General features: G+C 48.1%; 2 protein-coding genes across 4 annotated transcripts; both read left to right on the top strand.

Moving 5' to 3' along the window:
* Nucleotides 1-947: 947 nt before the first annotated feature.
* On the top strand, nucleotides 948-10446 carry ypel5 (yippee-like 5). Of its 2 annotated transcripts, none has more exons than XM_069883590.1 (3): nucleotides 948-1440; nucleotides 6968-7167; nucleotides 10158-10446. In XM_069883590.1, exons 2-3 carry the CDS (start codon nucleotides 6982-6984, stop codon nucleotides 10380-10382), a joined length of 411 nt encoding a protein of 136 aa, XP_069739691.1. In that variant the 5' UTR covers nucleotides 948-1440; nucleotides 6968-6981; the 3' UTR covers nucleotides 10383-10446. The 2 variants fall into 2 exon arrangements, with proteins under 2 accessions (XP_069739691.1, XP_069739692.1); XM_069883591.1 differs by having other exon boundaries at nucleotides 1192-1440; nucleotides 6968-7122.
* An 11782-nt stretch (nucleotides 10447-22228) lies between these two features.
* Nucleotides 22229-49264, top strand: lclat1 (lysocardiolipin acyltransferase 1). Of its 2 annotated transcripts, none has more exons than XM_069888010.1 (6): nucleotides 22229-22372; nucleotides 32301-32466; nucleotides 37276-37474; nucleotides 44994-45140; nucleotides 45635-45751; nucleotides 46897-49264. In XM_069888010.1, the coding sequence occupies exons 2-6, from the start codon at nucleotides 32302-32304 to the stop codon at nucleotides 47709-47711; spliced, it is 1443 nt and encodes a 480-aa protein (XP_069744111.1). In that variant the 5' UTR covers nucleotides 22229-22372; nucleotide 32301; the 3' UTR covers nucleotides 47712-49264. The 2 variants fall into 2 exon arrangements, with proteins under 2 accessions (XP_069744111.1, XP_069744112.1); XM_069888011.1 differs by having other exon boundaries at nucleotides 22230-22372; nucleotides 32349-32466.
* The last annotated feature ends 22003 nt before the right edge of the window (nucleotides 49265-71267 follow it).

The raw sequence follows: 71267 nt of genomic DNA on the forward strand, positions 1-71267 counted from the left end.
TTACATGAGGGGTGTGTGGGGTCCTTCACACCTTTCCCCTGCATCAAGTGTTGTAGACATCCGTCGCTGTAGGAAGAGAGACCCCAATGATCTTTTCTGCTGACTGCACAGGGTCTTGCAGTCCGAGGAGGTGCAGCTTCCAAACCAGGCGGTGATACAGTTGCACAGGATGCTCTCGATAGATCTTCTGTAGAATGTGCTGAGGATGGAAGGTGGGAGATGGACTTCCCTCAGACTTCGCAGAAAGTAGAGGCACTGCTGGGCTTTCTGGGCCTTGGAGCTGGGATTAAGGGTCCAGGTGAGATTCTCCACCGTGAATTCCATGGAATTTGATCTTCCTGACAAACTCAACATCAATTGTTGCTGCTCTCCAAACTGTAGATGTTCTTGATGGTGGGGAGGGTTTGGCCTGTGATGTCCTGGGCTATGTCCATGACCTTTTGCAGGGCTTTACGCTCAGGGGTATTGGTGTCCCCAAACCAGACCGTGATGCAGCCGGTCAGCACACTTTCCACCACACGTCTGTAGAAATGAGGCAGGGTTTCTGGTGTCGTCCCAAACCTCCGCAAACTCCTGAGAAAGTGGAGGTGCTGACATGCTTTCTTCATGATGCCATTGGTGTGTTGGATCCAGGAAAGATCCTCTGAGATAGTGACTCCCAAGAACTTAAACTTGCTCCCCAAAAGATCACTGGATCATACCCCTCTGCCTTTCCTTTCCTGAAGTCAACCATCAGCTCCTTGGTTTTGGTGACGTTGAGTGTGAGGTTGTTGTTGTTGCACCATTTGGCCAAGTTTTCAATCTCCATCCTGTTCGCTGACTCATCCCCGCCCTGTCACACACTGGCCCCGCCTCCATCCCGTCACTCACACGGGCCCCGCCTCCACCCCGTCACTCACACGGGCCCCGCCTCCATCCCGTCACTCACACGGGCCCCGCCTCCATCCCGTCACTCACACGGGCCCCGCCTCCATCCCGTCACTCACACGGGCCCCGCCTCCATCCCGTCACTCACACGGGCCCCGCCTCCATCCCGTCACTCACACGGGCCCCGCCTCCATCCCGTCACTCACACGGGCCCCGCCTCCATCCCGTCACTCACACGGGCCCCGCCTCCATCCCGTCACTCACACGGGCCCCGCCTCCATCCCGTCACTCACACGGGCCCCGCCTCCATCCCGTCACTCACACGGGCCCCGCCTCCATCCCGTCACTCACACGGGCCCCGCCTCCATCCCGTCACTCACACGGGCCCCTCTCACATCCTCTGCCGGGGCGGGCAGCTCTCTCCGCTGTCAATCAGCGTGGACCCCGCCCCTTTCCCTGACGTCATCCCCCACCTCTCCTCGAATCACAATTACAGGCCCGCCCCTGTCCCTCACGTGGTTCATCCCCAGCTGGTCACGTGAACAGTTCCAGTGGCGTCGCGGCAACTTGAGGGTGAGCACTGCGGCAGTTCGGCCCGGGGGGTCGGTGCAGGCCCTGCTCGGGGTTTGGGAAGGGGGGAGAGAGGGTGCCGCAGCGCGGGCCATGGGCGGGCAGGCCGGCGCGGTGACGGTGGGCCGTGGGGGGGGTGAGTGTGGAATCCAGGCCAGCACTGCCCTACAGGCCTGGGAGGTGGTGGGGGGGGCGTGACCAGGACCTGGTTGGGGGGGGGCGTGACCAGGACCTGGTTGGGGGGGGGCGTGACCAGGACCTGGTTGGGGGGGGGGGAGTAACCAGGACCTGGTTGGGGGGGGGAGTAACCAGGACCTGGTTGGGGGGGGAGAGTAACCAGGACCTGGTTGGGGGGGGGGAGTAACCAGGACCTGGTTGGGGGGGGAGTAACCAGGACCTGGTGGGGGGGGCGTGACCAGGACCTGGTTGGGGGGGGGGAGTAACCAGGACCTGGTTGGGGGGGGGGAGTAACCAGGACCTGGTTGGGGGGGGGAGTAACCAGGACCTGGTTGGGGGGGGAGAGTAACCAGGACCTGGTTGGGGGGGGGGAAGTAACCAGGACCTGGTTGGGGGGGGGGAGTAACCAGGACCTGGTTGGGGGGGGGAGTATCCAGGATCTGGTTGGGGGGGAGTAACCAGGACCTGGTTGGGGGGGGGAGTATCCAGGATCTGGTTGGGGGGGAGTAACCAGGACCTGGTTGGGGGGGGGAGTAACCAGGACCTGGTTGGGGGGGGAGAGTAACCAGGACCTGGTTGGGGGGGGGGAGTAACCAGGACCTGGTTGGGGGGGGAGTAACCAGGACCTGGTGGGGGGGGGCGTGACCAGGACCTGGTTGGGGGGGGGGGAGTAACCAGGACCTGGTTGGGGGGGGGGAGTAACCAGGACCTGGTTGGGGGGGGGAGTAACCAGGACCTGGTTGGGGGGGGAGAGTAACCAGGACCTGGTTGGGGGGGGGGAAGTAACCAGGACCTGGTTGGGGGGGGGGAGTAACCAGGACCTGGTTGGGGGGGGGAGTATCCAGGATCTGGTTGGGGGGGAGTAACCAGGACCTGGTTGGGGGGGGGAGTATCCAGGATCTGGTTGGGGGGGAGTAACCAGGACCTGGTTGGGGGGGGGAGTAACCAGGACCTGGTTGGGGGGGGGGAGTAACCAGGACCTGGTTGGGGGGGGGGAGTAACCAGGACCTGGTTGGGGGGGGGAGTAACCAGGACCTGGTTGGGGGGGGAGAGTAACCAGGACCTGGTTGGGGGGGGGGAGTAACCAGGACCTGGTTGGGGGGGGAGTAACCAGGACCTGGTGGGGGGGGCGTTGGTTGGGGGGGGGGAGTAACCAGGACCTGGTTGGGGGGGGAGAGTAACCAGGACCTGGTTGGGGGGGGGGGAGTAACCAGGACCTGGTTGGGGGGGGGGAGTAACCAGGACCTGGTTGGGGGGGGGGAGTATCCAGGACCTGGTTGGGGGGGGGAGTATCCAGGATCTGGTTGGGGGGGAGTAACCAGGACCTGGTTGGGGGGGGGAGTATCCAGGATCTGGTTGGGGGGGAGTAACCAGGACCTGGTTGGGGGGGGAGTAACCAGGACCTGGTTGGGGGGGGGGAGTAACCAGGACCTGGTTGGGGGGGGGGGAGTAACCAGGACCTGGTTGGGGGGGGGGAGTATCCAGGACCTGGTTGGGGGGGGGGGGAGTATCCAGGACCTGGTTGGGGGGGGGAGTATCCAGGATCTGGTTGGGGGGGAGTAACCAGGACCTGGTTGGGGGGGGGCGTAACCAGGATCTGGTTGGGGGGGGCGTAACCAGGATCTGGTTGGGGGGGAGTAACCAGGACCTGGTTGGGGGGGGGGGAGTAACCAGGACCTGGTTGGGGGGGGGAGTAACCAGGACCTGGTGGGGGGGGGAGTAACCAGGACCAGGTGGGGGGGCGTAACCAGGACCAGGTGGGGGGGCGTAACCAGGACCAGGTGGGGGGGGCGTAACCAGGACCTGGTTGGAGGGAGTAACCAGGACCTGGTTTGGGGGGGAGTAACCAGGACCTGGTGGGGGGGGGCGTAACCAGGACCTGGTTGGGGGGTGGGAGTAACCAGGACCTGGTTGGGAGGTGGGAGTAACCAGGACCTGGTTGAGGGGTGGGAGTAACCAGGACCTGGTTGGGGGGTGGGAGTAACCAGGACCAGGTTGGGGGAGGGGGTGTCCTGGACCTAGTCTGGTTCTGGGACCAGGTCCAAATCAGTATAAATTAAGAATGGGATGTCAGAGTGGTAGTGATTCAGTCGTTATGGGTGACTTCAACTTGCAAGTGGACTGAGAAAATCAAGTCGGGCTGGGAAAACTAGAGTGAGTTTATACAATGTCTCCGAGATCCATTCCTGGAGCAGCTTGTGACGGAACCTACCAGGGGGAAGTCGTTTCTGGACTTGTTCCTGTGCAACGACATGGAGTTAATAAGGGACCTTGAGGTAGGGGAACCATTAGGTCATAATTAGAAATATTGAACGGATAAGAGAAATATTGAACAATTTTTTCTCGTCCGTATTCACGAGGGAAAGGGACACTGGCCTATATGTGTTAAGAGAGGCAAAGAAATTAGTTATAGAAAGGATAGAGAATAGTAAAGCAAGAGTTTTGGAGCTTCTAGGGTCAATTAAGGTGGATTAGTCTCCTGGCCCTGATGGGATTTTTCCCAGGATTTTAAGGGAGATCAAGGAACAAATAGCACAGGCACTGACAGTGATTTTTCAAAGATCACTAGAGGAGGGGGTGGTACCACAGGATTGGAGGGTTGCAGATGTAATTATCGGCCAGCAAGTTTGACTTCGGTGGTGGGGAAGGTTATGGAGGATATTCTTCGAGCTAGTATATACACATATCTGGATAGGCAGGGATTGATTAGGGATTATATGGTTATAATATGATCATTCCATTCTGCCACCACTCGCTGAGTGAAGAAGCCTCTCTCTAATATTTCTCCTAAAGTGTTGCCCCCTTACCCTTAACTCATGGCCTCTTGTTCCAACCTCCTCTGCCCTCAGGGGAAAGAGTCTGTTTATGTCTAGTCTATCTATTCCTTTCATAATTTTAAATACCTCTATCAAGTCTCCTCTCAGTCATCTACGTTCCAATGAATACTTCCAAATGAGATAATTGCAGCAGGGTCCCTTCTGTCATTTAAGAGAAGGTTGGATGTGTACATGGAGGTGAGGGGGTTGGAGGGTTATTGGTGGAGAGCGTGAGGTTTGAGCTAGCAGGATTGTTCCAGTGAACCGTTGCGGACTCGAAAGGCCGATGTGGCCTGTTTCCGCTCCATAAATGGTTATATGGTTATAATATGATTACTTTTAATCTGCAATTGGAAAGGGAGAAGAGAAGGAAGTCAGAAACATTAATGCTACAGCTAAATAAAGATGACTATACAGCTATGAGGGAGGAGCTATCCAAAATTAAATGGAAGGACATTCTCGCTGGGAGGACAACTGGGCAAAAATGGCTGGTATTTCTAGACATTTTTCACAGGATTCAGAATAGATTCATTCCAAAGAGGAGGAAAGGCTCTTCGAAGAGCAAATGGCAGCCGTGGCTGACAAAGCTGATCAAGTGCAGTATCAGGTCTAAAAGAAAGAAGTATAAGATGGCAAAGCAGAGTGGGAGGTTAGAGGATTGGGAGGCCTTTAAAACCCAACAGAGAGAAACTAAGAAAGTCATTCAGGAGGGGAAAATGAAGTACGAGGGCAAATTGGCAAGTAATATAAAATGGGATAGCAAAAGCTTCTTCAGATATGTTAAAAGGAAGAAATTGGTTCGGGCCAAAATTGGGCCCTTGAAAACGGAGAAAGGTGAAATGATCAATGGGGACATGGAGATGGCTGAGGAATTTAACAATGACTTTGCATCTGTTTTCACTAAGGAGGATTTAGGTTATGATCAGATAAGGGGTAGGGGTCAAGCAGTATCTAGGGACTTGGTGAAATTACCAAGGAAACAGAGAATTTGATGGATATTCAGATCCAGAAGGAACATAGGAACATAGGAAATAGGAGTCTGCTCCGCCATTCAATACGATCATGGCTGATCTAATTTATGACCTAACTCCACCTACCTGCCTTCTCCCCATATCCCCTAATTCCTCTATTATGTAAAAATTTATCTAACCGAATTTTAAATATGTTTAATGAGGCAGCCTCAACCACTTCCCTGGTTAGAGAATTCCAAACATTCACTACTCTCTGGGAAAAACTATTTTTCCTCATCTCTGTCCTAAATCTACTCCCCCGAATCTTGAGACTGTGTCCTCTCGTTTTAGTTTCCCCGGCCAGCTCAAAAAACCTTCCTACATCCATCCTATCCATATCCTTCATAATCCTATATGTTTCTATAAGATCTCCTCTCATTCTTCTGAACTCGAGCGAATACAATCCTAGATGATTTAATCTTTCATCATAAGTCAACCCTTTCATCCCAGGGATCAACCTAGTAAACCTAGAAGCAGGTGGTTGTGGGTAAATTGCTAGAACTGAGGCCTGATAAGTCCCCTGGGCCTGATGGGCTGCATTCCAGGGAGCTTAGAGAGGTTCCTCTGGAAATTGTGGAGGCACTGATCAACATTTTCCAAAGTTTGTTAGATTCCGGGGAAGAGCCTGCAGACTGGAGAGTGGCTGATGTTAAGAAGGGAGGGAGAGAGATTACGGGAAATTCTAGACCGGTCAGCCTGACGTCGGAGGTGGGGAAGATATTGGAATCTATCATAAAAGGAGTAATAGCAGAACATTTAGGAAGGGATAATAGTCTCGGTGCTCGTCAGGATGGGTTCCTTAAAGGGAAATCTAGCTTGACTAATCTCCTGGAATATTTCAAGGACGTAACAATATCTGTAATATTTCAAGGAGGGTGGACTCGGGAGAGCCAGTGGATGTGGTGTACTTGGACTTCCAGAAAGCCTTCAATAAAGTCCCACACAGGAGGCTAGTTTGCAAAATCAAGGAGCATGGTATCGGGGGGTAGGGGTCTGTCATGGATAGATAATTGGTTGAGAAATAGGAAAAAAGGGTTGGGATAAACTTCTTCACACAGAGAGGGAAAGGCGTGTGGAACAAGCTGCCAGCTGAAGTGGTGAATTTTAACATTTAAGAGGAATTTGGACAGGTCCGTGGATGGAGGGGGTATGGACTGGGTGCAAGTCAGCGGACCCAGGCAGGACAATGGACTGAAGGGGTGTTTATCTGCTGCAATGTTCAGTGGTTCGATCAGCATATGGATGTGAGCAAAATAGGTTGTGGGTGAGAGGTGGGGAAGGATTAGAGTTGAGTAGGGATCCATTGTGGGCTGGGGAGCTCATGTTGTGGGGACCAGCTGGTTGAGGTTGGTGAAAGGCTGACTGCCCTCACATGTCAGAGTGGAGCTGGGGAACATGCCTGATCCCATGTGGATGGGCCAGATCCCACCACCACTACGTACTGGTCGGGAGTGGAGAGCCCACCGAGTGAACCTGAGGATGGGGCACTCAAGCTGCCAGCATTAACGGCTGCTCCTGTCCCTGCAGATCTCTCTAGAGCCATGGGCAGGATTTTCCTGGACCACATCGGGGGCACCCGCCTCTTCTCCTGCGCCAACTGTGACACCATCCTGACCAACCGCTCCGAGCTCATCTCCACTCGCTTCACCGGGGCCACAGGCAGGGCCTTCCTCTTCAACAAGGTGTGTGGGAACGGTGGGGGATGGGAAGTCTTCCTCTTCAACAAGGTATGTGGGGGTGAGGGTGGGCACGAGGGTCTTCTTTAACAAGGTGTTGGGGGGGTGAGGGGGACATGGGGGGGTCATCCTTTTCAACATTGTGTGGGGGCGAGGGTGGGCATGGGGGATCATCCTCTTCAACAAGCTGTGGGGACGAGGGTGGGCATGGGGGTCTTCCTCCAACAAGGTATGTGGGGGCGAGAGTGGGCACTGGGGAGGCTTCCTCACCTTGTTGAGGGTGGGCACAGAGGGGTATTCCCCTTCAAAAAGGTATGTGGGGGATTAGCAAACAGATTAGCCGACCTATGTACCAAAAATAGTAAATCTAGACCAAACTGGATTTATTAAAAGAAGATGAACAACAGACAATATCTGTAAATTTATTAACTTAATTCATGCAGTAGAAGGAAATAAAACTCCAACAGTAGCGGTTGCTTTAGACGCAGAGAAGGCCTTTGACAAAGTAGAATGGAATTATTTATTCAAAGTACTACAAAAATTCAGTTTACCAGAGAAATATATTAATTGGATTAAAGCATTATATAAGGGACCATTGGCGAAAGTGACAGTAAGTGGATATATATCAAAACAATTTAACTTAAGCAGATCAACAAGGCAGAGATGTCCACTATCTCCCTCACTTTTCGCGTTAGCTATAGAACCACTAGCAGAACTGATAAGAACAGAAAATAAAATAAAAGGGATAAAAATAAAAGAAGGAATATAAAATCAGTCTATTTGCAGATGACGTTATAATATACTTAACAGAACCAGAAATATCAATAAAAGAATTACATAAGAAATTGAAGGAATATGGAGAAGTGTCGGGTTACAAGATCAACGCAAATAAAAGTGAAGCAATGCCAATTAATAATGCGGATTTGTCAAAGTTTAAGAAAGAATCGCCATTTAGATGGCAAACACAAGCAATGCAATATCTAGGTATACAAATAAATAAAAACCTCGGCCATCTATATAAACTCAATTACCATCCATTAATGAAAAAAATTACAAGACGACTTAGAGCATTGGAAAGACTTACCACTAACACTGATAGGAAGGATAAACTGTATTAAAATGAACATTTTCCCAAGGATACAATACCTATTTCAGTCATTTCCAATACGCCTAACAGAGAAATTCTTCAAGGAGTTAAAGAAAATAATAAGGACATTTTTATGGAAAGGGGGGAAACTGAGGATAGCACTAGATAAATTAACAGAATGGTACAAACAAGGAGGCTTACAACTACCAAACTTTAAAAATTATTATAGAGCCGCACAATTAAGATACCTATCAGATTTTTATCAAACAAGGGAAAAACCAGATTGGACCAGATTAGAACTAGATAAAATAGGGGAGAAGATACCTGAACATAAAAATGAAAAATTGGTACAACATAGGAATTCACCGGTATTGCATCATCTGCTCAACATTTGGAAGAAGATTCATGTAGAAAGGAATAAAACAAATTACCAATTACCAAAACTAATACTGACGCAAAATCAGCTAATCCCTTTTACAATAGATAACCTTTTCTTTAGAGATTGGGAGAAAAAAGGGATCAAAAGAATAGAAAATTGTTTTTCGGGAAATAAATTATTATCCTTTGAACAAATGAAGGATAAATATAATATAACTCAAGATACAGTGTTGGCATACTATCAACTGAAATCCCACTAGAAGGACAAATTAGGAAGCAGTCTGAGGTTACCAGAGGGAAGTAACTTTGAATATGTGATTACAGATACAATGACAATCAAAAAATTTATAACAAACATGTATATTAAACTACAAGAAAAGGAGAATGAGGAAACAAATGGTAAAACTAAACAAAAATGGGAACAAGATCTAAACATAAAGATAAGGAAGGAAACATGGGAGAAGTTATGCTCTGGAACTATGAGAAATACAATAAATACGAGGTTACGTATGATACAATATAACTGGATACACAGGCTATACATTACACCTCAAAAGTTAAATAAATGGGACCCAACAGTATCTGACAGATGTTTTCGCTGTAAAAAGGAAATGGGAACAACAATTCATGCAATGTGGACATGTGAGAAAGTGAAAAAATTTTGGGAAGATCTAAACCAGATATTAAATAAAATCACAAAAAGCAAAATCCCAAAAAACCCAGAGATCTTCCTCCTAAGTAACATAAAAAACAAAGAATTTGGACTTGAGTTGGATGGTCCACAAAAAAGATTTGTTAGGATAGCCCTAGCTGTAGCAAAAAAATGTATTATGTCAACCTGGAAATTAGAAGATAACTTGAGAATACAACAATGGTATGTAGAAATGAATAAATGTATTCCATTCGAAAAAATAACATATGATTTAAGAAATAACATTACAATATTTGAACAAATATGGGAGCCATACATGAAACACAATAGAGAAAACCTACCATGGACATCTAGCACCTAAAATGACAGAAGGAGAAGAGAATGAAAAGAACTGACTCAGTGAAATTTCTTGTTTATCTTTATTAAGTGACAACATTGTTTAACGGGTTTCATGTATCTTATAGATTGAACTTCAAATAAATGGGAGGTGAGGTGAGGGAGGGGGAAAAAGGGGGAGAAAATGACACTGTATATATTTAAGAAGAAAAATGTCTGTATCTTGGTCAACATGGTTTATAGTGTGGAAAAAAAAATTAAAATAAAAGGTATGTGGGATGTCGAAGGTGGGCACAGGGGGGTCTTCAAAAGGTATGTCTGGGGGCGAGGGTGGGCACGGGGGGTCTTCAACAAGGTATGTGTGGGCACGGGGGTTATCTTCAACAAGGTAAGTGGGGGGTGGGTGTGGGCATGGGGGGTCTTCCTCCAACAAGGTATGTGTGGGGGCGAGGGTGGGCACGGGGGGGGTCTTCTATAACAAGGTATGTGTGGGGGCGAGGGTGGGCACGGGAGGCCTTTCCCTCCAACAAGCTGTGTCAGCCTCCTCTGCTACCGATTCCCCTCTCTCTGACTGTGTTTTCCATATAGGTGGTGAATCTACAGTACAGCGAGGTGCAGGACCGGGTCATGCTGACAGGCAGACACATGGTGCGGGACGTCAGTTGTAAGAACTGTAGCAGCAAGCTGGGCTGGATCTACGAGTTTGCCACCGAAGACAGTCAGCGTTACAAGGAGGGTCGTGTCATCCTGGAGCGGGCTCTGGTGCGGGAGAGCGAGGGCTTCGAGGAGCACGTCCCCTCCGACGCGTCCTGAGGGACCCTCCTCACCGCCCTTCCTGTTTCCTCGCATGGAAGAAAGAAATAGTTTTTATTTAAAATGTGGGTGTGTTCCTCTGGCCTCTGTCAGCCAACCCCTATCCCACCTCACCGTCAACACCCCCCATGCCCCCTCCCTCAACCCTCCATCTCTCTTGTCTGGCCCAGCTTCTCACCAGCCAGCGCTGTGTTATCGCAGGCTGTTGGGGTGTGGGTGAGGCTTGATGGGGTGGAGGCCGATGGGGAGGGGGGGGAAAGAAAGTGGTCGGGGGATTCGGATGAGGGAGAGGAAAGGGTTAGGGTGGAGGAAATGGGCTGAGGGGGAGGGGGGATTAAGGTGGGTGTTTGGGATGTTGTTTGAGGTGAGGGGGGCTGTTGGCAAAGGAGGTCCAGAGGGAAGGGCTGGGGTGAATTTGATTGGGGAGAGAGAGTTAGGAGCAGGGTGGGGTGTCGGGGGTTGGGAGGGTGGGGATGGGGTGTCGGGGGTTGGGTGGGGTTGTCAGGAGGGTGGGGATGGGGTGTCGGGGGTTGGGAGGGTGGGGATGGTGTGTCGGGGGTTGGGTGGGGTTGTCGGGAGGGTGGGGATGGGGTGTCGGTTGGGTGGCAGTTTTTGGAGGGTGGGGATGGGGTGTCGGGGGTTGGGTGAGGTCGGGAGGGTGGGAGTGGGGTGTTGGGGGTTGGGTGGGGTTGTCGGGCGGGTGGGGATGGGGTGTCGGGTTGGGTAGGGGTGCAGTGAGGGGGGAACGGGGGAGGTGCCTTGCTCTCCCTCAAGCCTCTGGACTGTTGACAGATTTAATAAAGGGGAGAAACCGCCCTGTGCCTGATCACTCACTGGCCCTCGTTCCATCGCACGTTCCCCCAGCCCCACTCTGGGGTGACAATCCTGGTCTGCTGGCCCAGTGGTGGGTTCTCGGGTTTGGGCTGCGGGTGGAGAGCTGGACTCTGCTCTGGTGACAGACACCCTGCCTGTGGCTGAAGGGGCATTTCGGGATGGCTTCAGGGAGGAAAGCCATGGGTTTGCGTTAATTTGAAGCTGATTCTGGCCACTGAAACCTGCATTGCTGTGTTGACCTGTATGATTGAACAGTGGGAGGAAACCAGAGCCCCAGGGAAAATCCATGCAAACACGGGGACAATGTACAAACTCCTTACAGTTTGGGCCCCAGACGCACATCTCTGGGACCAGTGGCTTCATACCATTCTTTTTTATGGCTTCTGTAAGAACAAAGATTGGAGGCGTTGTGGACAGTGAGGAAGGTTTTCAAAGCTTGCAGAGGGATATGGACCAACTGGAAAATTGGCCGATGGAGTTTAATGGAGACAGGTGTGAGGTGTTGCATTTTGGAAGGACGTACGCGGTAAATGGCCGGGCCCTGAGGAATGGGGTAGAACAGAGGGATCTGGGAATACAGATACAGAATTCCCTGAAAGTGGCGTCACAGGAGGACAGGGTTGTCAGGAGAGCTTTTGGCACATTGGCCTTCATAAATTAAAGTACTGAGTACAGGAGCTGGGATGTTGTGGTGAAGTTGTATAAGACATTGGTGAGACTCAATTTGGAGAATTATGTGCAGTTTTGGTCTTGTCGGACTCTGGCTTTACCTTACTCTTAATTTAGTCTATGTGTAGTCTGAGTCCAGCGTGCTCTTTGAATGAAGTGATAGGAGAAGGTATTCGGTTCAACAGTCAATTTATTACACAGCACAAGAATAAAACTTAACAGAGCTCTGGGTCATTCATTAGTTCATAGGTCACCTGCACAGTGAGCTACTCCCCAAGACTGACCCCTATTGTCCAGTTGGCTCAGTTTATATAGGTCAACCTTATCATACAGAACAAAAGTTGGCTTCCTTTGCTAGATTTCATTATCATACAGAACAAAAGTTGGCTTCCTTTGCTAGATCTTTTTGCATAAGGGTTATCACAAGTCATCTCCTGTTTTGCAGATATCTGGGGTGTAGCACTCCCATCTTAATCCTCCAGGCTAGACTATCCTGTTGTGTTGATCAGAAATTAATTCATCCCCAGATATTTCTAATCACCATTCTGTTCTTGTCTGGCCAATTTCTGCTGTTCTCTTTAACACCTCCTCCTGCCTTAATCTTCCTCCTAGACTGGTTTTCCATTCCCTTTGTTTCTTGCAGGCCATTCTTTGTTCTGATCTGGCCTGTGTCTCCTGTGCTACTCACCACCTCCTTCAGTTGGAGCATTCCTCCTAAATCGTTTTATGCATTTCCTCTCCCTGTATTTTGGAGCAGACAATTTTGCTCAGCCAACTTTGCTCCATGCTGTGATTGCCACTTAATCACATTCCTTTGTTCGGCGGGCAGCAACCTCCTTTGAAGAAGACCGCAGAGCCCACCTCACTGACAAAAGGCAAAGGAGGAAAAACCCAACACCCAACCCCAACCGACCAGTTTTCCCCTGCAGCCGCTGCAACCGTGTCTGCCTGTCCCGCATCGGACTTGTCAGCCACGAACGAGCCTGCAGCTGACGTGGACTTTTTGCCCCCTCCATAAATCTTCGTCCGCGAAGCCAAGCCAAAGAAGAAAACATTCCTTTTTCCCTGAACCACGCAGTAAATATACACTTATTAATTAATCATTTATTTCCTTTTTCCCTGAACCATGCAGTAAATATACACTTATTAATTAATCATTTATTTCATACTGTTTTAACCCCTAGATTCCAACAGTCACCAAACTACAGGAAAGATCTCAATAAGATAGAGGCAGAGAAGATTGACTAGGATGTTGCCCGGACTTCAGGGACTGAGTTATAGAGAAAGATTCAACAGGTGGTTTTCAAACTTTTTTTTCCACTCTCACACCACCTTAAGTGGTGATTAGTAAGGGATTGCTTCAGGCTAGGGTTGGTGCTAGAACAAGTCAGCAGGAGACACAATCTAACACTCAAAAGCTCACTCCGCTGGGGGGGTGGGGTGTACCTGAACCTTACTACTTTGTGTGGAGACTAGTGACACTGGTTACACTTGGTGCGGCTAGTGACACAGGTGCTGCAGGTGGGGGCAGATTACAATGTCCGTGAATGTCCCTCTGCTCTTGGTGCTGACCCTGTTTAAGGTGGGATGTGGGTGGGAAGGGAAGGTTGAGAATCACTGCTCCAGACCCAGTTGTGACTGAAATATTTTGATTGAGAAAAATTGTCGTTGGTCCATTTCCTTTGGATTCTGAATCCGTGCACATAACGAGTCCATAAGGGACAATTAAAACAGTGGGTTTCAAACTGTTTCTTCCCACCTGAAGCAACCGTTCACCAATCACGGACCCCGACGACAGAGAGATTACTGAACGTGGGGGGGTGAGTGGGAAGAAAAAGGTTGAGAACCACTGAAGTACACTGACCAGCTGAGTTTCTCCAGCATTGTGTTTTTATTGCAGGGTAGAACAGCAGGCCACTCTCGCGATGTGTGAGGCCGCAGACTTTATTGATGTGCCAACATGAGTGTTTAAACACATACTGTGTCTGCAACGACCTGTATAATTTCAGGCACACAGCACAGTAACAGGCCCTTCCAGCTCGCGCAGCCCAAACACACCCTTCTGACCAATTAACCCTCTGAATCCATATGTCATTGGGAGAAAACCACGCAGATACAGGGAGGAACTTGCAAACTCCTCATGGACTGTGAGGATTTACACCATGAAGCTAATGGTGTCTCCACATCATGAAGGCATTTGGTGAACTGTCAGACAGTGTGATGGCTCTGTTGGTGAACACGCTTGAGATTTCGGTTTGAGGAGATCCAAGGACGGAGTCAGTATGAGGTGCTTCAGTGAACCAGCCGTGGATCAGTTCATTAGACCATAAGACATAGGAGCAGAAATGGTCATTCAGCCCTTCGAACCTTCCCCACCATTCAGTCATGAGCTGGTCCATTTTCTCACTGCCCAACCTTTTCCCCATTACCTTTGATGCCCTGGCTAATCACGGGCTCCCAGGCGCAACAAATATAGAATCTCCCTCTTCCTTACCTATCATCCTGCCAGCCTCTGCAATCAACACATCGCCCGCGGGAATTTCAGGCTCCCACCACTAGACATATTTTCTCTCTGCCTCCCCTCTTGGCTTTCCATAGGGACTGCTCCTTCTGTGATTCCCTTGCACACTCTTCCCTCCCCACCTATTCCCCCACCCTGACACCTTCCCCTGTGGCCACAGGAGGTGCCATGTGCCCCTATCTCCTCCCTCACTATGGATTGGGGCTCAAACGGGCCTTTCACGTGAAGCAACACTTCACTATGTATCCACAGGGCTGATTTGGTACTCCCTCTATGTCGGAGAGACTAGGCACAGACTGGGAGATGCTTCACTGGGCACCTTTGCTTCATCTGCATCGATGACAGGGACATTCCAACAGCCAACCATTTCTAATCTGAGCCCCACACCCACGTCCAACCATGGCCTCGTACCATCTCACCAAGACCACCTGCAGATTGGAGCAACAACAACTTATCTGCCATTTGGGCTCCCTCCAGCCATGGGGCATTAACAGCAACTTCTCTGCTTTCTGCTAACCTGCTTGCCTTTTTCCACTCCCCTTTCCAGTTCTCCACCCACTGCTGACCCCTCCTTCCCTTTTCCACCTATCATCTCCTGGCTTTATGGCCACACCTCCTCCCTCCCCCCCCACCCTTTTGTTCTGACGCCTGCTGAAGTTTTTCCTCACTTTGATGACTGGCTGGCTGGTCCAGAATGTTGCTCTGTATCTTTACCTTTGCTACATGAAGGACACTTGACCTGCCGAGTTTCTCCAGCTTTGTGTGTTTTTACTTTAGATAAAGGAAGGGGATGAGTCAGCGGGCAGGATGGAGACTCTAAGCTTGGCTGAACAATGCAAGAACAACAACCTTGCACTCAATGTTGCCAAAACCAAGGAGCTGATGGTTGACTTCAGGAAATCTAGTGATCATTGGGGAAATCAGAGGGGGAGCAAATTAAGTTCTAGAGAGTCACTCTCTCAGAGGATCTTTCCTTGACCAAACACACCAATGGCATCGTGAAGAAAGCAACTCAGCACCTCCACTGCCTCAGGAGTTTGTGGAGGTTTGGGACGACACCAAAAACCCTGGCAAATTTCTACAGACGTGTAGTGGAAAGTGTGCTGACCGGCTGCATCACGGTCTAGTATGGGGTCACCAATAGCCCTGAGTGTAGAGTTCTGCAAAAGATGGTGGACACAGCCCAGGACATTACAGGCAAAAGCCTCTCCACCATCGGGAACGGTGCTGTCGGAGAGCATCCAGCACATGCTCTGTTCTCACTGCTGCCATCAGGAAAGAGGTATTGGTGCCATAGAACACTACAGTACAGAAACAGCCCCTCTGGCCCTTTGTCTGGGCTGAACCATTTTTATTTGCTTGGTTCCACTGCCCTGCACCCAGTCCATAGCCCTCCATACTCCTCTCATCCATGTACCTGTCTAAATTCCTCTTAAATGTTAAAATTGAGCCCACATTCACCACTTCAGCTGGAAGCTCATTCCACATTACCAACCTGTTGAAGCTTGCCCTGTAACTCAGTTCCTGAAGTCCGGACAACATACTAGTAAATCTCTGCCTCTTTTATCTTATTGAGATCTTTCCTGTCTTTCGGTGACCAAAACTGCACACAATCCTCCAAATTTAGCCTCACCAATGTCTTGTACAACCTCACCATAACATCCTAACTCCTGTTCTCAATACTTTGATTTATGATGGTAAAGATGCTAAAAGCTCTCTTTACCACCCTGTCCACCTGTGTAAGGGTTAAAATGCAAGTTGCAAGCAGTCTGTGTAAACGTTGTTTACATTCTTTGAATGTCTATAGAAATATATTCATAGCCAAGGTGTTGCTCTCTCTCTCTCTCTCCGTGTTTTACGGAAAATGGTCAGTTTTGATTCTCTTTGCAAAGATGAATGGACTTGAAATGGCCAAAAAACATATTGGTCATTTTTAATTTTGTTTAAACATCATTTAATCATAGTTTTAGTGCCATATAGCAAAGTTGTAATGTAGTAACCAATATAAGGTTTAATAAACTGAGAAACTCAACTTTGGTACAAATCTTTCTTGAAGAAGTTATCAACCACAACATTCTAGTCTCTCCAGGTGATTATAAATGAAGATAGTCTTGACACATTAGTCAATAAAAATCAGAATTTAAGTCAGTAGAAAGTTGGAAATTTGATTTGGAATTAGGAGGGGATGATTGGGCTCTCTGTTTAAAGCATTTTGAACTCAAGGAAGCATCAACATCACCAAGGCCATAGAAGGAGTGGTAAGTCTTACTAAAGGATTCCTGTGCATTTATTGCAAGTTAGAACAGAGTTTGGAGAAATTGCCGTTTGTCCTTTGAGGCCTGTTTTGGAGTTATTGTGCATGTTTGATGCCTGAGTGTGACAGTCGACAGAAAGGATAAGATGGCAGCCGCCATTGAAGCTGCTGCACCTGTGGAGCTATGTGTTGAGAAGATGAAGGTTGTGGAATTGTAAAGGCAGCAATTAGTGACATGGAAACAAAGTGACTCCAAGCAAGAATGAATGAAAGGAAATGGAAAAGCAGGTTTCAGCTGCTGGGGATACAGATCCTGCAGAATTACTGCAAAAACATTGAAATAAACTTAAGATCATCCACAAGATGGTAGTGAGGAGGATGGGGGATGGGAAGCCTAAGTGGAGACAGGGTCTGCTGAAATGGGACCGAAGGGTGGTGTGGCAAACACAGGAAGCAAGAGAAGTCAGTGGAGTTCAAGATCAGGGGCCAATGTTCTGCATCTACGCAGGATGATGTTCCTCCCATAAAGAATCCCTTCAAAATAAATTTGACTTGGAAGAGGAAAAGAGGCCATGGGAGCAACAATTGCGTCAAGGTAGATGTTGCCTTAGAAGAGCAGGGGGAGCAGTTCCAAAGGCCACGGGAGCTGTTGGATCTGGACATGGAAATTGCTGGTAATCAGGCCAGGTTGAAGGCATTAGGAGGCTCCAAGATATCTGGGGCTCGAAGTAAATGACCTAAAGCGTCATATTTTGAGGAAGGAAAAGAAAATATTTGATACAAAAAAGGCTGAACCAGTGCTATGGTCACAAGACATCTATGGTCAGGAACTAGATGGGGTAAGACACGAGAGTGTCACATCTGAAACCCCAATAATGACCCCATTGGACAGAGAGATGAGGCTAATGGCACCAGCATTGGGTAACAGAAATCTGGGGGAAGAAAGTAACGCATTCCCAGGCATGAGGTGACATGATGAAATGGCTGTATGACTAATTCAGTTACAGACTCTCTGCTCAAGAGAAAGATTCCAGTTTTTGATGGTGTGTTTATGAAAAGCTGAACACAGTATTGAATGAAGTGTCAAAGCAGAGGATTGTTTGCTATTTGCAGCAGTTCATGAACGGACAACCACAAGATTTTGTAAAGAGTTGCTAACATATGGCCCTGAATGAGGATTCACACAAGCTAAGTTGTTACTAAAGAATCATCTTGGGAACAAAGTACAAAATGTCTACAGCTCATGTACAGAAGGCTCTTTCACAGTTGTCAATAAAAGCAGACAGCGTGAAGGTTCCACGTGTACACCTCTTTCTCAGCAATGTTGTGGCTGAGATCGACAAGAGCTTGACTTACCTAATAAATTACCCGAACACGGATGAGAGAACAATGGAGAAGCCAAGTTGTTGAAAACCAGAAAAGATGCAATGAAATGCTACTTTTAAGGATTTGGTGGAGTTCATTGAAGGGCAAGTGGACGTTGTCACAGATCCAGTGTGTGGAACTATCAAAGGGCCTCAGACGGTGAGTAAAGAATTTGCGAGGTCCAATCACACCCTCAATCAAAACTGGAAACAAAGTACATTTGCCACCTCCAGTTCGGGATAAAGAAATAAAGGAATGCTTGCCTGTTGTGAAGAAAGGCTTGTTCTGCAAAGTACGATTTGGAAACGTACACAGATGGAAAGGAGAAAATTGCTTTTCTGTAGGATGTTTTGGCCGTCTGCGTAAAGGAGACATCATCAAATCCTGCAAAGAGCAACTCAACTGCAAGATATGCTGTCCAATATATCCCCAAATGCTCCATATCTTCCAAGAAAAGAAGAAAATAGAAAGGAAGCAGATGAGAACAGGGTTGAAGCCTTGGTGCAGACACATGGTCTTACTGGGGCCAGGGAGAACAACTGCAAACTTAAAAAATACCTGTGCCCATCAAGGCCAAGAAAAGAAGCAGATGAGAACAGGGCTGAAGCCTTGGTGCAGACACATGGTCTTACTGGGGCCAGGGAGAACTACTGCAAACTTTAATAATACCTGCGCCCGTCAAGGCCAAGAAAGGAAGTGAAGCAGTGCCTAGTTATGCATATTTTGACCCAGGAAGCGCTGCATTATTTTGCACCACGGGGCTAATGAAGGAAGGAAGAAGGTCAAAGATTCTATCGAGAACTATAGCTCAAGTTAAACACATGGCGATCAGGTCTCTGGCACGGAGTCTGGTGCTGAGGCTAAGAAGGGAAGGGGGAAAAGAGGTGATCTGTCATGATGGGGGATTCCATAGCTAGGAACACAGATGGGAGGTTCTGTGGAGGAGATTGTGAATCCCAGATGGTCTGTTGCCTCCCTGGTGTCAGGGTACACGATACCTCAGATCGAGTTTATGACATTCTTAGGTGGGAGGTCCTGCAAGGATTGTTCAGGGAGTTAGGCGCGAGGTTGAAGAAGAGGGCCTCCAGGGTAGTGATCTCAGGACTGCTTTCCATGCCACATGCTGGAGAGTTTAGAAAGAGAAGGATAAGGCATCTTAACTTATGGGTGGGGACTGGTGTAGAGTTTCTAGATTACTGGCCTATGTTCCAGGGAAGGTGGGATCTGTACCAACAGGATGGATTGGATCTGAACTGGAAGGGGTTTAATATCCTTGCAGGTAGGTTTGTTAGTCTTGTCCCAATGAGTTTAAACTAGATTTGCAGGGGGAGGAGGAGTTACTGAGAGGAGGATAAAGGTCACACGAGGACTGCATGTACAGACAGAAATCCAAAGTTTGTGTGTGATAGAAAGAAATGTTCTCTGCATTTAATGCGAGGAGTAGTGTTGGAAAGGCAGACGATCTTGGGCCAGAGATTAGCACATGTGATTACGACATTATTGCACTGATGGCAATAGGGATTACTTAAAGTGGATGTGAGTGGAAAGAAAAAGGTTGAGAACCACTGGACTGTTATCTTAAACTTCAACCCACACATTTAACAAATTGAGCTATTTAACCCTTAACTACCCAATCTTTCCATTTCCAACCTTCACATTTTGTTTAGCATATTTTATCCCAATTTACTGAGCTGTCAAATTTATCACATTTCAGTTCTCAGACCAATATTAATCGTATATATTATGTGCTCCCTCACTCGCCTCTCCTTGTCTGGTGGGTATGTTCACCTTCCCAACAGCTCAGTATCTATAATGTCCTCTCTTCCTTTAATGTTCATTGTTTGACCCTTGACCGTTGATTCCCCCACCTGTCCAGGTGCTCCCCTTACTCTGGGCCATTCCTCTCCCACCTTTCAGCCACCATTATCACCTCATGCCCAATTGTTGCTTCCCAGGCCTCTTCACCCCCCCCCCCCACCCACGGCTCTTGTAAGAAGAGGGCCTCCAGGGTGAGGGAGCACTCCCCACCGGACAAGGAGAGGGGGAGCACTCCCCACCAGACAAGGAGGGGGGTGAGGGAGCACTCCCCACAGGCAAGGAGAGGGGGGTGAGGGAGCACTCCCCACCGGACAAGGAGAGGGGGGTGAGGGAGCACTCCCCACCGGACAAGGAGAGGGGGGTGAGGGAGCTCTCCGCACCGGACAAGGAGAGGGGGGTGAGGGAGCACTCCCCACCGGACAAGGAGAGGGGGGTGAGGGAGCTCTCTGCACCAGACAAGGAGAGGGGGGGTGAGGGAGCACTCCCCACCGGACAAGGAGAGGGGGGTGAGGGAGCTCTCCGCACCAGACAAGGAGAGGTGGGTGAGGGAGCACTCCCCACCGGACAAGGAGAGGGGGGTGAGGGAGCTCTCCGCACCGGACAAGGAGAGGGGGGTGAGGGAGCTCTCCCCACCGGACAAGGAGAGGGGGGTGAGGGAGCACCCCACCGGACAAGGAGAGGGGGGTGAGGGAGCACTCCCCACCGGACAAGGAGAAGGGGGTGAGGGAGCTCTCTGCACCGGACAAGGAGAGGGGGGTGAGGGAGCTCTCCCCACCGGACAAGGAGAGGGGGGTGAGGGAGCACTCCCCACCGGACAAGGAGAGGGGGGTGAGGGAGCTCTCCGCACCAGACAAGGAGAGGGGGGTGAGGGAGCACTCCCCACCAGACAAGGAGGGGGGTGAGGGAGCACTCCCCACCAGACAAGGAGAGGGGGGTGAGGGAGCACTCCCCACCGGACAAGGAGAGGGGGGTGAGGGAGCTCTCCCCACCGGACAAGGAGAGGGGGGTGAGGGAGCACCCCACCGGACAAGGAGAGGGGGGTGAGGGAGCACTCCCCACCGGACAAGGAGAAGGGGGTGAGGGAGCTCTCCGCACCGGACAAGGAGATGGGGGTGAGGGAGCTCTCCCCACCGGACAAGGAGAGGGGGGTGAGGGAGCACTCCCCACCGGACAAGGAGAGGGGGGTGAGGGAGCTATCCGCACCAGACAAGGAGAGGGGGGTGAGGGAGCACTCCCCACCAGACAAGGAGGGGGGTGAGGGAGCACTCCCCACCAGACAAGGAGAGGGGGGTGAGGGAGCACTCCCCACCGGACAAGGAGAGGGGGGTGAGGGAGCTCTCCGCACCGGACAAGGAGAGGGGGGTGAGGGAGCTCTCCCCACCGGACAAGGAGAGGGGGGTGAGGGAGCACTCCCCACCAGACAAGGAGGGGGGTGAGGGAGCACTCCCCACCAGACAAGGAGAGGGGGGTGAGGGAGCACTCCCCACCAGACAAGGAGAGGGGGGTGAGGGAGCACTCCCCACCGGACAAGGAGAGGGGGGTGAGGGAGCTCTCCGCACCGGACAAGGAGAGGGGGGGTGAGGGAGCACCCCACCGGACAAGGAGAAGGGGGTGAGGGAGCACTCCGCACCGGACAAGGAGAGGGGGGTGAGGGAGCTCTCCCCACCGGACAAGGAGAGGGGGGTGAGGGAGCACTCCGTTGGGAGGAAGCATCAGGATGGGGAGGGAGCGCCTCGCTGGGCCAGGGTGAAAGGTCAGGGTCCTCTGCTCCCCCCCCCCCCCCGCGGGCATCTGGGACCGTTAACGCTTTACTCTCTCCGGTCACTTCCGGTGGCGCATCCGCAACTTCCGGTCCGTGCTCCGCCACCAGTCGGTGCGGGGTCGTAGCCTGAGGGAGCGCGACAGGGAGGGAGGGAACCTAACAGGGAGGGAGCGCCTCAGAGAGGGAATGAGGGAGGGTTAGAGGGGAGGGGACAGTGAGTGGAGGGGAGGGAGCGGGAGGGGAGGGAGCGGGAGGGGAGGGAGCGGGAGGGGAGGGAGCGGGAGGGGAGGGAGCAGGAAAGGAGGTAGGGAGAGGAGGGAGGGGGAGAGGAGGGAGCGGGAGGAGGGAGCAGGAGAGGAGGGAGGTGAGGGAGCGGGAGAGGAAGGAGCGGGAGAGGAGGGAGCGGGAGAGGAGGGAGCGGGAGAGGAGGGAGGGGAGGGAGCGGGAGAGGAGGGAGGGGAGAGTGGGAGGGTAGAGGAGGGAGGAGGGGACAGTGAGTGGAGGTGAGGGAGAGAGGAGAGGGGGAGGGAGGGGAAGGAGGAGTGGGAGAGGTGAGTGGGGGAGGGAGAAGAGTGAAGGAGGGAGGGGAGGAGTGGGGAGGGGAGGAGTGGGGAGGGGAGGAGTGGGGAGGGGAGGAGTGGGGAGGGGAGGGAGGGACCCCCCTGGGCAGGAGGTGGCTGGCCCAGTCGCCTGGACGAGACGGGAGCGGCCCGTGGCTTTCATTGGCTGTGCCGTGGGCAGGAAGCGCCGGGCTCCGCTCTGTGCAGGTGAGCTTGTGTGTTGAACCCACCCACCTCTGTTCCAACTGGTGTCGGTGCCCAGACCTGCTGGAGGCGTCGGGCGTGCGGGGCATCCCCCAGCAGGGGATCCCCTTGTGGGATGGTGCTGGACCTGGCTGTCCAGAGTTGGAGGGGATGGGGCAAGCTGCCTGCCCACCCCTCACCATTATGCTGAGCCCACCCCTCACCATTATGCTGAGCCCACCCCTCACCATTATGCTGAGCCCGTGTGGTGTTGGAGCGGGAGCTCACAGTGGGTGAGTTCCTGGGGACAGTGGGCGAATTCGGGGACGTTAGGACCCCGGAGCATCACGTGTGTAGTTTAATTTGCTGTGTAACAGAGGCGGCTGTGATTGTTGCTTCGCCCTGTTTCATTGGGGGTTTGGCTGTACTCTGTTTGTTTGTCCCGTAACGTCTTTTGGATGTTCAATAACCCTCAACAGGTCACACAGCCGCTAAACAAAGGGGAAGGGAATGCAGTGTTCGCGCCTCAAGAACAGCACCTAACATTCGGGGGTTCTCCGGCACGGTCGTGCACCTCCCCACCACCCCCATCCCTGCCCCCGCTGAGTTTCTTGTTGAACGGGGTTCCAGCCTGCTAGATGCTGTTGGCACCTCAGGAGGCCGTGTGGTTTCGGTGGAGAGGGGTCCGGAGCTGTTCCCGGCCAATACACGATCAGAGTTGCGACAAGTGGTTACAGGATCAGAGGGAAGGAGCAGCGGACAGACAGGAGTGTGTTGGGTGTGTGGAGAGTGGGGGGTGGGCGCCTGTGGTTCCCTGATGGGCTGGTCTGCCAGCTCACACAGGCTGCGTTAGACAAATGAACGGGGAGATGGTAGCCAGCAGGGCCGAGCATTATGGGACTTGATGGGTGATGTGTCTCCTGTCAGGTGACAGTGTGGAAGCCTCCAAACAATTTGATTTCTCCTGTGTGGACACAGTCACTGTGGACACCCAGTGCAATGACTGGACGCCACTCCCTGCTCTCTGTGCTCTGCCTTTGGTCCCCCTATCCCAGCTGGTGGAGGAGCTAGGGTTGCCAGGAACCCTCTGGGGTTGTTGTCAAGACTTGCAGTCAGTTTGAGATATTGATCCAACTAGTCAACATGGATTTACAAAAGGTAAATCGTGCTTGACAAATCTATTGGAATTCTTTGAGATGGTGACAGGTAAAATAGATGGGGGAAAGCCAGTGGATGTGGTGTACCTGGATTTCCAAAAGGCCTTCGATAAGGTCCCCCATAAACGACTGACGTGCAAAATCAAGGCTCATGGGCTTGGGGGCAAGGTATTGATGTGGATTGACAACTGGCTGGCAGAGAGTTGGGATAAACGGCTCGTTTTCTGAGTGGCAGGCGGTGACCAGTGGGGTGCCACAGGGATCTGTACTGGGACCCCAGCTGTTCACAATTTACATTAATGATCTAGATGAGGGGATTGGATGTAATATCTCCAAATTTGCAGACGACACTAAGCTAGGAGGAACATAGGAAGTAGGAACAGGAGTAGGCCAAAAATGGCCCATCGAGCCTGCTCCTCCATTCAATACGATCATGGCTGATCTAATTTATGACCTAACTCCACCAACCTGCCTTCTCCCCATATCCCCTAATTCCTCTATCATGTAAAATTTATCTAACCGAATTTTAAATATGTTTAATGAGGCAGCCTCAACCACTTCCTTGGTTAGAGAATTCCAAACATTCACTACTCTCTGGGAAAAACTATTTTTCCTCATCTCTGTCCTAAATCTACTCCCCCAAATCTTGAGACTTTTTAGTTTCCCCGGCCAGCTCAAAAAACCTTCCTACATCTATCCTATCCATACCCTTCATAATCCTATATGTTTCTATAAGATCTCCTCTCATTCTTCTGAACTCGAGCGAATACAATCCGAGACGATTTAATCTTTCATCATAAGTCAACCCCTTCATCCCAGGGATCAACCTAGTAAACCTCCTCTGGACCGTCTCCAAAGCCAGTATATCCTTCCTCAAATATGGAGACCAGAACTGGACACTGTACTCCAGGTGCGGTCTCACCAGTACCTTATACAGTTGCAACATGTCCTCCCTACTCCTGAATTCAATTCCTCTAGCGATGAAGGCCAACATTCCATTTGCCTTCTTAATAACCTGCTGCACCTGCAACCTAACTTTTTGCGATTCATGCACAAGCACTCCCAAGTCCCCCTGCACAACAGCATGCTGTAGTTTTTCACCCTTTAAATAATATTCAGCTCTTTTATTTTTCTTGCCAAAGTGGATCACCTCACACTTACTAACATTGTACTCCATCTGCCAGACCTTTGCCCACTCATCCAGCTTAACTATGTGCAGACTCTCCACATCCTCATTACAATTTGCTCTTCCACTCAATTTGGTGTCATCCGCAAACTTGGCTACACCACATTTTGTCCCCTCCTCCAAATCATCAATGTAAATGATGAACAGTTGTGGGCCTAACACTGACCCCTGCGGCACCCCACTTACCACTCTCTGCCAACCTGAAAAACTCCCATTTATCCCGACTCTCTGCCTCCTGTCAGACAACCAATGTTCAATCCAGGCCAATAGACTTCCCCGGACTCCACTTTCCTGTAACTTACTGAGAAGTCTCTTGTGCGGCACCTTATCAAACGCTTTCTGGAAATTCAAATATACAATATCAACCTGTTCTCCTCTATCCACCGCACCCATTATATTAACATAACATACATAACAATTACAGCACGGAAACAGGCCATTAGGCCCTTCTAGTCCGCACCGAACCAAACACCCCTTTCTAGTCCCACCTCCCTGCACAATGCCCATAACCCTCCATCTTCTTCTCATCCATAGACCTGTCCAACCTTTTCTTAAATAATACAATTGACTCCGCCGCCACTATTTCTCCCGGAAGATCATTCCACACGGCTACCACTCTCTGAGTAAAGAAGTTCCCCCTCATGTTACCTCTAAACCTCTGCCCCTTAATTCTTAACTCATGTCCTCTTGTTTTAATCTTTCCTCCTCTTAACGGAAATAGTCTATCCACATCCACTCTGTCTATCCCTTTCATAATCTTAAATACTTCTATCAAATCCCCTCTCAACCTTCTACGCTCCAAAGAATAAAGACCTAATCTGTCCCATCTCTCCCTATACTCTAGATGCTTAAACCCAGGTAACATTCTGGTAAACCTTCTCTGCACTCTCTCCACTCTGTTTATATCCTTCCTATAATTAGGCGACCAGAACTGCACACAGAACTCCAAATTAGACCGCACCAATGTCTTATACAATCTCAACATCACCTCCCAACTCCTATATTCCATGCAATGATTGATAAAGGCCAGCATACTAAAAGCCTTCTTCACCACCCTATTCACGTGAGTTTCTACCTTCAGGGAACGATGTACCGTTACTCCTAAATCTTTCTGCTCTTCTGTATTCCTCAATGCTCTCCCATTTACCACGCATGTCCTATTCTGATTCTTCTTACCAAAATGAAGCACCTCACACTTATCAGCATTAAATTCCATCTGCCATTTTTCAGCCCACTTTTCTAAGCAGCCCAAATCCCTCTGCAATCCTTCCTTGAAAACCTTCTTCATTATCCACTATTCCACCTATCTTAGTATCGTCTCTTTCTTTCTTCTTCTTTGGCTTGGCTTCGCGGACGAAGATTTATGGAGGGGGTAAAAAGTCCACGTCAGCTGCAGGCTCGTTTGTGGCTGACAAGTCCGATGCGGGACAGGCAGACACGATTGCAGCGGTTGCAAGGGAAAATTGGTTGGTTGGGGTTGGGTGTTGGGTTTTTCCTCCTTTGCCTTTTGTCAGTGAGGTGGGCTCTGCGGTCTTCTTCAAAGGAGGTTGCTGCCCGCCAAACTGTGAGGCGCCAAGATGCACGGTTTGAGGCGTTATCAGCCCACTGGCGGTGGTCAATGTGGCAGGCACCAAGAGATTTCTTTAGGCAGTCCTTGTACCTTTTCTTTGGTGCACCTCTGTCACGGTGGCCAGTGGAGAGCTCGCCATATAACACGATCTTGGGAAGGCGATGGTCCTCCATTCTGGAGACGTGACCCACCCAGCGCAGCTGGATCTTCAGCAGCGTGGACTCGATGCTGTCGACCTCTGCCATCTCGAGTACTTCGACGTTAGGGATGAAAGCGCTCCAATGGATGTTGAGGATGGAGCGGAGACAACGCTGGTGGAAGCGTTCTAGGAGCCGTAGGTGGTGCCGGTAGAGGACCCATGATTCGGAGCCGAACAGGAGTGTGGGTATGACAACGGCTCTGTATACACTTATCTTTGTGAGGTTTTTCAGTTGGTTGTTTTTCCAGACTCTTTTGTGTAGTCTTCCAAAGGCGCTATTTGCCTTGGCGAGTCTGTTGTCTATCTCATTGTCGATCCTTGCATCTGATGAAATGGTGCAGCCGAGATAGGTAAACTGGTTGACCGTTTTGAGTTTTGTGTGCCCGATGGAGATGTGGGGGGGCTGGTAGTCATGGTGGGGAGCTGGCTGATGGAGGACCTCAGTTTTCTTCAGGCTGACTTCCAGGCCAAACATTTTGGCAGTTTCCGCAAAGCAGGACGTCAAGCGCTGAAGAGCTGGCTCTGAATGGGCAACTAAAGCGGCATCATCTGCAAAGAGTAGTTCACGGACAAGTTTCTCTTGTGTCTTGGTGTGAGCTTGCAGGTGCCTCAGATTGAAGAGACTGCCATCCGTGCGGTACCGGATGTAAACAGCGTCTTCATTGTTGGGGTCTTTCATGGCTTGGTTCAGCATCATGCTGAAGAAGATTGAAAAGAGGGTTGGTGCGTCTACATATTTACTAATCCAATTCACCACCCCATCATCTAGATTATTAATGTAAATAACGAACAACAATGGGCCCAATACAGATCCTTGAGGCACACCACTGGTCACCGGCCTCCAACCTGACAGACAATTATCCACTACCACTCTCTGGCCTCTCCCTTTCAGCCAATGTTCAATCCATTTGACTATCTCAAAATTTATACCTAAAGACTGCACCTTCCTAACTAACCTTCCATGTGGTACCTTATCGAAGGCCTTACTGAAGTCCATATAGACAACATCCACTCCTCATCCACATTCCTAGTCACCTCTTCAAAAAATTCAATCAGATTGGTCAAACATGACCTTCCTCCCACAAATCCATGTTGAATGCTCCTGATCAGACCCTGTCTATCCAGATGTTTATAAGTACTATCTCTAAGAATTTTCTCCATTAATTTACCTACCACAGACGTCAAACTTACAGGCCGATAGTTGCCAGGCTTCCTCCTTGAACCCTTTTTAAATAACGGAACCACATGCGCAATGTGCCAATCCTCCGGCACTATCCCCATATCTAATGACATTTGGAAAATTACCGCCAGAGCCTCTGCTATTTCCTCCTTCACTTCTCTCAATGTCCTGGGGAAGATCCCATCTGGTCCTGGAGACTTATCCACCTTTATATTCTTCAAAAGCCTTAAAACTACACCTTTTGTAATCTCTATATTCCCCATATTTACCCAATTTGCTTTTTTTTATCTCACATCTCCCAATATCCTTCTCCTTAGTGAATACCGAAGAAAAGAAACTGTTCAATATCTCCCCCATTTCTCTAGGCTCCACACACAGTTTTCCGCTCTGATTTTCTAAGGGACCAATTTTGTCTCTAGCTTTCCTCTTACCATTAACATATTTGTAGAACTCTTTTGGATTAGTTTTCACCCTGCTTGCCATAGTTTCCTCGTACCTTCTTTTAGCTTTCCTAATTCCTCTCTTAAGATTCCTCTTGCATTCAATGTATCTTTCAAACGTCTCCTTAACTCCATGCTTCTTATATCTAATGTACGCCTCCCTTTTTCTTCGAACCAAGTTTCCAATATTCCTTGAAAACCACGGCTCTCTCCAACCTTTTGCCCCTCCTTTTAACTCAAAGAATCCTAACAAGTTTGTCAAACAAGAACTTCCCTTTCTAAAACCATGCTGCATCTGCCTGATTGAACCCTTACGTTCCAAAGGTTTCACTATTTCGTCTTTAATGACGGCTTCAAGCATTTAGGCAGGGAGGGGTTGTGTGCACTGAAGAGGGGGTCAGGGCTGGCTAGAATAGATGCGAAAGGGATGTTTCCAATGGTGGGGCCATGGTTTGAGGATAATAGGCAAACCATTTAGGACCGAGATGAGGAGGAATTTCTTTACCCAGAGGGTGGTGAATCTGTGGAATTCATTGCCACAGAGGGCAGTAGAGGCAGGTTCATTAAATATATTTAAGAGGGAATTGGATATATTTCTTCAGTATAAGGGTATTAAAGGTTACGGAGAGAAGGCTGGGACGGGGTACTGAACTTTACGATCACCCATGATCTCATTGAATGGTGGAGCAGGCATGAAGGGCCGAATGACCTACTCCTGCTCCTATCTTCTATGTTTCTATACTAGTCCCCAATTTCAAACTGCTTTCTTTCTGTCATACCCTGTCACAATGAGTCATCCTGGTTTGAAATGTGGATTCTTCCTCTCCACTACAGACGAGTGGTTTGTGTCGCTGCTGTTCTGTCATCCGTTCTGGCGCTGGTGAATCCCTGCGGTTTGGATAGCCAGTTCTGGCAACTGCAGTCAGGCAGAGATGAAAACACCTGTGACCCGAGTGTGGTGAGGCTGCAGTTCCACCAACCCTGCAAGTGCTTGGGGAGAGAGAGCAGGAGGGGCGATTCACAGGGGAGAGAGAGTGCACTGGGTTCAGTAAACGAGCTTGAAGCAGAGCAGAAGTGCCCAGGGCATGAGAAGGAAACGTGGATACTCAGGAGTTTAATATGCTCGTTCCCTGGAGGCTAGTCGAGAAGCTATCACTCAACACCCCTCTCTGTAACTGCATCCTGGATCTCCCAACTGAAAGACCACAGTCTGTCCGGGTCAGTAGCAGAACGCTGTCACTCTGAGAGCTGGTGCCCCTCAGGGCTGTGTGCTCAGCCCATGACTGCATCCCCAGAACCAGCTCCAAAAGTGTCATCAAGTCACAACAGTCGTTGGCCTCGTCACCAAACCTTAATGATGAGTCGCATTAAAGGGAAGAGGTGAAAAATCTCCTGACTCGACACGGTGTTAGAGTAACAGCCTGAGTCTCAACATGGACAAGACAAAGGGGATGATCGTGGACTTCAGGGGGAACAGGAACACCCACCCTCCACTACACAGCAACAACTCTGTAGTTCCTTGGAGTTCACGTAATGAGTAACCCATTGTGGACACTCATCATCTCCTCACTTATCAGGAAGGTGCAACAGCGACTGCCCTTCCTGAGAAGAGTGATGTGGGCAAGGGCACCGGCCACCATCACGTCAACCTTCTACAGGAGTCTCTATTGAGAGGGTCCTGTCCGGCTGCATCACAGTGTGGGGATGGTCACTACAGAGAAATGGATCAGGGTCAATCCACAGGAACATAATAGTGGCCGAGAGGATCACTGGAGTCTCCCTCCCCCCCATCGACGTGATCTTCTGGGATCATTGTCTGAAGAGGGTAGGCAAAATCATGGAAGACCCCTTCCACCCCGCACATTGCATCTTTCAGCTGCTCTCGTCAGGGAAGAGATCCAGGAGGATCAGAGCCAGCACCGCCAGGCTCTGGAGCAGCTTCTTCCCACAGGCAGGGAGAATGATGAACGACCAAAGGAACTGCTCACACTAACGGTGGTGGATTAACTACCACACAGGTCCCTAGGCTGAGGTTTAGTGAGGCCCTCCCGACCTTTCCCCCCTGCCCTCACCCCATGGCCCTTCCGACCTTGCCCCATGGCTTTTGATGCCCACAGATTCTTTCTGCCGGGTTTGTGCTGGGAATACACCAGTTGGTGTTTGGTTGCAGAATCGGACATTTTGGCACCTGCAGTTTGGTGCCGGTGCTCGCCTTTGGCGACGGACAAGACATGCAATTTATTATAATTTTCATTAAATATAATAAATATTAATCCTTGATGAAAATTGATTCTTGGTGCTAAGAGTTGGGCTGTTGCTCTGTCACATCATCTGACCCACATGGCACAACAGGCGCTGGAGGCTTACCAGCATTGACTGAGTTGATGAGTCAATGGGACTGGGGGACAGGCTGGAGAGGGGGACAGGGAATGGAGGGTGATCCGGGTCCGTGAGGGGGATTGGTGTCCAGTCTCTGGACAACTTACCTCCGCTCCCCTGAAAGGGCTCAGCAACAGATTCCCTTCCACTGTCCATCCGCCGCTGTGCTGCACTGTCAGATCCCGAACCCTGGCACCAGGAAGGCAAACCACCATCTGGTTTTCCTTAGCACTTCCACAAAAACCTCTGTCTGTCTTCCTGACCATGAATCCCCTATGACTTATCGCCCTTTTCCTCTTATCCTTACCTTTCTGGGTCACAGAGATTGGCACCACACCTCTGCCCACTATAGTCTGACTCTTCCCCCTCCTCAGTACTGATTTCTGAAGATTACAGACTCGGGTGCTTGCACATGAACCTGACTCCTCTTAACGGTAACCCACTGCCCCTCCTCCTGTGGCCCCTGTGCAACCACCTGCCTGTAGCTCTTGTCTACGATAGCCTCATTCTCTCTAACCAGAGTGAAGTCATTGAGCTGCAGCTCAAGTTCCCTGAAACCCCTTAGACGCTGCAGCTCAGCCCACTTTGTGCACACGTGGATGTCCGGGAGATGTGAAGACTCCATGACATCCCCCATGTGATACTGAGAACAGAAAACTCCTCACACCTTATTAAATTAACTGTGAATGTCTTACCTTAGTCCAGCACGCTCGTCTTCAACCTCTGCTCGCCGAAGCCTCTCGAGCCAAAGTCTCAAGGACCCATTCCTTCACTGGGCCGCTTCTTTGTCTTTCCCACCTTTTATTGCCCCATACCAATTAACCCCACAGCCTCTCATAGCTCCTCCTCCTCTCTGACGATCACCTGTATTCTTTTTAAGGCGAGCAAGATGGAATAGTTTCTGCACCGCTTTACATTGTGGGTAAATCTCCCTTGCTCTGCCTCATGTAAAGAGTTCTGTTCTGGCAGCCCTGCACAGACCTGTATCGGGTGGAAAGGGCCCCCTTACCTTCTGAGCTCCGAGGTTTCAGCCTAATGGTTAATCCACCACTTCACACCAATCATCTAAGATTCTCATATTCATCAAACAATCTTTATTTATGTATTTTAATAGATATAACATTTGTCTGTGTGTTGTCAGATTGTGTGTCTGTGTGTTTAGCACCGAGGACCAGAGAACGTTGTTTCAACAGTTTGAACTTGTACAATCAGATGACAATAAGTTTGACTTAAAACAGAGACAGACCTGTCCCCACCAGTACTGTACCCCAGTGTTACACAGTGACAGATCCGTCCCCACCAGTACTGTACCCCAGTGTTACACAGTGACAGATCCGTCCCCACCAGTACTGTACCCCAGTGTTACACAGTGACAGATCCGTCCTCACCAGTACTGTACCCCAGTGTTACACAGTGACAGATCCGTCCTCACCAGTACTGTACCCCAGTGTTACACAGTGACAGATCCGTCCTCACCAGTACTGTACCCCAGTGTTACACAGTGACAGATCCGTCCTCACCAGGACTGTACCCCAGTGTTACACAGTGACAGATCCGTCCTCACCAGTACTGTACCCCAGTGTTACACAGTGACAGATCCGTCCTCACCAGTACTGTACCCCAGTGTTACACAGTGACAGATCCGTCCTCACCAGTACTGTACCCCAGTGTTACACAGTGACAGATCCGTCCCCACCAGGACTGTACCCTGGTGTTACCCAGGGACAGACCCGTCCCCACTAGGAATGTACCCGGAGTTATTGACAACTTTGCTGTGTGCCACAGCCAGGGAAAGTCTGGGTGTTGGAGTGCCATGGCAGTGACGATTTCTCCTTTGCCAGGATGCTGTCGTTGAAAGGCCTTCTCATCCTGCTGCTCCTCTTCTTCAGCAGTCTGTTCGGCAGTGTTTTCCTTCTGGGCCCACTGCTGCCTCTCATGTTGGTGTCCGTGCCGTGGTATCGCTGGATCACTGACCGTGTGGTGGCCGTGTGGTTCACCCTGCCCGTGGTGAGTGAGAAGCCCTGCGTCCGTGAAGACCCCACCACTGGCTTCCACTCTCCATGCCTGCTTCCAATGGAGCTGGTGCCATTCCAATGCAGAGTCTATTCCCTCGTCCGTCTCCAGCCATTCCCCCCCATCCATCTCCAGCCGTTCCCCCATCTGTCTCCAGCCATTTCTCCCTGTCCGTCTCCATCCTTTCCCCTCCAGCCGTTCCCCCCATCTATCTCCAGCCATTCCCCCGTCTGTCTCCAGCCGATTTCCCCCCTGTCCGTCTCCAGCTGATCCCCCCCATCCGTCTCCAGCCGTTTCCCCCCCAATCCGTCTTCAGCCGTTTCTCCTGTCCATCTCCAGCCGTTCCCCCTGTCCGTCTCCATCCCTTCCCCCCCGTCTGTCTCCAGCCATTCCCCCCGTCTGTCTCCAGCTATTCCCCCGTCCGTCTCCAGCCGTTCCCCCCGTCCGTCTCCAGCCGTTCCCCCCGTCCGTCTCCAGCCATTCTCCCCCCGTCCGTCTCCAGCCATTCCCACTGTCCATCTCCAGCCGTTCTTCCCCTGTCCGTCTCCATCCCTTCCCCTCCAGCCGTTCCTCCCGTCCGTCTCCAGCCGTTCCCCCGTCCGTCTCCAGCCGTTCCCCCGTCCGTCTCCAGCTGTTCCCCCATCCGTCTCCAGCTGACCCCCCATCCGTCTCCAGCCATTTCCCCCCGTCCGTCTTCAGCCGTTCCCCTGTCCATCTCCAGCCGTTCCCCCTGTCCGTCTCCATCCCTTCCCCTCCAGCCGTTTCCCCCATCCATATCCAGCCGTTCCCCCGTCTGTCTCCAGCCGATTCCCCTCTGTCCGTCTCCAGCTGACCACCCCCCGTCCATCTCCAGCCGTTCCCCCGTCCATCTCCAGCCGTTCCCCCGTCCATCTCCAGCCGTTCCCCCGTCCATCTCCAGCCGTTCCCCCGTCCATCTCCAGCCGTTCCCCCGTTCGTCTTCAGCCGTTCCCCCCGTCCATCTCCAGCCGTTCCCCCGTCCATCTCCAGCCGTTCCCCCCGTCCGTCTTCAGCTGTTCCCCCTGTCCATCTCCAGCCGTTCTTCCCCTGTCCGTCTCCATCCCTTCCCCGCCAGCCCTTCCCCCCGTCCGTCTTCAGCCGTTCCCCCCGTCCATCTCCAGCCGTTCCCCCGTCCATCTCCAGCTGTTCCCCCCGTCCATCTCCAGCCGTTCCCCCCGTCCATCTCCAGCCGTTCCCCCGTCCATCTCCAGCCGTTCCCCCGTCCATCTCCAGCCGTTCTTCCCCTGTCCGTCTCCATCCCTTCCCCTCCAGCCCTTCCCCCCGTCCGTCTTCAGCCGTTCCCCCCGTCCGTCTCCAGCCGTTCCCCCGTTCGTCTTCAGCCGTTCCCCCTGTCCATCTCCAGCCGTTCCCCCGTCCATCTCCAGCCGTTCCCCCCGTCCGTCTTCAGCTGTTCCCCCTGTCCATCTCCAGCCGTTCTTCCCCTGTCCGTCTCCATCCCTTCCCCTCCAGCCCTTCCCCCCGTCCGTCTTCAGCCGTTCCCCCCGTCCATCTCCAGCCGTTCCCCCGTCCATCTCCAGCCGTTCCCCCGTCCATCTCCAGCCGTTCCCCCCGTCCATCTCCAGCTGTTCCCCCGTCAATCTCCAGCCGTTCCCCCGTCCATCTCCAGCCGTTCCCCCGTCCATCTCCAGCCGTTCCCCCGTCCATCTCCAGCCGTTCCCCCGTCCATCTCCAGCCGTTCCCCCGTCCATCTCCAGCCGTTCCCCCCGTCCATCCTTAGCTGTTCCCCCTGTCCATCTCCAGCCGTTCTTCCCCTGTCCGTCTCCAGCCGTTCCCCCCCCCGTCCGTCTCCAGCCGTTCCCCCCCCCTGTCCGTTCCAGCCATTCCCACTGTCCATCTCCAGCCGTTCTTCCCCTGTCCGTCTCCATCCCTTCCCCTCCAGCCGTTCCTCCCGTCCGTCTCCAGCCATTCCCCCCCCACTGTCCGTCTCCAGCCGTCCCCCCCCGTCCGTCTCCATCCCTTCCCCTCCAGCCGTTCCTCCCGTCCGTCTCCAGCCGATCCCCACCCCGTCCGTCTCCAGCCGTTCCCCCCCCCCCGTCCGTCTCCAGCCATTCCCACTGTCCATCTCCAGCCGTTCTTCCCCTGTCCGTCTCCATCCCTTCCCCTCCAGCCGTTTCCCCCATCCATATCCAGCCGTCCCCCCGTCCATCTCCAGCCGTTCCCCCGTCCATCTCCAGCCGTTCCCCCGTCCATCTCCAGCCGTTCCCCCGTCCATCTCCAGCCGTTCCCCCCGTCCATCTCCAGCCGTTCCCCCGTTCGTCTTCAGCCGTTCCCCCCGTCCATCTCCAGCCGTTCCCCCGTCCATCTCCAGCCGTTCCCCCGTCCATCTCCAGCCGTTCCCCCGTCCATCTCCAGCCGTTCCCGCGTCCATCTCCAGCCGTTCCCCCGTTCGTCTTCAGCCGTTCCCCCTGTCCATCTCCAGCCGTTCCCCCGTCCATCTCCAGCCGTTCCCCCCGTCCGTCTTCAGCTGTTCCCCCTGTCCATCTCCAGCCGTTCTTCCCCTGTCCGTCTCCATCCCTTCCCCTCCAGCCCTTCCCCCCGTCCGTCTTCAGCCGTTCCCCCCGTCCATTTCCAGCCGTTCCCCCGTCCATCTCCAGCCGTTCCCCCCGTCCATCTCCAGCCGTTCCGCCCGTCCATCTCCAGCTGTTCCCCCGTCCATCTCCAGCTGTTCCCCCGTCCATCTCCAGCCGTTCCCCCGTCCATCTCCAGCCGTTCCCCCCGTCCATCCTTAGCTGTTCCCCCTGTCCATCTCCAGCCGTTCTTCCCCTGTCCGTCTCCTGCCGTTCCCCCCCCCGTCCGTCTCCAGCCGTTCCCCCCCCTGTCCGTTCCAGCCATTCCCACTGTCCATCTCCAGCCGTTCTTCCCCTGTCCGTCTCCATCCCTTCCTCTCCAGCCGTTCCTCCCGTCCGTCTCCAGCCATTCCCCCCCACACTGTCCGTCTCCAGCCGTCCCCCCCCCGTCCGTCTCCATCCCTTCACCTCCAGCCGTTCCTCCCGTCCGTCTCCAGCCGTTCCCCACCCCGTCCGTCTCCAGCCGTTCCCCCCCCCCCGTCCGTCTCCAGCCATTCCCACTGTCCATCTCCAGCCGTTCTTCCCCTGTCCGTCTCCATCCCTTCCCCTCCAGCCGTTTCCCCCATCCATATCCAGCCGTTCCCCCGTCTGTCTCCAGCCGATTCCCCTCTGTCCGTCTCCAGCTGACCACCCCCCGTCCATCTTCAGCCGTTCCCCCGTCCATCTCCAGCCGTTCCCCCGTCCATCTCCAGCCTTTCCCCCCGTCCATCTCCAGCCGTTCCCCCGTCCATCTCCAGCCGTTCCCCCCGTCCGTCTTCAGCCGTTCCCCCCGTCCATCTCCAGCCGTTCCCCCCGTCCATCTCCAGCCGTTCCCCCCGTCCGTCTTCAGCTGTTCCCCCTGTCCATCTCCAGCCGTTCTTCCCCTGTCCGTCTCCATCCCTTCCCCTGCAGCCCTTCCCCCCGTCCGTCTTCAGCCGTTCCCCCGTCCATCTCCAGCCCTTCCCCCCGTCCGTCTTCAGCCGTTCCCCCGTCCATCTCCATCCGTTCCCCCGTCCATCTCCATCCGTTCCCCCGTCCATCTCCAGCCGTTCCCCCCGTCCATCCTTAGCTGTTCCCCCTGTCCATCTCCAGCCGTTCTTTCCCTGTCCGTCTCCAGCCGTTCCCCCCGTCCGTCCGTCTCCAGCCATTCCCACTGTCCATCTCCAGCCGTTCTTCCCCTGTCCGTCTCCATCCCTTCCCCTCCAGCCGTTCCTCCCGTCCGTCTCCAGCCATTCCCCCCCCACCGTCCGTCTCCAGCCGTCCCCCCCCCGTCCGTCTCCAGCCATTCCCACTGTCCATCTCCAGCCGTTCTTCCCCTGTCCGTCTCCATCCCTTCCCCTCCAGCCGTTCCTCCCGTCCGTCTCCAGCCATTCCCCCCCCACCGTCCGTCTCCAGCCGTCCCCCCCCCGTCCGTCTCCAGCCATTCCCACTGTCCATCTCCAGCCGTTCTTCCCCTGTCCGTCTCCATCCCTTCCCCTCCAGCCGTTCCTCCTGTCCGTCTCCAGCCATTCCCCCCCCACCGTCCGTCTCCAGCCGTCCCCCCCCCGTACGTCTCCAGCCATTCCCACTGTCCATCTCCAGCCGTTCTTCCCCTGTCCGTCTCCATCGCTTCCCCTCCAGCCGTTCCTCCCGTCCGTCTCCAGCCATTCCCCCCCCCACCGTCCGTCTCCAGCCGTCCCCCCCCGTCCGTCTCCAGCCATTCCCACTGTCCATCTCCAGCCGTTCTTCCCCTGTCCGTCTCCATCCCTTCCCCTCCAGCCGTTCTCCCGTCCGTCTCCAGCCATTCCCCCCCCACCGTCCGTCTCCAGCCGTCCCCCCCCGTACGTCTCCAGCCATTCCCACTGTCCATCTCCAGCCGTTCTTCCCCTGTCCGTCTCCATCCCTTCCCCTCCAGCCGTTCCTCCCGTCCGTCTCCAGCCATTCCCCCCCCACCGTCCGTCTCCAGCCGTCCCCCCCCCGTCCGTCTCCAGCCATTCCCACTGTCCATCTCCAGCCGTTCTTCCCCTGTCCGTCTCCATCCCTTCCCCTCCAGCCGTTCCTCCCGTCCGTCTCCAGCCGTTCCCCCCCCCCGTCCGTCTCCAGCCATTCCCCCCTCCCCCTTTCACTGTTGCTCTGCCTGAACCCATTAGTGGACTGAGCCTTGGATCCTGTTGCAGCGTTGGTGTGAACTGTTTCTGCTCAATGATCACAGCAATGCCCGTTTTCCTGTGTGTGGCAGGCGCTACTGGAGATGGTGCTGGGTGTCAGAGTGGTGATCACGGGAGACGGGTTTGTTCCTGGTGAACGCAGTGTCATCATCATGAACCACCGCACGCGTCTGGACTGGATGTACCTTTGGAACTGCCTGCTCCGATACAGCTACCTCCGAATGGAGAAGATCTGCCTCAAGTCTTCCCTGAAGTCCATCCCAGGCTTTGGTAGGTCCACACAGTTGGCATGCTGGGTATGAGACAGGAAGCAAGGCCACTGGCGCAGAAGCAGCCTCAACAGGGAGAGGAGGTAGGCGGTTCCGTCCATTCAGTGGAAGGCTGGCCACTTAGTGTTCACTGATCAAGAGGGCGCCCCCAGAGATGGGGCTGCTGAGAGCCGCCATCACCCTCGGTCCTTGAGGCACAGGGACTGTGGGTGATTTTTGGGGGCCAGGAGGGACCCAATGACCTGGATGAAGAGGTGGAATTTTGTCGAAGGTGACAAAAGGTCGGTGTTGGGGCCGCTTCTTTTGACAATGCATATGGATGATTTAGATTATGGAGTGAATGGTTTTGTGGTGAAGTTTGCAGATGACACTGTCTAAGAGTCTTTCAAATGCCCCCAATATTCCAGCCTCCACCACCGCTCCTGGCGAGGTATTCCAGGGCCCCACAACTCTGTGTTTAAAAAATCTTCCCCCTGACATCTCCCCTAAACTTCCCTCCCTTCACTTTTTCCACATGTCCCCTGGTGTTTGCTGATCCTGTCCTGGGAAACAGGTGTTAGCCATCCACCCTATCTATGCCTCTCATAAGCCCTTTTCACACTTGCAAGGGATTCCAGGAATTAATCGCCAATCAGCCTTTAAAAAGTCTAGTGTGAAAGGAAAATCAGCTCAACGCCGGTGTCAGGTGACATCATCTCACGCCGGGGATTGATGGCCTCAACCCCTAGTACAATTGCTGGCACCTGCAGACGCTGGTGTTGTAGTCAGGCAAGTGTGAAACGGGTAACTGCATTGTGGGATTGAAATGACCCTGCATGAATGCAGGAACACGAAGGAAGAAAAGATTAAAATGAAGGAATAAATGTTGCTGTGGGGAAGACACAGCAGAAGAAAGAGGGAGGAAATAAATAACAACAGAGGACAATTGTTAAACAGCATAGGAAAATTGGTAGTGCCGTAGTGTACAATTTATAAGGACGGTGAGAAAAAGCAATGGTGGACTTGATCACGGAGAAGGCCGTGCATCAGAGAAACTCCAACATCAATGCTCCATGTGTGCAGCCCTTTATCTGCCACACAGCATTCTGGGAGGGCAAGTCTACCATCTCTTTTTTCCCACTGTATTTATGAATTATACACAATAATGCAACCGAATTCCCACACTGTATAAATTGTACGCGACATCACAACCAACTTTCCCATGCTGTATAATTTGTACGAGATAGCACAACCAACTTTCCCACACTATAAATTGTACGCGATTGCCCTACCAACTTTCCAATGCTGTATAAATGTATGCAGTAGCCCGACAAACTTTCCCACACTGTATAAATTGTACATGATACAGCTAAAACCTTTCGAACAATGTATAGATTTTCTGCGATAACCCTACCAACTTTCCCATGCTGTATAAATTGTACGCGATTGTGCTACCAACTTTCTCACGATGTATAAATTCTACATGTTAGTGCTACCAACATTCCCACACTGTTTAAATTGTACGCGATATCCCTACCAAATTTCCCACATTGTATAAATTGTATGCGACAGCGCTACCAACCTTCCCACCTATGGAGATTGTACGCGGTAGCCCTACCAAATTTCCAATGCTGTGTAAATGTATGCGGTAGCCCTACAAACTTTCCCACGCTGTACAGATTGTATGCGATAGCCTTACCAACTTTGCCATACTGTATAAATTGTACGCGATATTGCCACTATATTTCACACGCTGTATAAATTGTACGCAATGGTGCTACCAACATTCCCACGCTGTTTAAATTGTACGTGATAACACCACCATCTTTCCCACACTGTATAGATTGTACGCGATAGCCCTACCAACTATACCACACTGTATAAATTGTACCCAATAGCCCTACCAACTATCCCACGCAGTATAAATTGTACAAGATAGCCCTACCAACTATACCACACTGTATAAATTGTACCTGATAGCCCTACCAACTATCCCACGCAGTATAAATTGTATGCGATAGAGCTACCAACTTTCCCACTCTCTATAATTCTACGTGATGTCGCTACCGACTTTCCCACACTCTATAATTCTACGTGATGTTGCTACCAACTTTCCCACATTGTATAATTCTACGTGATATCACTACCAACTTTCCCACACTGTTAAAAAATTGTCAAGTTTTGCTCTTTATTGCTAACATTTTCCCACGGTCCCCTATAAAGGTTTATATGGTCTTTGCAACAACAGGGGCTGAAGGGCTCATACTGTGCTGTACATAAAGCTTAATTATGCTATAATTAGGCATGACTAATCTTGTTTAAATTTGAGATCATAATACATTGATCGGGATCTGGAGCAGGTCTACCGTCACTCGGTGCGTCAAGATGTCACTGGTAGAAGGGGGAGCAGACCTAACCCTGCGGATGGCTCCTTGCAAGTGTGAAAGTGTTCAGTGTCCCAGTTAGGAGTGGTCAAGTATGAAAAGAGCAAGGAGGGTGAAAAAAGCAAATCTGAAGGCTTTATATCTTAATGCAAGAAGCATTCGGAACAAGGTAGATGAATTAGCTGTGGAAATTGAGATAAACAAATATGATTTGATTGGGATTACAGAAACATGGCTGCAGGTTGGGCAAGCCTGGGAACTTAACATGCCGGGGTATACGATATTTAGGAGGGATCGGCAAGAAAAAAAAGGGGGTGGGGTAGTATTGATGGTGAGAGAAGGGACCGACACGATTGACAGGAAGGATATTAACTCGGAAGATGCGGAATCTATATGGGTAGAACTGAGGAATAGCAAGGGGCGGAAAACGTTAGTGGGGGTGGTATATAGGCCTCCAAATAGTGATGTAGAGGTGAGGGAAGGCATTAAAAGAGAAATTAGAGAACCGTGCAATAAGGGAACAACCGTCATCATGGGAGACTTTAATTTGCATATAGATTGGACTAGTCAAATTAGTAAAAATACTGAGGAGGAGGAATTCCTTGAATGTTTACGGGACGGTTATGTAGACCAATATGTCGAGGAACCAACTCGGGAGCAGGCCATTTTAGACTGGGTATTATGTAATGATAAGGGGCTAATCAACAATCTTGTTGTACGAGGCCCTTTGGGTAGGAGCGATCACAATATGATCAAATTCTCACTCGACATGGAGAGTGAAGAAATTAAAACCGAGACTAAGGTCCTGAATTTAAATAAAGGGAATTATGATGGTATGAGACGGGAGTTGAGTAAGATTGATTGGGTGGTGTTTATGGGGGAGTTGACTGTGGATAGACAATGGAAAGCATTCACAGATCTAATGGAGAAATTGCAAAAATCGTTTATACCGGTTTGGCATAAAAATAAACCAAAAAAGGTGACTCAACCGTGGATAACAAGGGAAATTCGAGACGGCATTAGGTCCAAAGAGAGAGCATATCAATTGGCCAAAAAATGTACCAAATCTGAAGACTGGGAACAGTTCAAGATGCACCAAAGGAGGACAAAGGGATTAATCAAGAGAGCAAAAATAAATTACGAAAGTAAGCTTGCGGCAAACATAAAAACTGACTGCTAAAGCTTTTATAAATATGTCAAGAGGAAAAGATTGGTGAAATCCAGAGTAGGTCCCTTGCAGTCGGAATCAGGGGAATATATAACGGGGAATAAGGAAATGGCAGACCAATTAAATTCTTACTTTAGTTCTGTTTTCACAAGAGAGGATACAAATAACCTCCCAAGGATGTTGGGAAACATAGAGACTAATGCAAGGGAGGAACTGAAAGAAATCAGTATCTCTAAGAACATGGTCTTGGGGAAATTGATGGGATTGAAGGCTGATAAATCCCAAGGGCCTGATAATCTACATCCTAGGGTACTTAAGGAAGTGGCCATTCAGATAGCAGATGCTTTAAGAATTATTTTCCAGAACTCGATAGACTCAGGATCAGTACCCATGGATTGGAGGGTAGCTAATGTTACCCCACTATTTAAAAAGGGGGGGTAGAGAAAAAGTGGGGAATTATAGGCCGGTGAGCCTTACATCAGTAGTGGGCAAAATGATGGAATCCATTATTAAGGATGTAATAGCGGAGCATATGACTAGCAGAGAAGGGATTGGACGGAGTCAACATGGATTTAAAAAAGGTAAATCGTGCTTGACAAATCTATTGGAATTCTTTGAGATGGTGACAGGTAAAATAGATGGGGGAGAGCCAGTGGATGTGGTGTACCTGGACTTCCAAAAGGCCTTCGATAAGGTCCCGCATAAACGACTGGCTTCCAAAATCAAGGCTCATGGGATTGGGGGCAAAGTATTGATGTGGATTGAGAACTGGCTGGCAGGTAGAAGACAGAGAGTTGGGATAAATGGCTCGTTTTCTGAGTGGCAGGCGGTGATCAGTGGGGTGCCACAGGGATCTGTACTGGGACCCCAGCTGTTCACAATTTACATTAATGATCTGGATGAGGGGATTGGATGTAATATCTCCAAATTTGCAGATGACACTAAGCTAGGAGGGGTTGTGTGCATGGAAGAGGGGGTCAGGAAGCTCCAGTGTGATTTGGATAAATTGGGGAACTGGGCAGATCCATGGCAAATGCACTACAATGTGGATAAATGTGAGGTTATCCATTTTGGTAATACAAACCGGAGGGCAGATTACTATTTGAATGGCAATTGATTAAGAGATGGGGAAGTGCAGAGAGACCTAGGGGTACTTGTACACCAGTCTCTGAAGGCGAGCATGCAGGTACAGCAGGCGGTTAAAAAGGGAAATGGTATGTTGGCCTTCATATCAAGAGGGTTTGAGTCTAGGAACAAGGATACCTTACTGCAGCTGTACAGGGCCTTGGTGAGACCCCACCTGGAGTATTGTGTGCAGTTTTGGTCGCCTTATCTAAGGAAGGATGTTCTTGCAATGGAGGGAGTGCAGAGGTGATTCACCAGGCTGAGACCTGGAATGGCAGGAATGACTTATAAGGCAAGATTACGCAAATTGGGATTGTACTCGCTGGAGTTTAGAAGATTGAGAGGGGATCTCATAGAGACATAAAATTCTGGCAGGACTGGACAGAATGGATGCAGATGGGATGTTTCCAATAGTGGGAAAATCCAGAACCCGGGACCATGGTTTGAGGATAATAGGCAAACCATTTAGGACCGAGATGAGGAGGAATTTCTTGACCCAGAGGGTGGTGAATCTGTGGAATTCATTGCCACAGAGGGCAGTAGAGGCAGGTTCATTGAATATATTTAAGAGGGAATTAGATCTGTTTCTTCAGTACAAGGGAATTAGGGGTGACAGAGAGAAGGCGGGGACGGGGTACTGAACTTTAAGATCAGCCATGATCTCGTTGAATGGCGGAGCAGGCTCGAAGGGTCGAATGACCTACTCCTGCTCCTGTCTTCTATGTTTCTATGTTTAATGCCGATGTTACAGTATCAGCATTGACTACAGTTTATAATTATCCATTATATACAGTTTTCTGCAGACAAAGCTCTTTTTGTCCCCCTCCATCCCCACCCTCAACATTTACACTGAACTAACCACAGTTACACACGACTTTCAAGTCACTCACAAAGGTGTGAAACATATATCGGGTTTATGGGTTTGTCACAACCTGGCGGCCAGAGCTCAGGCTGTTTTCTTACCACTTTTCCTGGTTGGGATGGAATGGAAAACCCCCCCGCCCTCCACTGATTAAGGGATAGACGGGGGAGGTGGGGTGGCGAGGCACGATGGTCTATGCTACAATTGTGCTCTTATGGAATTTAAGTCTGGTTACCAAATGTTTTTAAAATTGTTCTACTTTCTCCTTCAAGGGAACACAGCTTTACATTTCCATGTCCCAGCGAGTAATGCTCAGGCAGGAGTCAGATTTCCAGGTGGCCGCTGTGCACTTCCTGGCCACGGCCAATACGATCATTATGAAATGGATTTGGAATTTGGGCAGATTCATTGAGAGTCTTGTGTCCATCATGTTTCCCAACAGGAACAACTCTGGGTCCTGTGGAATTTTTTACCTATAATATTTTCTAGGACTTGGCCTAGTTCCACCCAGAAAGGTCTCACCTTGGTCCATGTCCAGGTTACATGCACAAAGGGTCCTGTCTCAGTGCCACATCTAGAGCATTTATCTGACCATTCTGGTTTAGATCTGTTTCATTTTTGCAGCGTCAGGTACAGCTGGTGTAGAAAGTTGTACTGCACCGGCCTGTACCGTGCATTAATGATTGCAGTCATGCTGGTCTGACACTGGTCTGCTCATCAATCGCTATTCCTAGGTCCGAACCCTACCTCTGCCTTGCGTTATGAAGGCCTGGTCTAGGTCCTTCCGCTTGGAGCAAGAGATACATTGCCGAGATGAACTTCTGTCTGTTTCCCCCTTCGAATCAGGGCCTCTATGTCACTGCACGTTGATAAGGCCAGAGTTGGACTTAATTTGTTCTGCAGAAAAGATCTTATCTGAAGGCAGCGGTGGAACAATAGAGGCAAAAGTTCTCGACTGGGCTGCCCAAAAGTATTTCTTGAAGTCTGGCGTTCCTAATCTACCCAGACTCTAATCCCAGGTCTTAGAGCACCTGACTGCCTTTCCATTCCATAAAAATGTTCTTACTCGTTGAGCAAATTTTGGGATAATCGCCAGGGCAACGCCACGGGCAGTTCTAGAAGAGGTATTGAAGTCTCGGCCACACATTCATTTTAACACAGTTAAGCCTGCCCACTCAAATTATGGGCAGGGAGATCCATCTATTTAAGTCCTTCTCAATTCTCAAGCAAGGGGGTATAATTTAGTTTCTATAAAGTTCATCCACACCCTTTAGTAACCGACCATTAACCCTGGACTCAGCCTCCTGGTTTGTCCGTCCAAAATGCATCACCTCACACTGATCTGGATTGAACTCCACCTGCCACTTTTCTGCCCAACTCTGCATTCTGTCGATATCCTCTTGTAACCTTTGACAACCTTCAGCTCCATCCACAACTCTTCCAACCTTCGTGTCATCCGCAAACTTCCTGACCCATCCGTCCGCCTCTTCATCCAGGTCATTTTAAACATCACAAAGAGCAGGGGGTCCCAGAACAGATCCCTGCGGGACTACAAAATGTGTACAAAGTGAAGGGTGTGAAGTTTAGGGGAGACGTAATGGGTAGGTTTTTTTTTACAAAGAGTGTTGTGGGGGCCTGGAATGCCTTGCCAGGGTTGGTGGTGGAGGCTGGAACATTGGGGGCATTTAAGAGACTCTTCGACAGACACATGAATAGAAGGTTCTGGGTGTGAGGGAGGGAAGAGTTAGATTGTTGAATGTGTTTCTGTCATTCAGCACCACATTGTGGGCCGAAGATCCTGTACTGTGCTGGAATGTTTTACATTTTCTGAAAACGGGAGCAGGGAAATGTTTGATGGAAACAGTGGAACGAGATCAGGGTGGAGTGACCTGAATGCGGAGACCTGACTCTATGCGCTGCTGGGTTACGGTTACTCAGGTGGAATGTATTATCCTTCCCCTGAGTTCATGTTTGTCCACACCCTGTGATCTCCTCCACCCAGGCTGGGCGATGCAAGCCGCTGGCTTCATCTTCATCGAGAGGAGGTGGGAGAGGGACCAGCCACACCTGCGCCTCATGCTTGAACACCTCTGCTCCATTCGTGTCCCACTGCAGCTGCTCATTTTCCCTGAGGGCACCGATCTGACAGGTGGGCTTACCCTCACCCTGCTGACCTCCTGGTCTGGGGAATGTCACTCTCCCCCTCCCCTCTCCCCCTCCCCAACCCCCACCCCATGTGGGGTCAGTGGGAAGGGTCAGTGGGCAGGGGTAGGGGTGTAGGGTCAACAGGAGGGGAGGGGGTGCGAGTCAGCAGGATGGGGTGGGTGGGGTTCACAGAAGGGAGTGTGGGGTCAGTGGGAGGGGAGGGGGTATGGGGTCAGCAGGAGGCGGTGTGGGAGTTAACAAGTTGAGGGGGTGGGGGACAGCAGGAGGGTGAAGAGATGGATCAGCGGGAGAGGGTGGGGGTCAGAGGGAGGAGAGGGGGTGGAGTCAGTGGGAGGGTGATGGGGTGTGGGAGGGTGTGGGGGTCAGCAGGAGGGGAGGAGGGGATGTGAGGGTCAGTGGGAGGGAGGGAGTGGAGTCAGCAGGAGGTGAGGGTGTGGGGGTCTTTCCTGGGGTGACGACCCGGCCTCCTTCCCCCAGCCACCACCAAGGTGCGGAGTGACGAGTTTGCAGAGGCGCAGGGTCTGCCAAAGTACGAGTACGTTCTTCACCCCCGCACCACCGGCTTCGCCTTCATCGTCCACCAGCTGCGGCAGGGTGAGTCCCCCCCCACTGACACCGTGACCCTCTGCCCCATGACCCCTTCACTGACCCCATTCTCCTCCCAACCCATGACCCCCCTCACTGGCCCTGTGCTCCCCCTCACTGGCCCTGTGCTCCCCCTCACTGGCCCTGTGCTCCCCCTCACTGGCCCTGTGCTCCCCCTCACTGGCCCTGTGCTCCCCCTCACTGGCCCTGTGCTCCCCCTCACTGGCCCTGTGCTCCCCCTCACTGGCCCTGTGCTCCCCCTCACTGGCCCTGTGCTCCCCCTCACTGGCCCTGTGCTCCCCCTCACTGGCCCTGTGCTCCCCCTCACTGGCCCTGTGCTCCCCCTCACTGGCCCTGTGCTCCCCCTCACTGGCCCTGTGCTCCCCCTCACTGGCCCTGTGCTCCCCCTCACTGGCCCTGTGCTCCCCCTCACTGGCCCTGTGCTCCCCCTCACTGGCCCTGTGCTCCCCCTCACTGGCCCTGTGCTCCCCCTCACTGGCCCTGTGCTCCCCCTCACTGGCCCTGTGCTCCCCCTCACTGGCCCTGTGCTCCCCCTCACCGACCCCGTGCTCCCCCTGTCCTGTGACCCCCTCACTGATACTGTGATTTCCCCCCCACCACTGATACCGTGATCACCCCCTCACTAACCCTGTGCTCCCCCTCACCGATCTCGTGCTCCCCCTCACCGATACCGTGCTCCCCCTCACCGATACCGTGCTCCCCCTCACCGATCTCGTGCTCCCCCTCACCGATACCGTGCTCCCCCTCACCGATACCGTGCTCCCCCTCACCGATACCGTGCTCCCCCTCACCGATACCGTGCTCCCCCTCACCGATACCGTGCTCCCCCTCACCGATACCGTGCTCCCCCTCACCAATACCGTGCTCCCCCTCACCGATCTCGTGTTCCCCCTCACCGATACCGTGCTCCCCCTCACCGATACCGTGATTCCCCCCCCTCACCGATACCGTGATTCCCCCACTCACCGATACCGTGATTCCCCCCTCACCGATACCGTGATTCCCCCCCTCACCGATACCGTGATTCCCCCCTCACTGACCCCGTGCTCCCCCCTCACTGATCCCAGTTCTCCTGTAACATCCCTCTCACTGACGCTGTGTCTCCTCTCCCTGACCCTGTGCTCCCTCTCCAGGCTCCAACGTGGATGCCATCCACGACGTGACGGTGGCCTACCCCTACAACATCCCGCAGTCAGAGAGGGACCTGTTCACCGGCCAGTTCCCCAGGGAGATCCACTTCCACGTGCGGCGTCACCCCGCTGCCCACCTCCCTGTAACCTTGGAGGGGCTGCAGGAATGGTGCCGACTCCGCTGGAGGGACAAGGAGCAGCTGCTGCACCACTTCTACCAGGGAGACCGCTCCTTCCATGGCCTGGAGCCAGAGCTGGAACAGATCCAGGAACAAAACCTAGAGCCAGAGCGGAGCTCAGACCAAAGTCCAGAGCAGGAGCACAGCCCGGAGCAGGAACAGAGCACTGACTGGAGCCCAGACCAGGGGAAGTGCCTGGAGCTGGAGCAGCAACAAGCAAAGGACTGGAGCCCAGATCAGGGTCCAGGGTCAGTTGATCTTGTGGACCAGAGCCTGGATCGAGGCCAGAGTCGGAGACGCTGGTGGGGTCAGCTGCGGGGTCGGGAGCGGATGTGGGTGGAGGGGAGGAGCCATGTCTGGTTGAGAAGGGGCAGGCGTCAGCGAGATGGACAGGCTCGGGGGCAGACACAGGCCCTGGTGCCTCCCTGCAAATCTAGGGGCCGGGTCTTCCTCATCAAGCTGTTCTCCATGGTGTACTGGACAGGCTTTGTGCTTGGCACCTTCCTGCTGCTCTGCTCCTCCACCCTGGCCCGCTGGTACTTCACCAGCATGGTCATCTTCTTCATCCTCCAGGAAAGGCTCTTCGGGGGCATTGAGATGCTGGAGATGGCAGCACACAGGCGCTCCCAAAACCACTGACCCAGTCAGACCCTCCCACACACAACCGACCAATCACAGGGATTCCCCCACCATCCGACCAATCCCAGGGCTTCTCCCACCGTCTGGCCAATCACAGGGCTTCTCCCACCGTCCGGCCAATCACAGGGCTTCTCCCACCATCCGGCCAATCACAGGGCTTCTCCCACCGTCCAGCCAATTACAGGGGTTCTCCCACCGTCCGGCCAATCACAGGGATTCTCCCACTGCCCAGCCAATCACAGGGTTTCTCCCACTGTCCGGCCAATCACAGGGCTTTTCCCACCATCTGGTCAATCACAGGGCTTCTCCCATCATCTGGCCAATCAGGGGGATTTCCACACCATCCGGCCAATCATGACTTCTCACAGTGTTTGGCCAATCACAGGGCTTCTCCCGTTGTCTACCCAATCAGGGAGTATCTCAAACCATCTCGCCAATCACAGGTCTTCTCGCACCATCTGGCCAATCCTGGGGCTTCCCACTGTCTGGCCAATCAGGGAGCTTCTTCCATCATCCGGCCAATTGGTGCTACTTCCACTATCTAGCCAATCAGGGGACCCCCACACTGTCCACCCAATCCTTGTGAGGGTCAGTGTGTGTGGGACCCGTCCCCCCAGTGAGGGTCTATGTGTGGGTGACCCGTCCCCCCAGTGAGGGTCAGTGTGTGGGTGACCCGTCCCCCCAGTGAGGGTCTATGTGTGAGACCTGTCCTCCAGTGAGGGTCAGTTTGTAGGACCCGTCCCCCAGTGAGGATCCATGTGTGAGACCTGTCCTCCAGTAAGGGTCAGTTTGTAGGACCCGTCCTCCAGTGAGGGTCAGTGTGTGGGACCCATCCCTCAGTGAGGGTCCATGTGAGAGATGTGTGCGTCCTGTCCCCCAGTGAGGGTCAGTTTGTAGGACCCGTCCCCCCAGTGAGGGTCCATGTGTGGGACCCGTCCCCCCAGAGGGTCAGTGTGTGTGGGACCCGTCCCCCCAGAGGGTCAGTGTGTGGGGGACCCGACCCCCCAGTGACGGTCAGTGTGTGTGGGACCCGTCCCCCCAGTGAGGGTCTATGTGTGAGACCTGTCCTCCAGTGAGGGTCAGTTTGTAGGACCCGTTCCCCCAGTGAGGATCCATGTGTGAGACCTGTCCTCCAGTAAGGGTCAGTTTGTAGGACCCATCCCCCAGTGAGGGTCCATGTATGAGAGATGTGTGGGACCCAACTGATTCAGGTAGTCAGATCCACATGTACTAGTTGTACACTGATCGATGTGCACTGAAGGTACGCTGTGTGTGTGTGTGTGTGTGTTGTTGATCTCCACCCGCCTCCCCTCCCGGTAACCCATACATGTGCCTGGCACGACTGGGAGGTTTCTGCCATGACTGATAATGGGCAGGGTACCACAATGGGACCGTGGATTGCCTGCATCACCTCATGTGTGAGGTGGGGGGTAAGATCTGGGCCACCTTCTTCACTGTTTGAGCGACAGATGTTTGTGGAAATGGGCTCCCCGTTCCTCACGAACTGGACTTTCAACAACAAACACTAATAATAAAACCTTTGCCTTGTCAAACACCGTCAGGCTGAGCATTAATGTGCCGTGTGCCAAACGGCAGCCTGGACAGTCACCCAGAGGCAGGGTGTATTGACAGACGGAATTCCTTTCAGCTGGACAACTCTGCACGCGTCTCCCCTGCACATTCAAATGATGCAGGGACTTGGCGTTCAACATTGGTACTTTGTGGAACAGAACTGAATGATGGCACTGTGGTAACAGCAGATCTGACAGTTCTGCCACTGATGTGGACCGGGGTGGGCGGAGACAAAGCACTCATAGAACACTACAGCACAATGCAGGTTCTTCAGCCCTCAATGTCGTGCTGGCCCATATATTCCTTAAAAATAATACTAAACCTGCCTTTCCCTGGAACCCTATATTTATCTTCCATCCATGTGCCTGTCTAAGGGTTTCTTAAATGCCCCTAATGTTCCAGCCTCCACCACCACCCCTGGGAAGGCACTCCAGGTACCCACAACTCTCTGTGTAAAAAATGTCCCCCTGACGTTTCCCCTAAACTTCCCTCCCTTCACTTTATACACATCCTCTGGTGTTTGCTGATCCTGCCCTGGGAAACAGGCGCTGTCCGTCCACCCTATTTCTGCCTCTCAGAATCTTGTCAACCTCGATCAAGTCTCCTCTCATCCTTCTACACTCCAGAGAGAAAAGTCCCAGCTCTGCTAACCTGGCCTCATTAGACTTGTTTCCCAATCCAGGCAACGTCCTGGGAAATCCCCTCTGCCCCCTCTCCATAGCTTCCACATCCATGAGGTGACCAGAACTGAACACAATTCTCTAAGTGGGTTCTCACCAGAGATTTGTAGAGTTGCACCATGACCTCTCTACTCCTGAACTCAATCCCCCATGAATGAACCCCAGCATCCCATAGACCTTCTTAACTATCCAATCACCCTCTGCGGCGACCTTGAAGGATGATGGTTGGATTTAGGTCCTGCTGACGGTACATATGGGCTTTTACTGGCTTGTTAGAGGAGTAGACTGTTTTAATTTCAATTCTGTAGCCATGGGGTCTGTGCCCAAGAGGGTGGCTCCTTTGCTCAGCAATGGCCACATGGGGTTGCGGACTCCAGGGGGGACAGTGGACCAGTGCAGGGCACGAGAAATGAAGAACACCTCACTGTTGAGAAGGAGAAGTGGAGGAGATGACCCCACAGGACAGAGACATCAGTGGACCAACGAGGGGCTCAGTGGCCGAGGGACCTGCACAGACCATGGGTGACTTGCGGTTGGGGAACCTGCATGGGCTGAAGGCAAGTGGCTCGTGCAAACCAGGTGTCGGAGCTGGGATTCAAGAGGGTCCTGAGGGCAAGAAGAGCACTTTAAGGGCCTCAGGGGCTGGAAGCTTCTGATTGAGTCAGAGGTTTGGATCTGCAGTGTTGGGCATGAATCCACGGTCACTCGATGTCTCTGAAGGGACTCTCTTTTACTTCTCTTTCTCTGTCTCTACGGGGCATCATCTCGCTCCTCTCATCCCATGACCTGTTCATGGCACTCGCTCGTTATCACACCACAAACAGGAAAGGCAGCATTTCGGTTTATCACCAGGTTAATATTGACAAGCTGATGATTGGTGGATGTATCACCAGGTGACCCCCTTCCAACACAAGTCAGAGGAGTGGTCATCAGTGGAGTGATCAAGGTGACTCAAGGGGCTTCTGTGAGTTGGGCTATGGTGGCTCGAGGGGCTTCGGTGGCTCGAGGAGCTTTGGCGAGTTGGGCTTCGGTGGTTTGAGGGGCTGAGGTGAGGGGCTGAGGTGGCTCGAGGGGCTTCGGTGAGTTGGGCTTCGGTGACTCAAGGGGCTTTGGCGAGTTGGGCTGAGGTGGTTCAAGGGGCTTCGGCAAGTTGGGCTTCAGTATGAAAGGGCCACCATTTTTGAGGAGCCAAATGGATTCAGCAGGTCAGCACAGGTCAGGGGCAGTTTCACATATCGTATATTTTCTTCCTCTTGCCATAAACATTGGGAATATCAGCCCAGGTGTGGAAATGGTACCCAGGCAGAGGAATGGTGCCCAGGCAGGGGAAAGGCAGCCCAGGCAGGGGAATGGCAGCCCAGGCAGGGGAATGGCAGCCCAGGCAGGGGAATGGCAGTCCAGGAAGGGGAATGCTCTTGCAGGATGTGGTTGCCAGGGAATGCCAGCAGTATCCCTGACAACCTCATCTGTGAGAAGTGCATCCAGCTACAGCTCCTGACAAATGGAGTTAAGGGACGAGCTGGAGTTGGATGAACTCCGGATCATTTGGGAGACAGAGGGGGGTGATAGACAGGACTTACAGGGACACTATCACATGTAGGAGGCAGGAAGAAGGTAGATGGGTGACAGTCCGGAGAGGGAAAGGGAGCACGCAGAAAATGCAGGGCACCCTGTGGCCATTCCCCTCAACAACAACTATTCCATTTTGGATACTGTTGGCGGGGCTGACGATCTACCAGGGACAAGCCATGGAGATCAGGTCTCTGGCATGGAGTCTGCTCCTGTGGTTAAGGGAAGGGAGGAGGGGGGTTCCACAGGAGGACCAATGAGAGGTTCATTGGAGGAGATTGAGTACCCCAGGTGGTCTGTTGCCTCCTGGTGCCAGGGACCGAGATATCACAGATCGAGTTCATGACATTCTCGGGGGGGGGGGGGGGGGGGGAAGGTGAGCACCTTGACGTCGTCACTCTCTCTCCCCCCCCCTTACTCCCCTTCTCTTTTCCCTCTTTAGTTCTTTACCTATACATTGTTTTTACATCTTTATATATACTTTATCATCGTTCTTCATTCTTGTTACATCCTTCATCTCTTCTTCTGTCCTGCAAAAGTTCTGCGAATTCTTGCGCTTTCTCTGGATCAGGGAACAATCTGTTTTGCTCCCTGGGTATAAACATTTTAAGCACGGCTGGATGTCTTAACATAAATTAGTAACTTTTTTCCATAAAATCGTTTTTGCTGTATTAAACTCCTTCCTCCTCTAAGAGTTCAAAACTTATGTCTGGATAAAAAAATATTTTTTGACCCTTGTATTCCAATGGCTTATTATCTTCTCTAACTTTATTCTTTGCCCGCTCTGGTATATTTTCTCTTGTTGCATATCTCAAAAATTTTAGTAAGATGGATCTTCTGTCTGTGGTTTCGGAGCTAATGCTCTGTGTGCCTTATCTATTTCCATTTCTGTCGTTCCCAGGACTTTCGGGATCCATCCTTTTATAAATTCCTTCATGTCTCTGCCTTCTTCACCTTCTTTCAGGCCCACTATTTTTATGTTGTTTCGCCTACTATAATTTTCCAACGTATCAATTTTCTAAGATAACAACTCTTGTGTCTCTAATTTTTTTTGTCACTTTCTTCCAATTTTTCTCTTAAGTCATTTACTTCCATTTCTACAGCCATTTCCCGCTCTTCCACACTCTCTACTCTTTTCCCTATTTCTGTCATGACCAGCTCTAAACTTTACATTTTATCTTCTGTTCTTTTCATTTTTCTTTTAATTGCATTAAACTCTAATGCTAACCATTCTTTTAATGCTCTCATTTGTTCTTCAAAAAAGGCTTTATCTATATTCTGTCCATCAGTTTTACCTGTCCATCTGTGAAGATCTTGGTCTTCTTCTTCTTCTGTGTCTGTACTTGTGTTTGTATCTTCTTCTCTTCTTTGTGTCTGTGTCTCTTCTGTTTTTCCTGATGAGCTGCTTGTATCTTTTTGTCAGGCCTCTTTTTGCTGGGCCTCTTGTTGCTGGTCCTCCCCCCTTGGGCTGCTCGTCTGTTGTGCTTCCTGACATTGGTCTTCTTGTTGATCTTTCCTCCGTTTGTCTTCCACGTCTGTTTCGTTGCTCCCTCTTCTGCTGTCTTCCTTGTCCTCCAGCTGAGAGCCCTGGGGTCGGGCATCCCTCAGCTGTTCGCTCTGTGACAGCCCGCTCCTCAGCTGAGCCCCCTTCCCGCCGGTGTCCTCTTTCTCCTTTCATTGCGCACTTTTGTTTGGCTCCGAGAGCCATTTTTGTAGTGCACCGGCTGGTGGGTCGCGACTCTGCAGGGCAGGCACTGACCTCGAGGGTCGGGCACTCCTCGCCACCACAGCGTCCTGTTGCTTCCTGGAGGTAAGGCCTTCTTCTACCTTCTCCAGTGACTTTTTTTACTTCTTTTTTCCCAATTGTTTTGACTTTCTCCTTTTTGGGAGCCACCTTCTTTCTCTTCTCTGTATCTTTATCTTCTATTTCTTATATTTTATTTTTGTTATGTTTTGCTTTTTCCTAACTTTTTTCCTATTTTCCTGGAGAGGGCTGGTTTTCCGGACCGGCTATTACACCATCACGTGGCTCCTCTGTATTGGAACTTTTGAGGCATATAAAGGTGGATAAGTTTCTGGAACCCAACAGGATTTTCCCCAGGACCTTGAAGGAAGTCAGGGAGGAAATAATGGAGGCTCTGATAGTAATTTTTAAAAAGTCACTAGAGAGGGACATGGTGCCGCGGGATTGGCGTGTAACAAATGTGCTTCCTCTGTTTAAAAAGGGCTCCAGGTGTAGGTCCAGCAATTATCGGCCAGTAAGTTTGACGTCAGTGGTGGGTAAACTAATGGAAAGTATTCTTAGAAATAATAAGTATAAGTATCTAGAAAAGATACTTATACAGAGACTGCGGGTAAGGTCATGTTTTTCAAATCTTGTTGAATTTTTTGAGGAGGTGACTAAGAAGGTTGATGTGGGTAGAGCAGTAGATGTTGTCTATATGGATTTCAGTAAGGCCTTCGATAAGGTTCCACATGGAAGGTTGGTGAGGAAGGTTCGGGCGCTAGGTTTTTTTAAATTTTTTTTATTTTTCACACTATAAACCATATTGACCAAGATACATACAGACATTTTTCTTCTTGAATATATAGTGTCATTTTCTCCCCCTTTTCCCCCTCCCTTCCCTCCCTCCCTCCCTCCCCTCCCATTTATTTGAAGTTCAATCTATAAGATACATTAAACCCGTCAAACAATGTTGTCACTCAATAAAAATAAACAAGAAATTCCACTGAGTCAGTTCTTTTCATTCTCTTCTCCTTCTGTCATTTTAGGTGGTAGATGTCCCCGGTAGGTTTTCTCTATTGTGTTTCATGTAGGGCTCCCATATTTGTTCAAATATTGTAATATTATTTCCTAAATTATAGGTTATTTTTTCTAATGGAATACATTTATTCATTTCTATATACCATTGTTGTATTCTCAAGATATCTTCTAATTTCTAGGTTGACATAATACATTTTTTTGCTACAGCTAGGGCTATCCTAACAAATCTTTTTTGTGCACCATCCAAATCGAGGCCAAGATCTTTACTTCTTGTATTACTTAGGAGGAAGATCTCTGGGTTTTTTGGTATATTGCTTTTTGTGATTTTATTTAATATCTGGTTTAGATCTTCCCAAAATTTTTTCACTTTCTCACATGTCCAAATTGCATGAATTGTTGTTCCCATTTCCTTTTTACAGCGAAAACATCTGTCAGATACTGTTGGGTCCCATTTATTTAACTTTTGAGGTGTAATGTATAGCCTGTGTATCCAGTTATATTGTATCATACGTAACCTCATATTTATTGTATTTCTCATCGTTCCAGAACATAACTTCTCCCATGTTTCCTTTTTTATCTTTATATTTAAATCTTGTTCCCATTTTTGTTTAGTTTTACCATTTGTTTCGTCATTCTCCTTTTCTTGCAGTTTAATATACATATTTGTTATAAATCTTTTGATTATCATTGTGTCTGTAATCACATATTCAAAATTACTTCCCTCTGGTAACCTCAGACTATATTATAACGTCATTGCAAATAGACTGATTTTATATTCCTTCTCTTTTATTTTTATCCCTTTTATTTTATTTTCTGTTCTTATCAGTTCTGCTAGTGGTTCTATAGCTAACGCGAACAGTGAGGGAGATAGTGGACATCTCTGCCTTGTTGATCTGCTTAAGTTAAATTGTTTTGATATATATCCACTTACTGTCACTTTCGCCAATGGCCCCTTATATAATGCTTTAATCCAATTAATATATTTCTCTGGTAAGCTGAATATTTGTAGTACTTGGAATAAATTATTCCATTCTACTCTGTCAAAGGCCTTCTCTGCGTCTAAAGCAACCGGTACTGTTGGAGTTTTATTTCCTTCTACTGCATGAATTAAGTTAATAAATTTACAGATATTGTCTGTTGCTCGTCTTTTTTTAATAAATCCAGTTTGGTCTAGATTTACTATTTTTGGTACATTGTCGGCCAATCTGTTTGCTAATAGTTTAGCTATTATCTTATAATCTGTGTTAAGTAGAGATATTGGTCAATATGACGCTGGTGCAAGTGGATCTTTTCCTGTCTTTGGTATTACTGTAATTATTGCTGTTTTACATGAATCTGGTAAGCTTTGTGTTTTATCAATCTAGTTGATTACTTCCAGGAGGGGAGGAATTAATAAGTCTTTAAATGTTTTATAGAATTCTATTGGTAATCCATCTTCTCCTGGTGTTTTATTGTTCGGTAGTTTTTTTAATATCTCCTGTAATTCTTCTATTTCAAATAGTTTTATTAATTTATTTTGCTCCTCTGTTTGTAATTTCGGTAGTTCAATTTTAGTTAGAAATTCATCTATTTTCCCTTCTTTCCCTTCCTTTTCAGTTCAGTATAATCATTCATAGAATTCTCTAAAGTTTTCCTTAATTTCTTTTGGATTATATGTAATTTGTTTGTCTTTTTTCCTTGATGCCAATACCATTTTCTTAGCTTGTTCTGTCTTAAGCTGCCATGCTAGAATTATGTGCGTTTTTTCCCCTAGTTCATAATATTTCTGTTTTGTCTTCATTATGTTCTTCTCCACCTTATATGTTTGTAGTGTTTCATATTTTATTTTTTTACCCGCCAATTCTCTTCTTTTAGTTGTATCTTCCTTCATTGCTAATTCTTTTTCTATATTTGCTATTTCCCTTTCCAACTGCTCTGTTTCCCGATTGTAGTCCTTCTTCATCTTGGTTACGTAACTTATTATTTGCCCTCTGATGAACGCTTTCATTGCGTCCCATAGTATAAACTTATCTTTCACTGATTCCGTATTTATTTCAAAGTACATTTTAATTTGTCGTTCAATTAATTCTCTAAAATCCTGTCTTTTAAGTAGCATGGAGTTTAATCTCCATCTATACATTTTTGGAGGGATGTCCTCTAACTCTATTGTCAATATCAGGGGTGAATGGTCCGATAATAGTCTAGCTTTATATTCCGTTTTCCTAACTCTGTCTTGCATGCGAGCTGATAACAGGAATAGGTCTATTCTTGAGTATGTTTTATGTCTACCCGAATAATATGAATATTCCTTTTCCTTTGGGTGTTGTTTCCTCCATATATCCAAAAATAGCATTTCTTGCATCGATTTAATTATAAATTTGTTTACTTTGTTCTTTCTGTTAGTTTTTTTTCCAGTTTTATCCATGTTTGAATCCAAATTAAGGTTAAAATCCCCTCCTATTAGTATGTTCTCTTGCGTATCTGCTATCTTCAAAAAAATATCTTGCATAAATTTTTGATCTTCTTCGTTAGGTGAATATACATGGAGTAAATTCCAAAATTCTGAATATATCTGACATTTTATCATTACATATCTCCCTGCTGGATCTATTATTTCCTCTTCTATTTTAATTGGTACATTTTTACTGATTAATATAGCTACTCCTCTAGCTTTTGAATTATACGACGCTGCTGTTACGTGTCCTACCCAATCTCTCTTTAATTTCTTGTGTTCCACTTCAGTTAAGTGTGTTTCTTGTACGAATGCTATATCAATTTTTTCTTTTTTCAGTAAATTTAACAGTTTCTTCCTTTTGATTTGGTTATGTATTTCATTAATATTTGAAGTCATATAGTTCAACATAGCCATTTCATACTTTGATTATCTTCCCTTTCCGTTTCCTCATCATCACCTTCCCTTCTTATCCATTTCTGCTTTCTTTTTTTGAACAGTTTATAAGACAACATTTCTAAAACATAAAACATTTCCCTTATTCTCATATCTAAGATTCCTTTAACTCCACTATCCCCTCCCCTTCCTGAGGCCCTTTGTCCCTTGTCGGGCAACCACATCTCCCCTCCATTTGGATTTGCGAATCTGCTCGCAAGCGTCAACTGATTTCGCAGTGACCGTAATTCTTCCCCACCCAGCCCCCCCAGAAAAGATTTTAATCTTCATATATAACAAAGGTCACTCTCTTAATTCCCTCCTTGCTTCCTTTCTTCCCTTTCTTTCCCTTTTCAGATACATACACACATATACATATATATATATATATATATAAAATATACCTACATACACACATACATATAGTTCGTGGTCATTTTTGCTCTCGTTAGATCTCTTCATCTCTCTGTCTGTTTTGTAGTTGTTCTGCAAATTTTCGTGCTTCCTCCAGATCCGAGAATAGTCTGTTTTGCTGCCCTGGAATAATTATTTTAAGTTCCGCTGGGTACTTTACCATAAATTTATATCCTTTTTTCCATAGGATCGCTTTTGCTGTATTAAACTCCTTCCTCTTCTTCAGGAGTTCAAAACTTATGTCTGGATAGAAAAAAATTTTTTGACCTTTATATTCCAGTGGCTTTTTGTCTTCTCTTATTTTCCTCATTGCCTTCTCCAATATATTTTCTCTTGTTGTATATCTTAGGAATTTTACTAAAATGGATCTTGGTTTTTGTTGTGGTTGTGGTTTAGGGGCTAATGTTCTATGTGTCCTTTCTATTTCCATTTCTTCCTGTAATTCTGGTCTTCCTGTACCTTGGGGATCAATTCTTTTATAAATTCTCTCATATTTTTGCCTTCTTCATCTTCCTTAAGGCCCACTATCTTTATATTGTTTCTTCTATTATAATTTTCCATTATATCTATCTTCTGAGCTAACAGCTCTTGTGTCTTTTTAACTTTTTTATCAGATTCTTCTAATTTCTTTTTTAAGTCCTCTACTTCCATTTCTACGGCTGTTTCTCGTTCTTCCACCTTGTCCACTCTTTTTCCTATATCTGACATGACCATCTCTAATCTATTCATTTTTTCTTCTGTACTTTTTATTCTTCTTTTTATTTCACTGAATTCTTGTGATTGCCATTCTTTTAGTGATTCCATATATTCTTTAAAAAAAATATCCATGTACTTGCCCTTCCCTTCATCTTCCATTTCTCTGTGTTCTTCCTCTTCTTCTGAGTCCACTCCAGGATCTGTGTCCTTTACCTCTGTCTCTTCTGGGTTTCTTGTTGGGTTTTTCGTTTTATTTTGTTGGGTATTTTTGGTCTTCTTATTTTTATTAGAAGTGTCTTGATGCTGTTCTTCTTCCTCTGGGTTGGTCATCTGTTGTTTCTTTGATTTCTTATTTTTATTCTCTTCACAAAATTTTGTGTCAGTCTCCACTGAGGATGACAGTAACAATGGACCTGATAGTCAGAGGCCTCGGGAAATGGAATGAAGCACCAGTCAGGTTGATGAGAGAGGTCGAGCTTAGTAAACTGAATGGACTGAAGGTAGACGGTTTCCTGAAGAAAAGGGCACGTCCACTCCCAATTAACATTAAAAAACGCAATCCACCCTACCAACCTCAACCGAATATTTATCGGTCCCTCTCCTTCAGTCGTCCTGCAGGTCTCCTCCAAATCCAACAAAAATCCATGTATCCAGATGCGCCGCCTCTAGAAAAAAGAACAAAGAAAAAGGCAAAAGCACAAAGATGTGTGTTGGCAAAAGTTGATCCCGACAACAGTATTGAGAAAATCCCAATGAGTGTTGTCTAATACAACACCAATTCCCTCCATCCTACAGACACACACACACCACCTCACAGAAATCCACTCCTCCCAGCTCCCTTGGTACATTCAATATATCAGCTCTAATCACTTAGTTAATAGAAATTAATTAGTTAACCATAATTAAAGTAGCAACTCAGAAATAAAAGAAGAATATATTGTCAAATTCTTCCATCTCAATCATGAAATTAAAGGGAGAACGTTCATTGCATCAAGTCCGTGGTCATGACTAAGGTCCGAGCTTCAGGAAGACTCAGCAAATCCTTCCGCTTGAGGTAAAGAATCTGTTCTATTGTCCCGAAACAAAACGCTTCAAAATCACAGGGCATCGAAGGGCAAACTTGTAACCTTTATCATGTAGAATTCCCTTAACTGAATTAAATTCTGGGGGAGTCACGTGATGGAGTAGTGGCCGGACGGTGAACTCCAGCCCTCTCCAGAAAAGTCAGAAAAAACAAAGCAAAACACAAAGGCACAGAAATAAAAATCAAAGTAAAGTGAATATAAAGGTGGAAAGAAGATGGCAACGAAAAAAGAAAAGTCGAAACCAACAGTAAGAAGAGAGGAAGAGAAGACAACGGAAGATGAAGGAAAAGGCCTTACCTGTTCGAAGAGGCCCGCGGTGGAGAGAGAAACCCGCTCCCTCAGGTCGGTAGAAAGTGGACTACAAAACTGGCTCGCTGAGCCGAGTCAAAGTGCGCAACCGCGCATGCACGACTCCTCGCGCATGCGTGATGCGCATGCAAAAAAACACACCGACGGGAGGGGTGACCAGCTGGGGAGTCGATCTCCACAGCCGGCAACGACAGCTGCAGAACACCTGCAGCAAGAGGAGAATATAGAAGACAACGAAAACAAGAAAGAAGAGAAGAAAAGGACAACAAAGAAACAACAGATGGCCAACCCAGAGGAAGAAGAAGAGAAGAGGAAGAGTACAGTGAAATAGAAGAAAAAGGGAAAGGCAAGATAAAGGATATACTTTCTCTTATTAAAGAATACATGGAGTCATTTAAAGAATGGCAAGCGCAAGAATTTAATGATTTAAGAAGAAGAATAAACAATACAGAAGAGAAAATGAATAAAATAGATATGACCTTATCAGAAATGGGAAAAAGAATGGACAAGGTGGAAGAACGAGAAGCAGCAGTAGAAATGGAGGTAGAAGACTTAAAAACGAAATTAGAGGAATCTAATAAAAAAGTTAAAGAGACACAAGAGCTGTTAGCTCAGAAAATAGATATAATGGAAAACTATAACAGAAGAAATAACATAAAGATAGTGGGCCTTAAGGAAGATGAAGAAGGCAAGAATATGAGAGAGTTTATAAAAGATTGGATCCCTAGGATCCTAGGATGTCCAGAAGTACAGCAAGAAATGGAAATAGAAAGGGCACATAGAGCATTGGCCTTTAAACCACAACCACAACAAAAGCCAAGATCTGTTTTAGTAAAATTCCTAAGATATACTACAAGAGAAAAGGTACTGGAGAAAACAATGGAAAAAGTAAGAGAGGGCAAAAGCCACTGGAGTACAAAGGGCAAAAAATCTTAATTTATCCAGATATAAGTTTTGAACTCATGAAGAAGAGAAAGGAGTTCAATACAGCAAAGGCGATTTTATGGAAGAAAGGGTATAAATTTATACTAAAGCATCCAGCGGTATTGAAAATATTTATTCCAGGACAACAAAACAGACTATTCTCGGATCCAGAGGAAGCACGAAAATTTGCAGAACAATTACAAAATAGACTGAGAAATGAAGACGTGTAACGAGAGTACAAAAGACTGCGAACTAAAAAGACACATAAGTTTTGAACTCCTGAAGAGGAGGAAGGAGTTCAATACATCGAAAACGATCTTATGGGGGAAAAAAAAACTATTCTCGGATCCAGAGGAAGCAAGGAAATTTGCAGAACAACTACAAAACAAACAGAGAGATGAAGACATGTAATAAGAGTAAAAATGACCACGATTTATATGTATGTGGGTAAAGAGGTATATGTGTGTATATGTATAATGTGCATACATGAATGTATCCGTATTAAGAGGAAATATAGATAGTATAGACAAGAATTAATAAGGGAAGGAAAAGGAATAGAGGGAATAAGGAGGGAATTAAAAGAGTGACCTTTGTCACATATGTAAAATGAAATCTTTTCTGGGGGGGGGCTGGGTGGGGAGGAGTTACGGTCACTGCAAAATCAGCTGACGCTTGCGAGTGAATTCGCAAATCCAAATGGAGAGGGGAGATGTGGTTGTCCGACAAGGGATAAAGGACAACTCAGGAGGGGAAGGGGGGATTGGGGCTAAAGAAGTTTTAAATAGGAGAATAAGGAAAATGTTTGATGTTTTAGGAATGTTGTCTTATAAAGGATTCAAAACAAGAAAACAGAAATGGATAAGAAGGAAAGGTAATGATGGAGAAACGGAAAGGGAAGATAAACAAAGTATGAAATGGCTACGTTGAACTATATGACTTTAAATATTAATGGAATACATAACCAAATTAAAAGGAAGAAACTGCTAAATTTACTGAAAAAAGAAAAAATTGATATAGCATTTGTGCAAGAAACACATTTAACTGAATTGGAGCATAAGAAATTAAAGAGAGATTGGGTAGGACACGTAACAGCAGCATCGTATAATTCAAAAGCAAGAGGAGTAGCTATATTAATTAGTAAAAATGTGCCATTTAAAATAGAAGAGGAAATAATAGATCCAGCAGGGAGATATGAAATGATAAAATGTCAGATATATTCAGAGTTTTGGAATCTACTCAATGTATATTCACCTAACGAAGAAGATCAAAAGTTTATGCAAGATATCTTTTTGAAGATAGCAGATACGCAAGGGAACATATTAATAGGAGGGGATTTCAACCTGAATTTCGATTCAAATATGGACAAAACTGGGGAAAAAATTAACAGAAAGAACAAAGTAACCAAATTTATAATTAAATCGATGGAAGAAATGCAACTTTTGGATATATGGAGGAAACAACACCCAAAGGAAAAGGAATATTCATATTACTCGGCTAGACATAAAACATACTCAAGAATGGACCTACTTTTGTTATCAGCTCGTATGCAAGATAGAGTAAAAAAAAACAGAATATAAAGCGAGAATATTATTGGACCACTCACCCCTGATATTGACAATAGAGTTAGAGGACATCCCTCCAAGAATGTATAGATGGAGATTAAACTCCATGTTACTTAAAAGGCAGGATTTTAGAGAATTTATTGAAAAACAAATTAAAATGTATTTTGAAATAAATATGGAATCAGTGGAAGATAAGTTTATACTATGGGACGCAATGAAAGCATTCATTAGAGGGCAAATAATAAGTTATGTAACCATGGTGAAGAAGGACTATAATCAGGAAACAGAGCAGTTGGAAAGGGAAATAGTAAATATAGAAAAAGAATTAGTAATGAAGGAAGATACAACTAAAAGAAGAGAATTGGCGGATAAAAAAATAAAATATGAAACACTACAAACATATAAGATGGAGAAGAACATAATGAAGACAAAACAGAAATATTATGAACTAGGGGAAAAAACGCACAAAATTCTAGCATGGCAGCTTAAGACAGAACAAGATAAGAAAATGGTATTGGCATCAAGGAAAAAAGACAAACAAATTACATATAATCCAAAAGAAATTAAGGAAAACTTTAGAGAATTCTATGAACAATTATACCGAACTGAAAACGAAGGGAAAGAAGGGAAAATAGATGAATTTCTAACTAAAATTGAACTACCAAAACTACAAATAGAGGAACAAAATAAATTAACAGAGCCATTTGGAATAGTAGAAATACAAGAGATAATAAAAAAAATTACCAAATAATAAGACACCAGGAGAGGATGGATTCCCAATAGAATTCTATAAAACATTTAAAGACTTATTAATTCCACCCCTCCTGGAAGCAATCAACCAGATTCATAAAACGCAAAGTTTACCAGATTCATGTAAAACAGCAATAATTACAGTAATACTAAAGCAAGGGAAAGATCCACTCACACCAGCGTCATATAGACCAATATCTTTACTTAACACAGATTATAAGATAATAGCTAAATTATTAGCAAACAGATTAGCAGAGTATGTACCGAAAATGGTAAATCTAGACCAAACTGGATTTATCGAAAAAAGACGCACAACAGACAATATTTGTAAATTTATTAACTTAATTCATGAAGTAGAAGGGAATAAAGCACCAACAATAGCAGTTGCTTTAGACGCAGAGAAGGCCTTTGACAGAGTAGAATGGAATTATTTGTTCAAAGTATTGCAAAAATTCAGTTTACCGAAGAAGTATATTAATTGGATTAAAGCATTATATAAGGGACCATTAGTGAAAGTGACAGTAAATGGACATGTATCAAAACAATTTAACTTAAGCAGGTCAACACGACAGGGATGCCCACTATCACCTTTATTGTTTGCGTTAGCTATAGAACCACTAGCAGAATTGATAAGAACAGATAATAATATAAAAGGAATAAAAATAAAAGACAAGGAATATAAAATCAGTTTATTTGCGGATGATGTTATAGTGTACTTAACAGAACCAGAACTATCAATAAAAGAATTATATAAGAAATTGAAGGAATATGGAGAAGTGTCGGGTTACAAGATAAACGTAAATAAAAGTGAAGCAATGCCTATGAATAATGCGGATTTTTCAAAATTTAAGAAGGAATTACCATTTCGATGGCAAATGCAAGCAATAAGATACCTAGGTGTACAAATAAACAAAAATCTCGGCCAACTATATAAACTCAATTATTATCCACTAATGAAAAAATTACAGGACGATTTAGAGCATTGGAAAGATTTACCACTGACACTAATAGGAATGATAAACTGTATTAAAATGAACATTTTTCCAAGGATATTATACTTATTTCAGGCATTGCCAGTACAACTGACAGAGAAATTCTTCAAGGAGTTAAAGAAAATAATAAGGAAATTTTTATGGAGAGGGGGGAAACCGAGGATAGCACTAGATAAATTAACAGAAAGGTATAAACAAGGAGGCTTACAACTGCCAAACTTTAAAAATTATTATAGAGCCGCACAATTAAGATACCTATCAGATTTTTATCAAACAAGGGAAAAACCAGGTTGGACGAGATTAGAATTAGATAAAATAGGGGAAAAGATACCTGAACACATATTATATAAATGGGATGAAAAATTGGTACAACATAGAAGTTCTCCAGTATTACATCATCTCCTCAATATTTGGAAGAAGATTCATGTAGAAAGAAATAAAACAAATTATCAATTACCAAAACTAATATTGACGCAAAACAAGTTACTCCCTTTTACAATAGATAACCTTTCCTTTAGAGAATTGGAAAAAAAAGGGATTAAAAGAATAGAAAATTGTTTTTCAGGAAATAGATTCTTATCCTTTGAACAAATGAAAGATAAGTACAATATAACTGGAGAAACAGCGCTGGCATATTACTAATTGAGATCCTACTTGAAGGATAAATTAGGAAGCAGTTTGAGTTTGCCAGAGGGAAGTAACCTTGAATATGTGATTACAGATACAATGTTAATCAAAAGATTTATAACAAATATATATATTAAACTGCAAGAAAAGGAGAATGAGGAAACAAATGGTAAAACTAAACAAAAATGGGAACAAGATTTAAATATAAAGATAAAAAAGGAAACATGGGAGAAGTTATGCTCCGGAACGATGAGAAATACAATAAATACGAGGTTACGTATGATACAATATAACTGGATACACAGGCTATACATTACACCTCAAAAGTTAAATAAATGGGACCCAACAGTATCTGATAGATGTTTTCGATGTAAAAAAGAAATGGGAACAACAATTCATGCAATCTGGACATGTGAGAAAGTAAAAAAATTTTGGGAAGATCTAAATCAGATATTAATTAAAATAACAGAAAACAATATACCAAAGAATCCAGAGATCTTCCTCCTAAGTAACATAAAAAATAAAGAATTTGGAATTGATTTGGAGGATGCACAAAAAAGATTTGTTAAGATAGCTCTAGCCATAGCAAAAAAATGTATTATGTCAACCTGGAAATTGGAAGATAATTTGAAAATACAACAATGGTATATAGAAATGAATAAATGTATTCCATTAGAAAAAATAACATATAGTTTAAGAAATAATATTGAAATATTCGAACAAATATGGGAGCCTTACATTAAATACAATAGCGAAAACCTACCGGGGACAATCATTACCTAAGTTAACAGAAGGAAAAGGAAATGAAAAGAATGGACTCAGTAGAATTTCTGGTGTATTTTTATTGAATGACAACGTTGTCTGACTGGTTTAATGTATCCTAGATTGTATACCTTAAATGGACGGGAGGGGGGAGGTAGGGAGGGTGGGATGGGAGGAGGGAGGGGGGGAGAAAATGGCACTGTATATGTGTGAAAAGGAAAAAGTGTGTATCATGGCTAATGTGATTTATGGTGTGAAAAATAAAAATTTTTAAAAAAAATTTAAAAAAAAAACTGAATTAAATTCTTTCCTTCTTCTCAACAAATCTTCACTCAAATCAGGGTAGAACAAGATCCTATCCCCATCCCATAACAGAGGAGCTTGTTGTTCCTTTGCTCCTTTCACAGCCAGACCCTCTCTTGATAACATGGAAGTGTTATTCATATAGAATGTGTTTTTTTATTAGAGGGAGAGGCTGGGGTCTTAGGGCCCACCGAGTTCTTCCAGTTTCAATCACAACTTCAAATTGATCTCCTCCTAATATTTAGTGATCCAACCTTTAATGAAGCGAATCGTCTCTGGACCTTTATCCCTTCTGACAAAACTACTATTTTAATGTTATTTCTTCTACTAAAATATCCACTTTATCAGAACGCTTTTCATTGACTGTAATTCAATCAGTCATCGTATTTTCCACATTCGACACCCTGTCTTCAACACGCTGGACACCGTCTGTTTTCTCGTCATTGTTTCTTCCATTTTATATACAACATCCAACGCCTTATCAATTTCTTCTTTCATCTCTTTAATTTGAGCCATAACCCCCTTTAATCCTCTCCCATACCCCCTTTCATTGCTTTAATCTGCTGCATTATCTTCTGTCTGGGTCTGAATATTAAATGTCATTTCCTCATCTTCAACTGAGGAACCTCCTCTGGAAGCTGATTCTTCCATATCCAATGCCAAAGTCGAGGTCCCTGACTTTTCTATCGAGGGTTACTGCCCTCCCAGTAACGCCTGGGCCTTCGTTGTGTTGCACCAGGGTGGTTCATTTCCAGGTTCCTCACCGACGCCGTCTGTCCGCAGTAGCGGCTGGGAAACGCTGGCCGAGGCCTCTTCCAAGGACTCACCTGGCCAGGAGGCAGAACGGGCTCCAGCTCCACGTTTCATCGTCAAATCCTTTATCCTCTTGGGTTCCAGAAGACGTTTACTTTTAATTTGGAAGCATCATGGAAGAAAGGAAAGAAGGTTTAAATACATTTTTAAATATTTTAAAGATTGAAACAATGCTTATTCCAAACTTTTTAAACTAATTTCTCAAGGGAACCAGGAGCCTGTGTGTCGATCCTCCAGCATCACGTTCCCCCCCCACCACCCCCCACCCCCCACCCCCCACCAGTTTCATGGTTTGGTTGAACTTATTTTTTTGTTGTCTCCTAGCAACATCTTTGAGACAGGATCCTACAGCTTGTTTGAGAGATAAAGATGCTCAGTTTACATTCTTTTGTTCTCCGAAATGGAATCAGAAAACGTTCAGACATTCTACTCACCATCTAACAATGTTTTAACAGCTTGTAATAACTTCGAGCAACTGAGAATAATGTTTAATATTGTTTATAAACAGTGGAAAGCTCAACTTCACTTTATACGTTCGTGGGCCCATAAGGGTATAACAGAGTTCAGAAATCCCGATCAGTGATGGGACCTAGCGGATGTAACCAGACACAGAGAACACGTTTCCTGCACACAACACATGTATCTCATGTCCCTTGTATACAAAGCGATTGTGCTGCCAGGTGTGTAATGGTACAGAACATATATAACCTGTAACACATATGTCTTGATATAATAAACAACCTATGTTACTGGCTTGTGTACGTACTAGACTGGACTTCCTGTTAATATTACATTCATTGACATCGTGGCTCTTCCTCGGGGTCGAGGATGGTGGCCTTTGTTCCATTGACCCACTGAGCGAGGATGCCTGTGTGTGTATTTGTTTAACATGTACTTAAATGTTTCACTCCAAGAAGCACACGGTACTTCACAAATCAAACAACTAGTTCCAATGGTCTGGAAACCATGACGACAGGAGCTGGTGGATTTGTTGCAGCCTTCGCCCACCTTGACTTCAGAGTCATTTCATCTGCCTGTTCCACCGTTGAGGTCTTGGTTGGGCGGTTCTTTGTCAGGGACCTCCCCCTCGACCTTACCGCTATGGGTGGCCCTACCAGGAGGATCGCTCCACATGGCATCGCTCTCAGGTTCTCAGGACCAGACTAGCTTCTCCACGACAAGGTGACAAATCATTATAAATACTAAAACAGAACAATTAGATACTGTGCTAAAAGATTCAAAAGAAAAATAAATTATTGCAAAAAAGTTTTTCATTATCAAAGAAATCCAGACCACCATCAGAACAGAATGAACCACAAAAAACCTCAAAAGAAAATGAACAAAGAATTTTAATCAGAAGTTAAAAGCTGACACATGGGAGTCAAGTGATAACCAGCTGGAGACAGACAGCAGAGCCCCAACACTTCAGAATGTTAGAAATAGAAGTACCTTTAAAGAAATTGCTCGAGACAAATATTGAGAACAAAGAACATTTATTACGACAACAATGCAAAGTTGGGTGCTTCCCCTTACCCTGGGAATACACACATACACTGGGGCTCACCCAACTTTTATACAGTAAATTTCAGTATCAGAATACCCTCCCCCTTGCATTCTTCTGCCCCCTGGATGGGTTTGGCAGAGGCAATCTGCCTACGTGCAGTTTCAGTATACTTGGAGGACCAGGGGATATCCTGTCGGTGTCTTCTTATGCCATTATTCCCATTGTCCTTATTCACAACCTAGCCCTTGTCCCCGTTCACACCTTCCCGACTCTCAGGGCTACAGTCCCTTCATCTGCAGGGTTCGTTAATCTTGTCTAGGGTTTACTAGTTAAATATGCATACTTGAAAAATCTGTGTATGGCTTACTAATTATATATGTATAACTTGCTAATACTGTCTAAGGTCTTCTAATTATTTATGCAAGCCTTGCTAATTCTATCTGGGGCTTGGAGACCCTTATCTCGTTCAGACTAACTACTTCTATTCTCAATTGTCTGTCCTTCTCTCCTTCATTCAGTGAACTTGCTGCTGTAGGAGATTCTTATCTTACTCAGTCGGTGTCAGCTTCCTGCCTTCTAATATCCATGTCTCATGTTGTTTGCACTGGCTTCATTCATTTACTTATGTATCAATTTTATTTTCTTCATTTCTTCATGTTCATATTGCAATGTCAGTTTTTCTCATCTCTCACAATCCTCACTTTTCTTTTAGATCAGTAATACTGATGCGGTAAAGTGGAACTTGTTGGTTTTCCCAGCTGGTCAATAAACGGATGTTGGGAATCGTACATCCTTTGGGTGAAAGTGTTCTGACGAAAGGGTTGATGAGTTAAACGATGTGTACCAGTCTGTATGTAGGGAAGCAGTAACATGGTGAGAGTAATGAGTCCAGCTGTTAAAAGGGTTGCGAGTATCAGACTCCAGTAACCGGTGAAAAGTCCAGTCCATCCCGCAGAGGACCGAGGTTGCAAAGTCTGTCCCTGGGCATGGGAAGTTTTTCGACGTCCTGAAGAAGTGTTCTTAACCGCCTGCCCGTTGTGAGTAGTGTCTTTAAGGAGTCTTTCACAAGTGCTGCGTTCAGCAGCGAAGCTGTAATCGAGAGGCAGGCGGTGTTGTTGAAGTGTGCCTGGTAAACGTTGTTTATCTTCAGCCCGTAACCTCAGGGCCATTGTGTTGTGTTGGGTGATAATGCCCAAGGCTGCATGGAGTCTGATTAGATGTTTCAGATGGCAAGGAGCGTTAGCGATCTGTAGCCGCTGTTGCCGTTTATAACTGGAACTTCCCTTAACGATGCAGTAGTAAGGATTGTAAATGCCGGAGGAACCCAAAGGATGTTTGAGAAAAGACCAGGCTGGGGAGGATTGTGCATTACGATTAGAGATGTGTGAAACAGTCTGAGTAGAATTGAAGTTGTGAGTCGAAGCCTGTCTGTGTACATTAGCAAACGTCTTCTCTCTCTCTCTCTGACAGGTGCATTGGTTACTAACATTCAGTGTGTCTTTGTCATATCGCTCTCTTTGTGCTACAGGTTTAGAACTCATACCTTTAATATCTATGTGGGAAGTTAAGTGAAGCTCGCTACAGCTGTTCTGGTCCCCTGGTCCGTATTGGAATCCCTTATTAAAACATATCTCACTATGGCTAAAAACTAAATCTACACCTTGTCTAAACTCTAAAGGAAAAAAATTGTGACCTCTGCTGCCCCTATTCCAGGAGGACTTAATACATTGCGAGTAATTAAGTGATGTCCCAGAAATGGAGAAGCAACAATTAAACAATACAATAAAGAATAAAACCAACATTATGGCACTTTTTCACGGCGTAGTGTAAGTTTCAGGTCAGAAGGATGAGGCCCTGCACGCCAGGTGGAGGGTTGAGTTTGACTGTCGTGATTCTGTGGTTCGGTAGCTGGTTTAATCCGTTGGATGTGGGTCCAGCCTTTTTCTCTCGTTCGCACGGCAGCGTCTGAAATCAAAAGGACACAGTAGGGACCATCCCAGGCAGGTTTCAGTTGGTTATCTTGCCATGCTTTGACATAAACCCAATCACCAGGTTTAATAGAATGGATAGGAAATTCCAGGGGTGGAGTTTGGGCTAATAATCCCTTCTGTTTCAGGTCGTGTATAGAAGTAGAAAGACCCTGTAGAAATTTTGAAATGTATTGATCATTCGCCTCAGGGATAGGGGTATCAGTGTGGAATCCCATAAATGGAAGTCCAAACATCATTTCGTATGGTGAGACTGCAAGGTCTTTACGAGGGGCTGTGCGAATTCTAAGCAGGGCTAATGGTAAAGATTTAATCCAGGAGAGGCCAGTCTCTTCATGAAGTCGAGTGAGTTGATTTTTCAAAGTTTGATTCATTCTTTCAACTCGACCTGAACTTTGGGGGTGCCATGGGGTATGTAGTTGCCAGTCTATTCCCAGTTTCTTGCAGACACCCTGGAGAACCTGAGAGGTAAAATGTGTTCCTCGGTCTGAATCAATGGTTTGAATCAGACCATATCTTGGAATCACAGATTCAATAAGTATTCTGATTACAGTGAGAGCTCGATCATTCGGGGTGGGGAAAGCTTCAACCCATCATGTAAAATGATCTACCATCACCAGAAGGTATTTGTAAATACCAATTTTAGGAAGTTCTGTAAAATCAACTTGTATGCGTTGAAACGGGCGAACTGCGTTGTCGCGACCACCAGGCAGTACAGGGCGCATAGATTTCTTATTGACAGATCGGACAACTGCGAGTAGTGAGTTTAGCAATTGTATATATACCAGAGCAGTATAAAGATCATTGAAAGGCATCAACAAGCGCCTGGGTTCCCCAATGTGTCTGTTGGTGTAGCTGATCTACCACTTGGCGGGCTAATGCTTTGTTAAGGACTTGACGTCCGTCTGCCGTCCACCACAACCCGTCGGCAGTTTGGCGAAATCCCTGATCTTTCATTGAGACCTCCTCTTCCCGTGAAAAGATGGGGGTTTTTTTAATCTCTAGTGGTGTGGACAGTAATAGGTGGATGTGAATCTTTTCCACAAGTGCAGCCTGTTTGGCAGCTGCATCAGCCTGTCTGTTGCCGTGAGCTTCAGGACTGTCACCACTTTGATGTCCTCGGACATGTACTACGGCTATTTCAGTCGGGAGGGTCAGAGCATCTAGGGATTGGACAATTAAGTGTTCATGGGCTAACTTCTGTCCTTTACCAGTTATCATTCCTCGTTCTTTCCAGATCTTCCCAAAGGTGTGGACTCCACCAAAAGCGTACTTAGAGTCAGTGTAGATAGTACCTATTTTGTTCTCTAAGCTGTGGAGTGCTCTACATAGGGCGTATAATTCACAGGATTGCGCTGACCAATGACCAGGGAGGC

This window comes from Narcine bancroftii, chromosome 6 (genome assembly GCF_036971445.1).
Source record: "Narcine bancroftii isolate sNarBan1 chromosome 6, sNarBan1.hap1, whole genome shotgun sequence".
Lineage (NCBI taxonomy): Eukaryota > Metazoa > Chordata > Chondrichthyes > Torpediniformes > Narcinidae > Narcine > Narcine bancroftii.

Bases quoted from the DNA above. Each gene is read 5' to 3' on its own strand.
- lclat1 (XM_069888010.1), top strand. From the start codon at position 32,302: ATGCTGTCGTTGAAAGGCCTTCTCATCCTGCTGCTCCTCTTCTTCAGC. The intron at 45,141-45,634 runs GTGGGCTTACCC...TCCTTCCCCCAG, and splicing joins TGAGGGCACCGATCTGACAG to CCACCACCAAGGTGCGGAGT. The intron at 45,752-46,896 runs GTGAGTCCCCCC...CTCCCTCTCCAG, and splicing joins CGTCCACCAGCTGCGGCAGG to GCTCCAACGTGGATGCCATC.
- ypel5 (XM_069883590.1), top strand. From the start codon at position 6,982: ATGGGCAGGATTTTCCTGGACCACATCGGGGGCACCCGCCTCTTCTCC. The intron at 7,168-10,157 runs GTATGTGGGGGT...TTTTCCATATAG, and splicing joins AAGTCTTCCTCTTCAACAAG to GTGGTGAATCTACAGTACAG.